The sequence below is a fragment of the Scomber japonicus genome, chromosome 5 (genome assembly GCF_027409825.1).
Source record: "Scomber japonicus isolate fScoJap1 chromosome 5, fScoJap1.pri, whole genome shotgun sequence".
Taxonomy (NCBI): Eukaryota; Metazoa; Chordata; class Actinopteri; order Scombriformes; family Scombridae; genus Scomber; species Scomber japonicus.
In genome coordinates this window covers 1,091,852-1,163,791 of record NC_070582.1, presented here as the reverse complement: position 1 = coordinate 1,163,791, position 71,940 = coordinate 1,091,852, and the positions used below count along the sequence as shown (strand labels likewise).

Genomic DNA, 71,940 nt, shown 5'->3' with positions numbered 1-71,940 from the left:
TAGAAACACTTTTTATGAGGAGATTCTTAGAGCGGGTCGAAAAAGACCCAGAATGCACTGCGACTGCGAGCATGTAGAATATGAACAGCATGTGAGGGTTAAGAAGTCTCTTTACTCAGTGTGAGCAGGAGGAATTATTACAGCCAATAAAACGTCAGTGTTCATATGGCAACCCTGTCTCCTAGAAATAACGTGCATATATAATATAACGAGGCTGGGGGGGGTCGGGGGGGGGGTGTGCCTGGATACGTCGGCAGGTAATGAGTTCACCAGCACGGACCGACTGATGCTCGCCTGTGTGGAGGGGGGGGAATCCGCCGTAGTAGCACCCGGGCAATGACGGACCCCCTCAGGACCGTACGAAGGGAAGAGGAAGGAGAGGAAGAATGAGGAAGAAACAGGAAGAGAGATGAAGAGTCGGAGGATGGGGGGGGAGAGGGGGGCAGGATACGAGAGCGAAAGAGGAGGAGAAGTGTTTGGAGGGTATTTATAGGAATGCTGGATGTGGTGCAGTTGAGGTGTGGTCCTGCTCCTGAAACTTCACTAAATAGGCTTCAGCTGTGGAGGAAGGGAGGGGTGGGTCAGCAGAGACCCGGGGGGGAAGGGAGGGGTGGGTCAGCAGAGACCCGGGGGGGGGGGGAGGGGTGGGTCAGCAGAGACCCGCGGGAGGGGTTGGTCAGCAGAGACCCGCGGGAGGGGTTGGGGTGCTTCACTGTTCAGAAACATGTTGAGAATGTGATCTCTGTCTGACCTGAACCAACAAACACTCTGATACTGCTGCTCTCTGAACATTCATCACTCATACGTCCAGATATATTTAACATTTAACAATAATAATCAACATTTAACATTAATAATCTACATTTAACAATAATAATAATCTACATTTAACAATAATAATAATCAACATTTAACATTAATAATCTACATTTAACAATAATAATCAACATTTAACATTAATAATCTACATTTAACATTAATAATCTACATTTAACAATAACAATCTACATTTAACAATAATAATCTACATTTAACATTAACAATCTACATTTAACAATAATAATCTACATTTAACATTAACAATCTACATTTAACAATAATAATCTACATTTAACAATAATAATCAACATTTAACAATAATAATCTACATTTAACAATAATAATCTACATTTAACAATAATAATCTACATTTAACATTAATAATCTACATTTAACAATAATAATCTACATTTAACATTAATAATCAACATTTAACAATAATAATCTACATTTAACATTAATAATCAACATTTAACAATAATAATCAACATTTAACATTAATAATCAACATTTAACATTAATAATCTACATTTAACAATAATAATCTACATTTAACATTAATAATCTACATTTAACAATAATAATCTACATTTAACAATAATAATCTACATTTAACATTAATAATCTACATTTTCTTGTTTTACGCTGAGAGTGTGAATGTGATTCAAGGTTTCTGCTGTTACAGTTTAGATAAGATATTCCTTTATGAGTCTCACAGTGGGGAGATTACTGCAGCAGCAAAGTGAATAAAGAAGATAGAGAGAGCATCAATAAAAAGAATAAAGAGCAATAAATAAATAAATAAGAACACAAGCAGCGTATGAATGTAAGTTACAGGAGGCAGAGCTGCTTTTAAAGACCTGAACAATGTAAAGCTTTAAATACAATTCTCCAACACGCACACGCACGCACACACTTTTTACAAGAGTGAACCACAAACATAGACAGCCATAAATGCGCGTGCACGTGCCGCTCCCTCTTTATTTCACACTCACACACGCGCGCGATACAGCCCGCACAATGAATAAAACACACACGCACGCACGCGTTTTCACAACCGCACGCACACGAACCAAAGATAAACACGCGTGCACGTGCGATACAGCTTCACAGAGAGAGAGAGAGAGAGAGAGAGAGAGAGAGAGAGAGAGAGAGAGAGAGAGAGAGATCCTTGTGAGTGCTCACCCAGAATGACGTTTGGTTTAGTTTAGCACACACACACGCGCGCGCACACACACACGCACAATAACACGTATAGGCACGAGCTCAAGTTACATTCCAGCTGAAAACAGAAAAATGTGAATCTGATGTGAAACATTCAAGCTGAGATCATCATCATCATCATCATCATCATTATCGATTAATACTCATTGATTGATTAACTGATTGATTAAGAATCTACAACATCTAAAGGAACGGAAAGATTAGAAAGCAGAATTATGAAATATTCTTTGTTCTTATCAATTACATGCTGTCAGATCTTAAACTTGTTTCGGACACGGACACACACACACACACACACACACACACACACACACACACACACACACACACACACACACACAGTTATATCTTAAATGCTGCATTCAGGTACCTTTTCTCTCCGCAGCTGGAGCAGGTGTTTCCTCCGTCGGTGTCGCGGGTCAGACAGATGTGTTCCGTCTCCAGCTGTTTGTCACATCACACAAACATTGTCTCATAAATTCCTCCGCAGGGACTCGATCGTCAGCATCCATCCACCAAAAACATTAAATCCAAAATGCCACTTTTTCCTCCTGTTCCTGGAGCTACAGAGCCGGTCCTGGTTCTGGTCCTGGCTGTAAATCCCTCTGAACTGCAGGTTTCTGCCGGATCACCTGCAGGTATTGGGTCGACTCCCCGCAGCTCGGGTCCGTCTCTGTCCTCCAACCCCTCCCACAGACAGCAGCTGAGATCAGCTCACACAGCAGCAGGACTCCGGTACAGGAGCGAGGAGTGCGTCCAGGCTGCCGACAGACACATGAGAACCGTCAGGAGGGAAACAGCCACAGATGAAGTTAATGAGCTTCATCACGCAGCCACTCACAGGAAGAAGCTGCTGTCACGGCGGCATGGCGCCACCCAGCGGACAAACACAGGAACAGCACACAGCTCTAAAAGGCTGAGGAATGACCATCACCACATCCTGCATATGATACTGTGTATATATACTTGGTTTTTAAGTGTATTTAACTTTCACATGTTTGGTTCCATTGAAATACAACAAGCTAACACATCTCTGCACCAAGAGAACATAAACAGGAACAATCATTCCTATAAGAGCATTTTATGTTCTTATATAATAATATAATACAGTTTCATCTCTGACTGCTCTGAGCTTCACATCTGGAGGAGTCTGGATCTTTGTTTGCTTCCTGATAAAGTTCCTGCTCATTTTGTTATCTTAAAAGAAAGAAAGGACCATATATATCACACTATGTATGTATAAATACCAACATGTGACAACCAACCCCAACTGGGATTTTTCTCTACCACCAAAGTTAACAACCACATGTTTTGTTTTGGTGTAGCTAAGAAATAAACCTCCTTACCCAGGGGTCTTCAATGTTTTCCAGGCCAAGGACCCCCAAAATGATGGAGAGATGGAGCAGGGACCCCCTACTTTTACATATTGTATAAAATTGTGTTTTATACTAAACTGGTCCTATAGTGCCATGTATAAATGTACCTTATGAAGATATTCAAATAATACCAGACATCCCAACCTGCAAAAGTCCTCCTCGTTGGCGGGACCGGTGGCGTGAATGAACCGGTGCCCAGCTTGAAAGAGCTCCTATGTGTCACTGAATGTGTGCATTGCTGACTGAAAGACGTCTTCTGCCTCCATGTATCTGTTCACTACAATGTGTTGGATTCAAAGACATATTGTATTTGTATTTAAAGACATTTCAATTTGTGGAAAAAATTGCGAAGGGGAATATAAAAAAAATGTCTAATCAACCAAAATTTTGACAGAGGTCTTCAACCTGTTGAAGACCTCTGTCCTTACCTATCGCTCTCTTTTCATACTTTTGAATGCTAATGATGTTTTATTATAAACTCATTGTGTAAAAGAAGAGAAACACTGAAGAGTTGGATATTTATATTTTCATATGAAGAACACTAAACGTCCTCTCACCTCGATGTGAAGCAGTTTACTCCAGAAATGATCTCTGAACTAACATCTCACCTAAACTATGAAACTTTCAGTAGCAACACTTTTTAACAACAGCGCCCCCTAGAGACCGAGATCTGTTGAATGATGACTGACCCTGTTCTCTACACTGGAACCATCATTTAACACACTGACAGGTCTGAGGTTGATCTGAAGCTAATATGAAGCTTCAGGCGTCCAAATGAGTCAAATCAAGTAGACATCCTAAATAAAATAATCCAAAAGGAGATTTCTTTTAAATATCACTTTCTCAAAATATACACTTTAACCCTCCTGTCGTCCTCGAGTCAAGGAAGGAAGTTAGGAAGAAGAAGGAGGAAAGGAGGAAGAAGGAAGGAAAGGAGGGAGGAGGAAGGAAGGGAGAAAGGAGGAAAGAAGGAGGAAAGGAGGAAGAAGGAGGAAAGGAGGAAGAAGGAAGGAAAGGAGGGAGGGTGGGAAGGGAGGAAGGGAGGAGGCCAGGAAGGAAGGAAAGAGAAGGAAGGAGGGAGGAAAGAAGGACAGAAGAAAGGAAGGAAGGAAGGAAGAAAGAGGAAGGAAAGGAAGGAAGGAAGGAGGAAGGGAAAAAAGAAGGAACAGTCAAAACAGATGAGACCCGGGAGGACAACACAAGGGTTAAAAACCACAACATTAATATATTTTAAATAAAATGTACTAAATTACAAATGAAGTTATAAGTAGAATAGAAATATACCTGATTAAACTTTTAACACATATTTTATGCTAAGCGTTTAATTTAAAAATAGAAAAATAAATGCATTTGTGTTCAATCATATTATAACACATGAACACTGGAGCTGAGTAATATCCACAGCTGCTCTACAATCCTGCTCACATATCATCTCCAATATAATATGAAGCTGTTCCATCAGTGCAACCAATCACATCATGAGAAATATGAGATGATTATTCATTGATCTGTCTACAGCTTCACACAGTTATGTATTTAATTAAGAGATTACCAGGTTATATGTGATGGATGAGCACAGACAGTCTTATTTCATTCTGAGCTGAAGGTGAATTTACACTGTTAGTATATGACTATGACAGAGATGGACAGAGATGGACAGAGATAGAAGAAACTAGTTGCACACAAAAGCAGCAGTGTTAGTAAAGTTAGTTATTGGGTAACAAACCAAAAGCCAACTGAGTTTTGGATCAGCCTCTAAATAAATAAATGCACTTTGATTTACGCTTTAATATCAACTGTGACTACTGCTTCAGGCGGTGGAGAGAAACTCCAAACCCGACCTGCAATATTGATGACCAAGACAATGCACATGCACGCACACACACACACGCACACACACACACACACACACACACACACACACACACACACACACACACACAGTAACGTGAGTGGACGGGTTGTTACCTTTGTTGTTTCTTGTATACAGTCTATATGGTTGTTACAGCGGAAAGTTCAATTCTGATAAACTGTACATTTTACCAAACGTGGAAAAAGGGCCAATCAGGAGAGACCTGGTATTATTTCCGCACAGGTTATCCAACTCAACTCAACTTTATTTATAAAGCACTTTAAAACAACCACAGCTGAAACAGAGTGCTGTACATAAATAGATAAAACAACACAGGAAACGTAAAACAATTAACAGGAAATAAATACTAAGATAATTGTTTATTGTTTTTAAAACAGGTTACCCAACACTAGGTAATTATCTAGAGCTACTTAGGTCTGTTAGCAATATGCTAAACGCGATCCGGTAACTTTAATGTTACAACAAATACAGTCAAACGTAACGTTATCACATATGATGTTGTTAGAAAGACTGAAGGCGGAACCTAAGTTTGTTGTTGCCATGGTTTCCGTCTGTCCGGTTATTGTGTTACACGCTATGAAGCCGGCTAACTTTATTTTCCCTAATGTGCGTCCTTAAATGATAAGTAAGTTATGTCAAGTGATGTTTCACTGATTGTTTGTTTGACAATAACCTGTTTATTGATTTATGTAAATCTGACGTCATTTATAGGATTTAAACGGCAGTTATAGCACTCGTTAGCACTCGTTAGCATTATGCTAGCGAGTTATAATTGTTTCTGTTATTAGCGCCATAAATAGCAACAACTTATTTTATCACCGTTAACACCTCTTAACGCACGCTGTTCCATTCACGGGACGGGTCGGATGTTAGGAGGTAGCGACAAGTTCTTCTGAATGTTTTAAACACCAACCCTTAAACATATATATTCATGCCGTACATTGTTAGAAAGCTTAGATTGTCCTGATTCATTCAAGACCACTCACGACTTATATGGTTGCTCACAGTCGTAATAGTATTAGCGGTTAGCTCGGCTAGCCACTCAGCTAAAGTAAGCTAACAGCTATAATGCTACATACCTTCAAAGTCTTCCCTTTATCCACAACGATCATCTTATGACTCAGGACTTTCTGTACAGCTCGCCAAATGTCCATTCTGCTGAAATATGAAATCCGTTTCCATAAAACCGGAATACTTTCCTCAATATGTCAACATTTAGTCCAACACTTAAATAAACGGTCCGTTTACGTCATTTCCTGACCTGCGCGTCCATCTCAGAGTACACGTGACTAGATGTTTACGACCGTTAGCCTCTTCTGCTTCTGACGACACCACTCACCAGCCAATCAGTGTTTAGTATGGAGTTAGATTTGTTTCATAATGTTGTGTGTGTGTGTGCGCGCAGATCGACAATCTGTGTGTAAATGTGTAATCTGTAAATATAAACACCTTCCACAAATACAAAAAAGATTTGTATACTCACAAAAATATTTTGCAAATATAAAACAGATCTGCAAATACACAAACAAATTCCACAAATATAAAAAATACATTAAATTAATTTACAAATAAATGAAAAGTATTTGTGAATATCTTCCAAACATTTACAACTTTCAAACAGGCATTTGTGAACTCAGTTCTTATTTGTGGATCTCAGTTCTACGCTTGTGGATTTGCTTTTTACACACACGGAGTTTTGAAACAAACTTTCGGCCGGTCCGTACGGTACGAAAATCCACTCGTATCACTAGTATCACTAGTCTATGGTATCACTCGTATCACTAGTATCACTAGTCTATGGTATCACTAGTATCACTAGTATCACTCGTATCACTCGTATCACTAATCTATGGTATCACTCGTATCACTAGTCTATGGTATCACTAGTATCACTAGTATCACTCGTATCACTCGTATCACTAATCTATGGTATCACTAGTATCACTAGTCTATGGTATCACTCGTATCACTAGTCTATGGTATCACTCGTATCACTAGTATCTCTCGTATCACTACTATCACTCGTATCACTAGTCTATGGTATCACTCGTATCACTAGTATCACTAGTCTATGGTATCACTCGTATCACTCGTATCACTAGTATCACTCGTATCACTAGTCTATGGTATCACTCGTATCACTAGTCTATGGTATCACTCGTATCACTAGTCTATGGTATCACTAGTATCACTAGTCTATGGTATCAGTCGTATCACTCGTATCACTAGTCTATGGTATCACTCGTATCACTCGTATCACTAGTATCACTCGTATCACTAGTCTATGGTATCACTCGTATCACTAGTATCACTAGTCTATGGTATCAGTCGTATCACTCGTATCACTAGTCTATGGTATCACTCGTATCACTACTATCACTAGTCTATGGTATCACTCGTATCACTCGTATCACTAGTATCACTAGTCTATGGTATCACTCGTATCACTAGTATCACTAGTCTATGGTATCAGTCGTATCACTCGTATCACTAGTCTATGGTATCACTCGTATCACTCGTATCACTCGTATCACTAGTATCACTCGTATCACTAGTATCACTAGTCTATGGTATCACTCGTATCACTCGTATCACTAGTCTATGGTATCACTCGTATCACTAGTCTATGGTATCACTCGTATCACTCGTATCACTAGTCTATGGTATCACTCGTATCACTAGTATCACTAGTCTATGGTATTACTCGTATCACTAGTATCACTAGTCTATGGTATCACTCGTATCACTCGTATCACTAGTCTATGGTATCACTCGTATCACTAGTATCACTAGTCTATGGTATTACTCGTATCACTCGGCCATTTTCGGATAGCAAGTGACGTCATTTCCGCATATCAAAGTAAGAGCACGCAGTCTTTCTATGAGCTTTTTAAAAAATGTTATCAGTGACGTGCATTCATGGTTTCATGTTAATGTCATACAGTGATTATTAGTGTGTGTTTATTTGTTCTATGTATATTATCTAGCACACACGTTCATATACATTTCTGTTTGAGTATGAAAGGCACCAGGATGCTTGTGGGCAACGTTTTTTTAATTTTATTTTCTGGGAAAAGGTTAAAAGAGAACATATAAAAGACACTTAGCAAAATGCTTTAGTAAAAAGATAAGTTTTTAGGTCTCTTTTAAAAACATCTGTAGTCTGTGGGGCCCTCAGGTGGTCGGGGGGGCGTTCCTCGGGGCTGCAGAGGAAAAGGCCCGATCATCCACTGCCAAAAGTTGTTGAATTCATCTATTAAAGTTTAGTTTCTGGAAGGTTTATTGGATTTAATATAGCATGACGGTTTTAATGCGGTAATATATGAAAATAACTGGGATTTACAGGAACCTTGTGTTTATTTAGTGAAAAATTAACTTAAAGTTTTGACTCAGAATTGCCGAATATTTTTGCTATAGGGGCCGATTTGATCCACAGGCCGCTATTTGCCAACCTCTGGTGCAGAAGAACCTACTGTGGACGAAGAACTAGAGCCGAGAAAGCCTAGAAACTAGAAAACTAGACTTCTAGAAAAACTCTAGAGCCAGTTTGTCCATTGTGGGCTACTGTAGAAAGATGGCGGTACAACATGACCGGCTCCATGGAAGAGGACCCGCCCCCTCTGTAGGTACTAAGGGTTCATTGTGATGTAATAAAAACTAGGGCTGTCAAACGATTAATTTTTTTAATCGAGATTAATCTCAGAATTTCCATAGTTAATCGTGATTAATGGCATTTTGAATTGCATGTTTAAAATCCTGTTATTTTCCATTTGAAGGCAGTTTTAAGCCCATAATGTAAAGCATTTCTTACCAGAGTGTCTTAACTGTATGTTGCCTGTATGTTGGAGTTTACCCCGGTAGACGAGAGCGTGGCCTCCCTCCGCCTTCGGGTGGGGGGACGGATCCTGACTGTTGTTTGTGCCTATGGTCCAAACAGCACTTCAGAGTATCCAGCATTTTTGGACTCCTTGGAGGGGGTGCTGGAAAACACTCCCCCTGGGGATTCCCTCGTTCTGCTGGGGGACTTCAACGCCCATGTTGGCAGTGACAGTGAGACCTGGAAGGGTGTGATTGGGAGGAACGGCCCCCCTGATCTGAACCCGAGTGGTGTTCTGTTATTGGACTTCTGTGCTCGTCACGGATTGTCCATAACGAACACCATGTTCAAGCATAAGGGTGTCCATATGTGCACTTGGCACCAGGACACCCTAGGCCGCAGTTCGATGATTGACTTTGTAGTCGTGTCGTCGGACTTGCGGCCGCATGTCTTGGACATTCGGGTGAAGAGAGGGGCGGAGCTGTCAACTGATCACCACCTGGTGGTGAGTTGGCTCCGATGGTGGGGGAGGATGCCGGGCAGACCTGGCAGGCCCAAACGTATTGTGAGGGTCTGCTGGGAACGTCTGGCAGAGTCTCCTGTCAGAGAGAGTTTCAACTCACACCTCCGGGAGAGCTTCGACCATGTACCGGGGGAGGCGGGGGACATTGAGTCCGAGTGGGCCACGTTCCGTGCCTCCATTGTCAAGGCGGCTGACCGGAGCTGTGGCCGCAAGGTGGTCGGTGCCTGTCGGGGCGGCAATCCCCGAACCCGCTGGTGGACACCGGCGGTGAGGGATGCCGTCAAGCTGAAGAAGGAGTCCTATAGGGCCTTTTTGGCTTGTAGGACTCCGGAGGCAGCAGACAGGTACCGGCAGACCAAGCGGAGCGCAGCTAGGGCGGTCTCTGAGGCAAAAACCCGGACATGGGAGGAGTTCGGTGAGGCCATGGAAAAAGACTTCCGGACGGCTTCGAAGAGATTCTGGACCACCATCCGGCGTCTCAGGAGAGGGAAGCAGTGCACCGTAAACACTGTGTACGGTGGGGACGGTGTGCTGCTGACCTCGACTCGGGACGTTGTGGATCGGTGGAAGGAATACTTCGAAGACCTCCTCAATCCCACCAACACGCCTTCTGGTAAGGAAGCAGGGCCTGGGGCTTTGGGTGTGGGCTCTCCTATCTCTGGGGTGGAGGTCGCCGAGGTGGTTAAAAAGCTCCTCGGTGGCAGGGCCCCGGGGGTGGATGAGATCCGCCCCGAGTTCCTCAAGGCCCTGGATGCTGTGGGGCTGTCATGGTTGACACGACTCTGCAGCATCGCGTGGACATCGGGGGCAGTGCCTCTGGATTGGCAGACTGGGGTGGTGGTCCCTCTTTTTAAGAAGGGGGACCGGAGGGTGTGTTCCAATTACAGGGGAATCACACTCCTCAGCCTCCCTGGTAAGGTCTATTCGGGGGTGCTGGAGAGGAGGGTCCGTCGGATAGTCGAATCTCGGATTCAGGAGGAGCAGTGTGGTTTTCGTCCGGGCCGTGGAACAGTGGACCAGCTCTACACCCTCTACAGGATCCTTGAGGGTGCATGGGAGTTTGCCCAACCAGTCCACATGTGTTTTGTGGACTTGGAGAAGGCATTCGACCGTGTCCCTCGGGGGATCCTGTGGGGGGTTCTCCGGGAGTATGGGGTATCGGACTCCCTGATAAGGGCCGTCCGTTCCCTGTATGACCGGTGTCAGAGCTTGGTCCGCATTTCCGGCAATAAGTCGGACTTGTTTCCAGTGAGAGTTGGACTCCGCCAGGACTGCCCTTTGTCACCGATCCTGTTCATAATTTTTATGGACAGGATTTCTAGGCGCAGCCAGGGTGTAGAGGGGGTCCGGTTTGGTGACCTCAGGATTGGGTCACTGCTTTTTGCAGATGATGTGGTCCTGTTGGCTTCATCAGACCGTGACCTCCAACTCTCACTGGATCGGTTCGCAGCCGAGTGTGAAGCGGCCGGGATGAGAATCAGCACCTCCAAATCCGAGGCCATGGTCCTCAACCGGAAAAGGGTGGAGTGCACTCTTCGGGTCGGGGATGAGATTCTGCCTCAAGTGGAGGAGTTCAAGTACCTCGGGGTCTTGTTCACGAGTGAGGGAAGGATGGAACGGGAGATCGACAGGCGGATCGGTGCGGCGTCTGCAGTAATGCGGACTCTGCACAGATCCGTCGTGGTGAAGAGAGAGCTGAGCCGAAAGGCGAAGCTCTCGATTTACCAGTCGATCTTCGTTCCTACCCTCACCTCTGGTCATGAGCTTTGGGTAGTGACCGAAAGAACAAGATCGCGGGTACAAGCGGCCGAAATGAGCTTCCTCCGTAGGGTGGCTGGGCTCTCCCTTAGAGATAGGGTGAGAAGCTCAGTTATCCGGAGGGAGCTCGGAGTAGACCCGCTGCTCCTCCACGTCGAGAGGAGCCAGATGAGGTGGTTCGGGCATCTAATCAGGATGCCTCCCGGACGCCTCCCTGGTGAGGTGTTCAGGGCACGTCCCACCGGTAGGAGACCCCGGGGAAGACCCAGGACACGCTGGAGAGACTATGTCTCTCGGCTGGCCTGGGAACGCCTCGGGGTCCCCCTGGAAGAGCTGGACGAAGTGGCTGGGGAGAGGGAAGTCTGGGCTTCCCTGCTTAGGCTGCTGCCCCCACGACCCGACCCCGGATAAGCGGCAAGAAGATGGATGGATGGATGGTGTCTTAACTGGGAATCAATCACGGCTCTGCTGCGACTCCCACACTCCAAAATGGTCCTTTGATGGAGCTGAGGCTGGCTTGGCTGCACCTGGGTGTTTAGCGTGGAGGTGCTAACTCAAACTCCACGTACTCCGGTGGTAGTTAAACTCCGTTTGACACAGGTTGCATTTTACTTTTGACTTGTCAACTGAAGCGTCTGGAAGTGTTTTAAAGTTAAACAAGCCGTTCAAAAGTACAGTAGCTCTCTTACTTTCCATCAGCGCGGTAGGTTTACTGCAGGAGGCCACTTCAAAGCATAGCGCTACAGCTAGAGGAGCCGTCTACGGGGGAGTAGAAGGGACAAAAAGGCTTGACACATTAAAATGAGATTAAAACAAACTAACACGTTATGGATTGCATTAATCTGATCGCGATTAACGCGTTAACCCTGACAGCCCTAAAAAAAAACACAATGATTCTTATTTCCAGGTGATTAAACAGTAGTTAGTCAGAAGAAGAAGCATATTTGGTAATTTCTTGCATCGCTCATCATCGTCCACCAGTCTGGTTTTTTTTCACAGCACAGGACAGGAAACACATTTTGAATTAACTTTATTGATATTGCACATTGTTACAATCAGCGACACGTTAGAAAAAAACAACAGAAAAACAGAAGTGAAGAAAAAGGCTCACATTTTGTCACCAAGTGCTGAGTTATATTGTTGAATTTCTCTTTTTTTTTATTACTGAATGGAGAGGAGTGGTGCATGAAAACAGAGCTGCAAAGTGTTTCCCAATCCTTATTAAAGAATGTACTTATCCACTTTGGTTTTCAGACACTTCTGCATAATTAAGTGCCATGTTAGATATACTAAGGGCTTTATGGAGAAAAGTAGTTTCCAGTCATAATTCTAACATGAACGCTATTTAGAAGCTGGAAACTCATAATTAAAATAACTGATGGTAAATATATAATTCAGCGTTAACGGCTCACCTAACAGAACGTTTAAGCAGGACGGATTAAAGTGTCGTTGATGCTGATTGGATTCATTTTGTGTTGAGAACAAACCGACTGCTGCAGCATGAAGACACTCAGCTCAGTTATCAGAGAGAGAGACATAGAGAGAGGGAGAGAGAGAGAGAGAGAGAGAGACATAGAGAGAGAGAGAGAGAGAGAGAGAGACAGAGACATAGAAAGAGGGAGAGGGGGAGACAGACAGAGCGACAGAGAGAGAGACACAGAGAGAGAGAGAGAGAGAGAGGGAGAGACAGAGAGAGAGGGTGAGAGAGAGAGGAAGAGAGAGACAGAGAGAGAGAGAGAGAGGGAGAGAGAGAGAGACAGAGAGAGAGACAGAGACAGAGAGAGAGAGACAGAGAGAGACAGAGAGAGAGAGAGGGAGAGAGGGAGAGAGAGAGACAGAGAGACAGAGAGACATAGAGAGAGAGACAGAGAGAGAGACATAGAGAGAGACAGAGAGACATAGAGAGACAGAGAGAGAGACAGAGACATAGAAAGAGGGAGAGGGAGAGGGAGAGGGAGAGGGGGAGACATACAGAGCGACAGAGAGGGGGGAGAGAGAGAGAGGGAGAGGGGGAGCGACAGAGAGAGAGAGAGAGAGAGAGACAGAGAGAGAGAGAGAGAGACAGAGAGAGAGAGAGAGACATAGAGAGAGAGAGAGAGAGAGAGACAGAGAGAGAGAGCAGCCTTATTCAAGCTCACTCAACCACACACACATACTGGTTTTCCATGTTAGATAGGAACCACCTTTTTAATCATCACATGTGGGGACTACCTTTTCATAAAGCTTCTAGAAGTATGAAAAAATGCACAACTTCAATCTTCAATAGATAAATAACTGATTATCACGAAGATAAATGGGGAAAAATCAAGTGAACATGAGGACCTCATTGTTATACTATCTGCATAATTCAGTCACATGTGATTAGTGGAGACCTCACAACAATAATGCATGTTACTAATGACAAGTAACACGCATCTATCGAGACCATTGATAGGAATATGAGTGTGATTCAGGCAAATCTGAGCTCAAACTGTGAGCCACGTAAAAAAAAGTTCATTGGAATTTTTATTTTCTAGAGCCTGAGATAGTTTTGTGACTTATAAACCTTATAATCCTCATCGTTGTGTTACAGGTGTGCAGCAGTCTTCGTGCAGCCGTACAGATTCTCTCGCAGGAAGGCCAGCGTCTTCCTCCAGGAGTCTTCCTGAGCGCGGGAATGTGGCAGCGTGTCTCCGCCCCACAGAGCCATCACTGCAAAGACGACAGGAAACAGAAACACAGTTAACCTCCAGTCGTTCGGAGCGTCTGTAACTAGGGGGGGGGAATCGAGAACCGGTTCCAGCTGAGAACCGGTTCCAGTTGGTTCAATCCATCGACATCATTTGCCTTTATACTTAACGATTCTCTCATCGATGCCTTTCTTTCATGTGACTTGCAAAATAATGACGTCAATCAGCAGCGCGAGCGACACCGCGGCGGAGAGAGTGTGCCACAGTGTCCAAAGTGTGGCTTCATTTCACTAAGAAGGAAGCTAACAGCTGTTCAGAGAGAAAGTGGAGGTTCCTCAGGTCGCGTGCAGCTGCAGCGTAAAGTCCAACTCCTCCCGTACTCCTCCGCTTGCTGTTACAAGCAGGTAGCTCTGCAGGCTGTATGATGGCTGAAGGAGGCGAGCAGCCCCCCCCCCCCCCCGCCCCTTGGAGGAAGAAGGTTGTTTTTTTCCCCACTAAAAATAATTAATTTATGTGGTGACTTGAGTTGCAGGTTTAGCCTCAGTTAAATGTTAAAACAAATATAAATCTGGATATAAAAATAATAATAAATAATAAACTGGATCCTGGATCTCTTACAGTATTAAGTAAATATGTATTTAAAATAAATAATAAAAAATAACTGAATTCTTTCTAAATAAAAAAATAAGTGCAGTCCTTTAACTGAGGCTAAACCTGCAACTCAAGTCACGACATAAATTCATTATTTTTTTTATTTTTTTTCCTTACTTCCCTACCTACATCCTCTCTTCCTTCCTTCCTTCCTTCCTTCATTCCTTCCTTCCTGCCTTCTTTTACTTCCTTCTTTTCCTTCCTTCCTTCCTACCTACCATCTTTCCTCCCTCCCTTTCTTCCTCATTTCCTTCCTTCCTTCCCTACATCCTCTCTTCCTTCCTTCCTTCCTTCCTTCCCTCCTCCCTCCCTTTCTTCCATCTTTCCTTCCTCCCTTTTTACAGTAGCCAAGTATTCCCATACAGCGAACTTGGTCCGTTTAGATGGGGGGGGGGCTGGGGGAGTTCGGGGGGCTCGCCTCCTTCAGCCATCATACAGCCTGCAGAGCTACCTGCTTGTAACAGCAGGAGGAGTACGGGAGGAGCATGGGAGGAGGAGGAGTGTGGGGGGAGTACGGGAGGAGTACGGGAGGAGGAAGAGTGTGGGGGGAGTACGGGAGGAGTACGGGAGGAGTACGGGAGGAGTACGGAAGGAGCATGGGAGGAGTACGGGAGGAGCATGGGAGGAGTACGGGAGGAGTACGGGAGGAGCATGGGAGGAGTACGGGAGGAGCATGGGAGGAGAACGGGAGGAGCGTGGGAGGAGCACGGGAGGAGTACGGGAGGAGTACGGGAGGAGCATGGGAGGAGTACGGGAGGAGTACGGGAGGAGTACGGGAGGAGGAGGAGTGTGGGAGGAGTACGGGAGGAGTACGGGAGGAGTACGGGAGGAGTACGGAAGGAGCATGGGAGGAGTACGGGAGGAGCATGGGAGGAGTACGGGAGGAGTACGGGAGGAGCATGGGAGGAGTACGGGAGGAGCATGGGAGGAGTACGGGAGGAGTACGGGAGGAGTACGGGAGGAGCATGGGAGGAGTACGGGAGGAGCATGGGAGGAGTACGGGAGGAGCATGGGAGGAGTACGGGAGGAGTACGGGAGGAGAACGGGAGGAGCATGGGAGGAGTACGGGAGGAGTACGGGAGGAGTACGGGAGGAGCATGGGAGGAGTACGGGAGGAGTACGAGAGGAGTACGGGAGGAGTACGGGAGGAGTGTGGGAGGAGTACGGGAGGAGTACGGGAGGAGTTTGGGAGGAGTACGGGAGGAGAACGGGAGGAGTACGGGAGGAGTACGGGAGGAGTACGGCAGGAGTACGGGAGGAGCATGGGAGGAGAACGGGAGGAGCATGGGAGGAGCACGGGAGGAGTACGGGAGGAGCATGGGAGGAGTACGGGAGGAGTACGGGAGGAGTACGGGAGGAGCATGGGAGGAGTACGGGAGGAGCATGGGAGGAGTACGGGAGGAGCATGGGAGGAGTACGGGAGGAGCATGGGAGGAGTACGGGAGGAGCATGGGAGGAGTACGGGAGGAGTACGGGAGGAGCATGGGAGGAGTACGGGAGGAGTACGGGAGGAGCGGTACTTTACGCTGCAGCTGCACGCGACCTGAGGGACCTCCACTTTCTCTCTGAAGAGCTGTTAGCTTTGGACCGCTTCTGTCTCTCCGCCATGGTGTCGCTCACGCTGCTGATTGACTCTCGCACAAGTGTGACGGTTCTCGATTCCCACCTCTCGTCTGTAACCCAGTCCACAGCTGAGCCCACCTTTCTGACGCTGGTTCACTGTCTTGAAGACGGTGGCTCTGAAGTGCGGCGTGTACGGAGGTTCAATCAGGTGACCGGCGTTCGGGTACGACAGGATGGTCAGCAGGTGGCTGTTCCCCGCCCGCTCCATCATCTCCTTCATCTGGAAAACAGGAAACATCATCTCATATCTGTGACGTGGCCTGGATATCATTTCTAAATCAATGGTTTTGGATGTTTTTGCTTCAAACACTGAATTTACCTTTTTCTGTTACTGTGAGATTTTAACATGTTTGGAATTACAGAATTAAATCTAAACTAGTCTGTGACAAGCACAAACAGGACAGCTCGCAAAAAAATGACAAATGATTAAACTCAAGAACCAGACCTTGACTGAAGGCATCTTAACCCTTGTATCGTCCTCCCGGGTCAAATTGACCCTTTCCTTCCTCCTTCCTTCCTTCCTTCCTTCCTTCCTTGACTCATCATTTTTTTTGAATGTTCTGCACAACACAAGCTGCTCTGCTGTCATGACACTGTGTGAGTGATGCAGGCTGAACTTAAAAGCACATAATGTTTCTTACTTTTTAATGTTTGCACAAGCCTGTGGCTAAATTCATCACCTGACAACTTTAGTAGCACTAATATTGACATTAATGTTAATTTGCACATTTTAGTTCCAGAAGTGTTTCTCAGTCCTATCTGAGGATTTACTGTTCTATTCAACTTGGGTTTAATTAGACTGCAGGTCTTTGGTTTTCAGGAAGGGAGGAAGATGGAAGGAAAGGATCCTTCCATCTTCCTCCCTTCCTTCCCCCCTTCCTTCCTTCCTTCCTTCCTTCCTTCCTTCCTTACTTCACTCGAGGACAACAGGAGGAAGAAAAATATTGAATTCCAGAAGAAAACTTTTTAATTATTTGTTGAGATTTGTGTAAAATTAGACCTGTCACAGTAATGACATTATCGACGTCCTGAGTGGAGACTGCAGAACGATTAAAGGTAAATAACTCCCCAGACATAATGAGAGTAGCGCCCGCTCTCCAACCGACCCCCCCCCCCCCTTCCCTCTGCTCGCAGTAATGACAGTAAACTCACGTCCTGTGCAGACTCGTTGGCCGGCCAGTTGTGATCGTCCTCTCCTACGACCAACATCACAGGAACCTGGATTCGTCCCATCTGCTCAGAGACAAACAGCAGCATTCAAACTTTTACCCACTTTACATTCAAGGAAAATTAAACTCATGTCAAAATGTCTGAATGGGTTTTAAAAATGGCGGTTTCAATCTTCTGTCCAATTTAGATAGTCTCTCATTTTTTCCAAATTTGAAAACAGCATCACCCTCTTTGCTGTTTATCTGAAATAAATCCAAGTTATGTGAAAGCTTTTTAAGTTGCAGTTCACCACGTTCAGCCACCAGATGTCGCACTACAGCATGACTAACCCCAACCCTGTCTCACACAAAAACAAATGTGTGCTATCTATCCATCTATCCATCTATCTATCTATCCATCTATCTATCTATCTATCTATCTATCTATCTATCTATCTATCTATCTATCTATCACCCAAGAGACAAACTGTCCAAGGAATAAGAAAATAAATTAATTTGGGCCTAATAGTGAAAACATATAAGAGCAAGCACAAAATTGTGATGTGTTGAATTTCAAGGTAAAAAACTACCATGAAAAAAAAACTGAAACTAAAAGAATAAAAGAGAGAGAGAGGTTGTGGCTGACTTTACTTGTAAGCGTTTTTGAGCACTGGTAAAAGGAAGGAAGGAAGGAAGGAAGGAAGGAAGGAAGGAAGGAAGGAAGGAAGGAAGGAAGGAAGGAAAGGAGGGAGGGAGGGAGGAAGGAAGGAAGGTAGGTGGGAGGGAGGAAAGAAGGAAGGAAGGAGGGAAGGAAGGAAGGAAAGAGAAGGAGGGAGGGAGGAAAGAAGGACAGAAGAAAGGAAGGAAGCAAGGAAGGAAGGAAGGAAGGAAGGAAGGAAAGGAAGGAAGGAAAGGAAGGAAGGAAGAAGGAACAGTCAAAACAGATGTGGTCAATTTGACCCAGGAGAAAGAGACAGGTTGTGGCTGACTGAACTCACGTCCACTTTGAGTGCAGGGTCGGTGGGGATGGGCAGCAGCAGATCTCTCCAGATCACCTGGTTCTCCTCGTTGAAGCGAGTCTTCTCTGCGTTCCTGATCGGACAGAAAACAAAACTAAAATAAGACACTGAAAAAAACTTCAACCGACTCGACTCAAAGTATTCTGTGTGTGTCCTTTTCTTTCTCTCCTGACTTTAACTCACAGGCTGTGTTCAAAACTACATCCTACACACTTCTATACTACATACTACATACTTCTATACTACATACTACATACTTCTATACTACATACTACATACTACATCCTACACACTTCTATACTACATACTACATACTTCTATACTACATACTACATACTTCTATACTACATACTACATACTACATACTACATACTTCTATACTACATACTACATACTTCTATACTACATACTACATACTTCTATACTACATACTTCTATACTACATACTACATACTTCTATACTACATACTGCATACTTCTATACTACATACTTCTATACTACATACTACATACTTCTATACTACATACTTCTATACTACATACTACATACTTCTATACTACATACTACATACTTCTATACTACATACTTCCATACTACATACTTCTATACTACATACTTCTATACTACATACTACATACTTCTATACTACATACTACACACTACTATACTACATACTACATACTTCTATACTACATACTGCATACTTCTATACTACATACTTCTATACTACATACTTCTATACTACATAATACATACTTCTATACTACATACTACATACTTCTATACTACATACTTCTATACTACATACTTCTATACTACATACTTCATACTTCTATACTACATACTACATACTTCTATACTACATAATACATACTTCTATACTACATACTTCTATACTACATACTTCTATACTACATACTACATACTTCTATACTACATACTTCTATACTACATACTTCTATACTACATACTACATACTTCTATACTACATACTACATACTTCTATACTACATACTTCTATACTACATACTACATACTTCTATACTACATACTACATACTTCTATACTACATACTTCTATACTACATACTTCTATACTACATACTTCTATACAACACACTTCTATACTACATACTTCTATACTACATACTTCTATACAACACACTTCTATACTACATACTTCTATACTACATACTTCTATACTACTATACTACATACTTCTATACTACATACAACATACTTCTATACTACATACAACATACTACATACTTCCATACTACATACTTCTATACTACATACTACACACTTCTATACTACATACTTCTATACTACATACTACATACTTCTATACTACACACTTCTATACTACATACTACATACTACATACTACATACTTCTATACTACATACTTCTATACTACATACTACATACTTCTATACTACATACTTCTATACTACATACTTCTATGCTACATACTACATACTACATACTTCTATACTACATACTACATACTTCTATACTACACACTTCTATACTACATACTACATACTACATACTACATACTTCTATACTACATACTTCTATACTACATACTACATACTTCTATACTACATACTTCTATACTACATACTAAAGGACCAGATAGTAAGCCGACCGTTTACACTCATAGTTGTTGAGTTTTTGACATGAATGATAAAATAAGGATCAACTTACTTGTGGAAGTAACTCAGTATTTCTGCCACTGATCCATCGACCGGCTGCACGTGACTCCCACTGACACAGACCGCACACCTCAGCTGAGACATGAGATCAGATGAGATGAGATGAGATGAGATGTGTCTTTACTGGAGAAATTCAAATTAACCCTCCTGTTGTGTTCGAGTCAAGGAAATAAGGAAAGGAGGGAGGGAGGGAGGGAGGGAGGGAGGGAGGGAGGCAGGAAGGAGGGAAGGAAGAAAGGGGGATGGAGGAAGGAAGGAAGGGAGGAAAGGAAATAAGGAAGGAAGGAAGGAAGGAAGGAAGGACGGAGGAAAGAAGTAAAGAAGGAAGGTAGGAGGGTGGGAGGAAGGAAGGAAAGAAGGACAGAGGAGAGAAGGAAGGGAGGAAGGAAGGACGGAGGAAGGAAAGAAGGTAGGAAGGAGGGAGGAAGGAAGGAAGGAAGAAAGGAGGGGGAAAGGAGGAAGGAAAGGAGGGAGGAAAGGAAATAAGGAAGGAAGGAAGGACAGAGGAGAGAAGGAAGGGAGGAAGGAAGGACGGAGGAAGGAAAGAAGGTAGGAAGGAGGGGGGAAGGAAGGAAGGAAAGAAGAAAGGAGGGGGAAAGGAGGGAGGGAGGAAAGAAGGGAAGGAAGGAAGGAAGGAGGGAAGGAAGGAAGAGTCAAAACAGATGGGTCAATTTGACCCGGGAGCACAACAGGAGGGTTAACACACCAGTACAGGGGAGAGAAAGTAGCAGCGTAAAGGAAATACTACATACAGTAAAGAATATGTGCAATAAGCATACATTTACACACAGTACAGTGACCACGTTTAAAAAGAAAAAGGTTATATCTTTACACCTTAAATCTGAGTTTAAGTACCTCTGAGCATGATCTGTGACATCACAACCAGTTTGGAGCTGTAAGAGATTTTTAATGATGCAGCTCAAACATCAGAGGAGAGTAAACAGGAAGTCTTAAGTTAAAGGTTTATTTACTGGATCAAGGAGAAGTGAATGAATGATCAGTTTTATTTAGTTTTATTTGGATCCCCAGTAGCTGTTACCCAGGCAACAGCTACTGAATGATCAGTGCACGTTATGCTCTGATGCTCCTTTCTCTCCTCCAGGACTTTAAACCACACAGATAATAACACAGGTTGATGCCCATATATGGTCATATCCAACACATCTATAATGTACAGAGTTCAGTCTCCTGGTCTAAAGACTAAACACTGCTCAGCCTTCACTCAGGACCTTTGTCTTCCATCCATCACTATCAAACCTCTGCTGCATTCAGGGAAACAGGCAAACACATATCTGACCTCGGTCGCTATAGCAACACGATCAGATACTTCCTGTTTCCCCAAAAGGAGCAGACTCACTGCTTACCACTATCTAAAGGGGATACTGAGTCTAAACCAAGCCCTGGTGTGACCTCGCTATGACCACAGAGTCTAGTGTGATCCGGTGCATATTAATGATTGGTGCCAATATTCATCTTACACAAGCGTGATGATAGTTTTACTCACCTTTACAACTTCAGAGTAAGCGGCCATTTTCAGTGTAATACTGGTGCCGAAGGAGAGGCCCATCATGCCGATCCTGCTGCCGAGGACCTGAGGATGCTGCTGCAGGACTCTGTAGGCCGTCTGCAAGAAAACACCAGAAGAGCTCCAGTTTATATCCAACCTGGACTACAGTAAAGTACTAGTACCTCTAACTGTACTACAGTAAAGTACTAGTACCTCTAACTGTACTACAGTAAAGTACTAGTACCTCTAACTGTACTACAGTAAAGTACTAGTACCTCTAACTGTACTACAGTATAGTACTAGTACCTCTAACTGTACTACAGTAAAGTACTAGTACCTCTAACTGTACTACAGTAAAGTACTAGTACCTCTAACTGTACTACAGTAAAGTACTAGTACCTCTAACTGTACTACAGTATAGTACTAGTACCTCTAACTGTACTACAGTAAAGTACTAGTACCTCTAACTGTACTACAGTATAGTACAAGTACCTCTAACTGTACTACAGTATAGTACTAGTGCCTCTAACTGTACTACAGTAAAGTACAAGTACCTCTAACTGTACTACAGTAAAGTACAAGTACCTCTAACAGTACTACAGTAAAGTACAAGTACCTCTAACTGTACTACAGTATAGTACTAGTACCTCTAACTGTACTACAGTATAGTAGTAATAATATTTTATATTACAGTGATAAACGGACCTTTAGTTCTCTGCTGTGTCTCTATGGAGGTCGATGAACCTCTGAACTAGTTTTTATCAGTTTATTGAGACATAAACTGACAGATAACAGACACACAGTCTGCTGCCGACACCTTTAACCTACAAAACTCAACAATGACCCAGAGTCACTGATCCAGAGCTGGTTATTATTACCAGTACTTGTGATCTCCGTCTGTGTTAGACTGAACAAACCTCAAACCTTGTTTCCTGTTGTTATCTTTATTTAGACAGAAGACAGAAGGAAGAAAGGTAGGAAGTACAGATGGAAGGAAGGACAGAAGGAAGGAAGGGAGGAAGGACAGAAGGAAGAAAGGTAGGAAGAAAGGTAGGAAGAAAGGACAGATGGAAGAAAGGTAGGAAGGAAGGACAGATGGAAGAAAGGGAGGAAGGAAGGACAGAAGGAAGAAAGGGAGTAAGGACAGATGGAAGGAAGGGAGTAAGGACAGATGGACTGAAGGGAGGAAGGACAGAAGGAAGAAAGGGAGGAAGGAAGGACAGAAGGAAGAAAGGGAGGAAGGAAGGACAGATGGAAGGAAGGGAGGAAGGACAGATGGAAGGAAGGGAGGAAGGACGGAAGGAAGAAAGGTAGGAAGGAAGGACAGATGGAAGGAAGAGAGGAAGGACAGATGGACTGAAGGGAGGAAGGACAGAAGGAAGAAAGGGAGGAAGGAAGGACAGAAGGAAGAAAGGGAGGAAGGACAGAAGGAAGAAAGGTAGGAAGGAAGGACAGATGGAAGAAAGGTAGGAAGGAAGGACAGATGGAAGGACAGATGGAAGGAAGGTAGGAAGGAAGGACAGATGGAAGAAAGGGAGGAAGGAAGGACAGAAGGAAGAAAGGGAGTAAGGACAGATGGAAGGAAGGGAGGAAGGACAGATGGAAGGAAGGAAAAGAACACAGGAAGGAAAGTGGGCCGGATTGCTCCCCTCGGTGGGCCGGTTCTGGACCACGGGCCTCATGTTTGACACCCCTGTTTGTTAGACTTGCCTTGAAATGTAAAATAACAGAATTTTAAATATGCAATTCAAAACTCAACTCAACTTAATCGTGATTAACTATGGAAATTCTGCGATTAATCTCAATTAAAAAAATTAATCGTTTGACAGCCCTAATCATAACTAAATATTGGTGATTTTAACTAGTTTGGTGGCAGATAATGTGTTATATAGAGTCTGAGCTTCGGTGCCCCGTGTATTCGCATTATACGGATATACGCGGCGCTCCACTGGAGAACGACTCCACATGACACCAAAGTTGTCTCGGTGAGCGAATGATCGTATTTTATGCTAGTAATCAGGTCCAGGTAGCAGCCATAATATTCATGCTTTTACTAAAATCTCCTCTGACTGAACATTGATTTGATGTTCGTCAGGTTTACCTCAAAGTACGTGTTGTCCACCATCTTTCCAGTTTCCATGGTGATTTTAGGCGTCAGGTAGTCGAGGGCTAGGGAGGCAAAGCCGTGGGAGGCCAGCAGCGCCGACCGGTACTCCACCAGCTTCCCTCCGCCCCCCCACAGGTCCAGGAGGCCGGGGAAAGGTCCAGGTCCTTCAGAAACACCAAAGACACGACCATGAAGGTTTCTGCTGATGAAGGTTTTCGTCTTACCTCCAAGCAAACCCTTCACTCCTCCTGCAAGCACCTCCTGGTAGCACCTCCCATTAACACATCCTGCAAGCACCTCCCGCTAGCACCTCCTGCTAACACCTCCTAACATCTCCCGCTAGCACCTCCCATTAACACCTCCTGCAAGCTCCTCCCGCTAGCACTTCCTGCTAACACCTCCTGCTAGCACCTCCTAACATCTCCCGCTAGCACCTCCCGTTAACACCTCCTGAAAGCTCCTCCCGCTAGCACCTCCTGCTAACACCTCCTGCTAGCACCTCCTAACATCTCCCGCTAGCACCTCCCGTTAACACCTCCTGAAAGCTCCTCCCGCTAACACCTCCTGCTAGCACCTCCTGCTAGCACCTCCCACTAGCACATCCTGCTAGCACCTCCTAACGTCTCATTTCACTCCTGCTGCAGCGCTGAACTCACTCTGATGTCACTGGTCTGTTTCTCAGACCGTCAGACCTGAAACCTTCCTCCAGACTCTGGTCCTACCTGAGGGCAGGAAGAGGGTCGCAGTGAGTCCGCCCTCTGTGATCGGGACCCTCTGAACGCCGGGCGCCATGTACCAGCGCTCCACCAACACACCGGCAAGCGGCTCCTGAGCTGTGAAGCCTTCAGTTCGGTGACCCTGGTACACCGAGATCCTGATCTCCATGGGAGTCTGGACGTTCACCTTCCTCATCCTGAGGGATGATGGGAAAGACTCTGATGCTGATGGTTGATTCTGTATTTATTGGGATCATCTGAACAGCTCTGATCTGGTTGGCCTACCTGAGCCCAGGTTTGCTGCCTGGAACCGGTCTGAGGCTCCACAGCAGACCCATCGGTTCAACTCCAGAATATGTCCCACCCAGACTGACATCCTCTGAAACTAAAGAAAAAGGCATAAAAAAGGTATTTTTATTTTCATTCTTTTACATGGAAGGAGAAAGTATTTAAAAATAATGTCTGTCTGTGAGATCCAGATCTCAATGATGACGCTTTTCCACTATACAGTTCTAGCTCGGCTCGACTCGGTTTGGTATCGGGAACCTTTTCCATTACTATAGTTCCTCCTCAACGTGAGCGGGGTCGTCATAGCAACGCTGCATTAAACTGCCGTGACGACACAAACACATCAACAATGGAGGACATGGAGGTGATGGTGTACTTGCTGCTGTATGTGTCTTTCTGTCTCACACAAAGCAAGAGAAGAGAAACTAATCTCTGTAACGCTGTTGTTGGTATTTAAAGATGCCGGCTTTGATTCTTGTGTGGGACGGCTCATGACTCTTCCAGCGACTCTCTGACCAATCAGAGGCCGGCAGTCTGATGACGTCACATTTAGTATCAGCTCGGCTCACTTGAAACCTCGGCAGAGCAGGTACTAAAAAAGCAGCAGGTACCAGGTATTATCCCTGATGGAAATTAATCTTGCTGGAGCTGTATAGTGGAAAACAACATGAACCTGTTTAAATGAGATATTACATTAAAGAATAAATGAAAGCTGAAAGTGGAAAGTTTCTCTGCACTCATTGTAAGTCAGAGTTTAAGGTACGGAGCTATGAGCCGCCACCAATCGTGGTCCAGGTGTGAAACGTTAAGCCTGCAGGGCATTAAGACTGAGAGTCCACACTAAGCCGGATTCATTCATGAACACATCCTCTTCTCCTCATTTTGTTCCTGCAGCCAGAATCTAATGACAGTAACATACCACCTAGGGCTGTCAGCGTTAACATGTTAACCGCGCTGATGGAAAGTAAGAGAGCTACTGGACTTTTGAACGGCTTGTTTAACTTTAAAACACTTCCAGACGCTTCAGTTGACAAGTCAAAAGTAAAATGCAACCTGTGTCAAACGGAGTTTAACTACCACCGGAGTACGTGGAGTTTGAGTTAGCACCTCCACGCTAAACACCCAGGTGCAGCCAAGCCAGCCTCAGCTCCACCAAAGGAGCATTTTGGAGTGTGGGAGTCGCAGCAGAGCCGTGATTGATTCCCAGTTAAGACACTCTGGTAAGAAATGCTTTACATTATGGGCTTAAAACTGCCTTCAAATGGAAAATAACAGGATTTTAAACATGCAATTCAAAACGCCATTAATCGCGATTAACTATGGAAATTCTGCGATTAATCGCGATTAAAAAATTAATCGTTTGACAACCCTAATTCCACCATATCTCTACTTTAAATGAGTATTATTATTTTCCAGGTGTGTGCACCGTGTACCGTTCACTGTCCCGCTGGCGTTGGAGATGTAGTGAGCGAACGCCTCCCATGTGTACTGGTCTTCACACTGGTGCAGAGCGTGGACCGTCAGCTGAGAGCCAGGAGAGACATTCTGGACCAGGACGGTGAACTTCTCATCCACCAGTCCTCTGGACGGCTCCACCGACAGCTTCACACAACACTGTTTCCTGTCCATGCTGAGCCCGAGCAGACCTGAGACCGGTACCTCCGAACCTGGACCAGACAAAACCATCTGACTGGACTGATAACTTTCATGACATGCTTAAATACAGGAGATGTTGATTTAGTGGATCAGGACGACACTTTAAGATCTCTGCATTAAGAGGATTGTGTGTGTTTTGGATCCAAACCAACAATTAAATGATCTACTAACATGTCGTGTGTGTGTGTGTGAGTATGTGTGTGTGTGCGTGTGTGTGTGTGTGTGTGTGAGTATGTGTGTGTGTGTGTGTGTGTGTGTGTGTGTGTGTGTGTGTGTGTGTATGTGTGTGTGTGTGTGTGTGTGTATGTGTGTGTGTGTGTGTGTGTGTGTGTGTGTGTGTGTGTGTGTGTGTGTGTGTGTGTGTGTAAGTAAAGGCACAGAAGAATCAGCTAAATGTGCACAGTGTTATATAATTAGAGTGTAAGAGACATAGATGAAGATAGCAGCACGGTGTATTGAGTGTGTGTGTGTGTGTGGAGTGAGTGGGTGGTCCTCATGGAGTAGGCGTGTGTGCGTGCGGAGGTGTGTGTGCGTAAAGGTGGGCACTCACCGGTGATCCAGATGAGGAAGAGAGAGTCGGGTTTGGGGAGAAGCCATAATTTTTGTTGACCGCTTTTCACCGTTCAGTTATCACCCCTTTTTTATCAGTTTAACCCGCTGGTTTCAGTTATTCATTCATCCATCCCTGTTGTGTTGTTTATGCACAATAAATGCACCGTTTGAATACTTTAAGAGGCTGTTATCATAATTTAGTAGCGCGTCACAAATTGACTTATCTGAGGACCCAACCTACTCTCCGCGGCCAAAGGTTTATGTGTGCCGCAACATTTGTCAACAAAAAAGGCGTTTAATGAAAATCATCAAGCCGCGCAACAGGAATCAAGTCGTCACGCACCGACTAGCCTGGGAACAAAGAGCCACCACAGCTAAGTGTCACACCACGCCATCCACCTCACCTGGGAGCAGGTAGGCCTGAACCTGTTGATGTTTGTGGATCAAGCAATCCGCTGCGATTGGAATGCATTGTGTCAAATGAGGAAAGGAGGACAATGTATTAAATGGATGTTTACGCTGGTTGTATTGGCGCATTGATGGTGGCGCAACTTCTCCGTGCTTTATTGGATTGTGATGTCGGGACTTTGTGGCATAAATAAGTTGCGGCTGATGTTGTCTAACGGCCTATTGCTGGTTGAAATGCTTGGATCGAATCTGCTCTGTCAATGAATTAAATGCAATGTCTATGGATGGATTTGAATGTGCTCTTGAATGAAACGTGATTGTGTTGCTTCATACAAAATACAATCTAATGGAAATGAGTCAAATAAATGATGATGCTGAATGTTTAAACATGGAACGTGAAAAGAGGGAAATCAAACTGACGGCCAAGGCTTTGGAAAATAAAATTGAACGGCTGCAGCACGAGCGCAAAACTGCCGTTCATAAAATCAAAGACCTCATTCCGCAGTTAAAAGCGCACATGAAATCAAAAGAAAATGTAACTGAAATCTCCTCACAACTGAATAACTTGAATGCACTGCGTAAAAAGGCCACGGACCTGCACAACGAATTATTGCCACTGCTTCCCGATGATGAGGATAAAAAACAAAAAGAGTGGTTTTCCAGCATTATGGATTACAGTGATGCATTCAAGGAACAAGTGGAAAAATGGATAAAGGAAAATCCGCATGAAAACTCAAATGAATTGCCACTTCAGACAACTTTTGAACAACCAACAAAGGAAATAAATCTTTTCGAAGAACAAATGCCTGTTGAAAAAAGCAAGGGTTTGTCTGATGTTGAACCCCCAGTACCTGTTGCCACTGTAAAAGATCCTCAGGATGAACTACAGCCCTGTGACAGCATCTCAAATGCAACCAAGAAGTCACGCTCACATCATTCCTCATCCTCATCTTCACGCTCATCTGCTCGCTTAAAAACAGAAGCAAATATTGCAATTTTGGCAGCAAAACAAAAGGCATTAAAGGAAAAGCATGCATTGGATGAAGAGGAATTAAAGCTACGCAAAAGAAGGGAACAGCTGGTACTGGAGAATCAAATTGCTGAGGAAATGGCAAAACTAAGTGTTATAAAATCACAAAGCGGCGTTGGTGGTAAATCAAAGTCAAAAGTTTCAGATGGGATGAACTCATACTTGGAAAAGATATGCTCAAAACAACAACTTAACATCAATGCCACCGAATTTGTCTCATCACTGCCAGTTAAACTAAGACCCAACACAATGGAAACCACTCAGGCAACTGTGAAGCCTAAAGTCACTCACTTACCCGACATACAACATCTCCCAGGTCCTTCATACATGCTGCAACGTTATTTAACGGCCCCTGAAGATCCTGTGACCAATGTTACACAAACTGAGGCATCACAAAATGACAGTGTGCTAGACATAATGAGAAAACAAAATGAAATTTCAACTCTTTTAATGCAACAACAATGCCTCTCAGCACTCCCAAAGAGAGAAATTCCCATTTTTGATGGTAACCCACTTAAATACCATTCCTTTATTAAAGCATTTGAAAATGGAGTTGAACGGAACACCAATAACAACTGTGACAGACTTTACTTCCTTGAACAGCACACCAAAGGGCATGCAAAGGGACTAGTGAGGAGTTGTCAGCACATTGAGTCGGGCAGAGGATATGTGAAGGCGAAGGCTTTGTTGAAAGAGCATTATGGCAATGAGCAAAAGGTGGCAGCAGCATACATGGAGAGAGCTTTGTCATGGCCCACTATCAAAACAGAGGATGTGAAAGCCCTACAGGAGTACGGCCTCTTTCTGCGAGGATGCTGCAACGCAATGGAGGATGTGCAATATTTAAATGATCTGGACACACCCACAAACATGTTGGAAATCATTAAAAAACTACCGTACAAACTTCGAGACCGCTGGAGGTGCGATGCGTGTGACCTGCAGGAAAGATACAACAGAAGAGCAAGATTTACGGACATTGCCAACTTTGTGGAAAAACAGGTGAAAATCTTGACAGATCCTGTGTTTGGAAACATTCAGGACACTGTAATAACAACTAAACAAATGAAATACAAACCTCCCCCTCGCTCCAGCATTAAAGGAACCAGCTTTGCTACCACAGTGAATCGTGTGGAGAGAACAGCTCAACCTGTGAATAAAGCTGCAGACATAAAACCGCCAGGTAAGAAGATCTGTCCCTGCTGCACTGGAGGACACACATTGGATGTGTGTGCACGGTTGGAAAAAATGTCACACAAACAGAAAATCGACTTCCTGAAGGAAAATGGTGCTTGTTTTCGCTGCTTGTGTATAGGACACATTAGCAAAAATTGCCAAAGGAAGATTTCCTGCTCTAAGTGTGGTCAAAGACATCCAACTGTGCTTCATAAGGACAGTGTGGCAACTGCGGAACCGGCTGAGAGAAGCAATCAGGTTGCAGTGGAGGACACCTTGGTTTCCAGTGGGCTTACAGGGGCTGGTGAGATGGATTGCAAGCTTCCTATCGTGCCGATCCAAGTGAAGGCGAAGAAGGGCAATAAAATCATTCTCACCTATGCCTTTCTGGACCAGGGCAGTACTGCAGTGTTCTGTACTGAGAGCCTGAAGCAGAAGCTCAATTTGTCTGGGAAGAGAGCCAACATTCTTCTCAGGACCATGGGGCAGGAGAAGGTGGTCAGTAGCTACATCGTGCCAGAGCTGGAGGTGGCAGCACTTGAGGATGACAGCTTCATTGAGCTGCCAAAAGCGTATACTCAGCTGTCAATGCCAGTCCACAAAGCAAACATACCCACAAATAAGGATCTGACAAGTTGGCCATATTTAAAACACATCTCCTTACCACAGATTGAGGCTGGAATTGAGTTGCTGATAGGAACGAATGTGCCACGAGCCATGGAACCACTGGAGGTCATCCACAGTGAGCATAATGGACCCTATGCTATAAGGACAGCACTGGGCTGGACGGTAAATGGACCACTGACAGGAAACGGTGGAGAGGCCAATTACTGTGAGCAGCCAGTAACTGTGAATCATGTGTCCATTGTGAATCTGGATGAACTGTGGCAACAGCAATTTAAGATGGACTTTCCAGAATCAGCTGTGGAGGAACAAGTTGGTCTGTCTAGAGAAGACCTGAGGTTTATGGACATGGTCACAAAGTCAGCCAAACATGTTAATGGTCATTACCAGGTTGCCCTGCCTTTGAAAAATTCAAATGTCAGCATGCCAAATAACAGGAAAGTGGTGGAGCAACGTCAAAACCACCTGAAGAGGAGGCTTCAGAGGGATCCAGTGTTTTACAAGGAGTATAACACATTTATTAACGATTTACTTGATAAAGGCTATGCTGAGAGAGTTCCTGAGGGAGAGCTGGAAAGAAATGATGGCAAGGTCTGGTACATACCGCACCATGGTGTCCACCACCCGACAAAGGGAAAACTTAGAGTTGTGTTTGATTGTGGTGCGAGTTACAAGGGACAATCTCTGAATGAAGAGTTGTTGCAAGGGCCCGATCTAACCAGCTCACTAATTGGTGTTGTGACCAGGTTCAGGAGGGAACCTGTGGTCATCATGGCTGACATAGAAGCTATGTTTCATCAGGTGCATGTGCCCCCAGATGATGCTGATCTGCTGCGATTCCTCTGGTGGCCACAAGGAGACTTGAACCAAGCACCATGTGAATACAGGATGAAGGTGCATCTTTTCGGAGCTACATCCTCCCCTAGCTGCGCCAACTTTGCCCTCAGGAAATGTGCAGAGGATTTTGGACATAAGCATAAGGAGGAGACAGTGGACAAACTGCAGCACTGTTTTTATGTGGATGATTGTTTGGTGGCAGTTGCAACAGAGGAGGAAGCAACGACCCTCTGTCATGAGCTCATGTCTCTGTGTGCCAAAGGGGGATTCTGTTTGACCAAGTGGCACAGTAACAGATCTGAAGTGCTCAAGACCATCCCAGAGCCTCGCAGAGCTAAAGGTGTGGAGCAGTTGGATCTGGACCGGGAGTTTGTGGCCATTGAAAGAGTGCTGGGTGTGGAGTGGTGCATTAAGTCAGACAACTTTAAATTCAAAATTGTATGGAAAGACAGACCACTCAACCGCAGAGGCATCCTTTCTACTGTAAGCTCCATTTACGACCCCCTCGGCATGTTAAGTCCCCTTGTTCTGACAGCAAAAAGGATTTTGAGAGATTTGTGCAGAAGAGGAGTTGGTTGGGATGACCCTATACCAGAGACTGTGTCCAAAGAGTGGCTTAAGTGGGTGCAAGGGCTCCACCTACTGGACAACTTTGAGCTACCCAGATGTTTGAAACCTCTGGAGTTTGGGCATGTTGTTACTGCACAATTACACCATTTCTGCGACGCTTCTGAGGAAGGCTATGGTACAGTCACTTACCTGCTGTTACAGAACGAGCACCATCAAAAGCACACTGCTTTCATTATGGGAAAGGCTCGTGTTGCCCCACTGAAGACAGTTACAATTCCAAGAATGGAACTGATTGCAGCAACGATGGCCAGTCGCATAGATGTTCTGTGGAAGAAAGAGCTACACATGAGTCTTCAGGAATCTGTGTTTTGGACTGATAGTGCTTCTGTGCTAAAATACATTAACAACGAAAGCTCCAGATTTAAGGTGTTTGTTGCCAATCGTGTTTCTGAGATCCTGAAATCAACTCGCCCTGCTCAGTGGAGGTACGTGGATACAGCTTCAAATCCAGCAGACACAGCATCCAGAGGGGTTAAAGTGGAAGCATTTCTGAAGGACAGACTCTGGTTAACGGGACCTCTGTTTCTTTGTCAACCTGAATCAGAATGGCCTGTGAACCCTGAGCCTGTGAGCCATCTCCCCCAGGAAGATCCAGAGGTGAAGAAAAGTGTTGTTGTCAATGCTGTACAAGCTGAAGAGGATCCCACTACTCACCTGATCCATCATTATTCCTCGTGGATCTGCTTGAAAAAAGCTGTGGCATGGTGGTTGAAATACAAGGAGTGGTTGAGGTCCTGTGTCAGGAAGAGGAAAAGGTTAACAGCCAACCAGAGTGAAGAGGGCACACGGCAACAGAGCATTGTGGAGCAAGAAAAGTGCACATTTAAAGGAGCAGTGGTTCTGGGAGCTCTTACAGTGGAGGACATTGACAAGGCTGAGTTGGCCATAATTCAGTTTTGCCAGAGAAGAAGATTTTTTGAGGAGCTCTCTTGTCTGGAAAAGCAACAAAATGCCAAGAAAAGTAGTAACCTGTATAAGTTGTGTCCAAGGCTGGAGGATGGAGTCTTGCGTGTGGGAGGACGGCTTAGCAAAGCAGCACTGCCTTTGGAGTCTAAGCATCCTATCATTCTGGCAAAAGATCTTCATATTTCTACCCTGCTACTGAGAAATATCCATCAAGAGGTAGGACACAGCGGTCGCAACCACATGTTGTCCAAGCTCAGGGAGAAATATTGGATGACAGGAGCAAGCACTGCCATTAGGAGGGTTCTGTCAAAGTGCACCATCTGCAGAAGACTCAATGCCACTCCAGTTTGCCAGCAGATGGCAGACTTGCCGACAGACAGACTCAAGCCTGATGAACCCCCATTCACTTGTGTAGGGGTCGACTATTTTGGACCCATTGAAGTGAGGAGCAGGAGGAGTACAGTGAAGAGGTATGGTGTCCTGTTTACCTGCCTTGTATTGAGAGCTATTCACATTGAGGTGGCATCTTCTTTGGACACTGACTCCTTCATAAATGCACTGAGGCGCTTTATAGCCAGAAGAGGACAGGTCCGCGAGCTGCGCTCTGATAATGGGACTAACTTTGTGGGTGCAGAACGTGAGTTAAAAACAGCTATTGCGCAGTGGAACCAGGTACAGGTGCATGATGTGTTACTCCAAAAGGGCATTAAGTGGACATTCAACCCCCCTGCAAGATCACATCATGGAGGAGTGTGGGAAAGGCTTATTAGATCGGTGAGGAAAGTTCTGAACTCCACTCTCAAAGCACAACGTTTGGATGAGGAGGGACTCCACACAGTTCTTTGTGAAGTGGAAGCCATTGTCAACAGCAGGCCCATCACCAAGGCCTCCACCGATCCCAACGACCTGGAAGCACTGACGCCGAACCATCTGCTACTGCTTAAAAACCAGCCTTCATTTCCACCTGGAGAGTTCCAAGCAGCCGACCTGTACACATAGAGAAGATGGAGGCAAGTCCAGTATGTATCTGATTTGTTCTGGAAGCGCTGGACAAAGGAGTACCTGCCTCTGTTACAGGAACGACAGAGATGGACTGGAGTCCAGAGGAATCTTGTTGCAGGAGATCTGGTCTTGCTTATGGACAGTACCGCACCACGTAATTCTTGGATTATGGGACGTGTCCTGCAAACTTTTCCGGATCGCAAGGGATTTGTGCGTCAAATTCGGATCAAGACGAGAACTAGTTGCCTGGACAGACCCATATCCAAGGTGTGTTTGTTGCTGGAGGAGGAGGCAGCATAAGGACGTTGCTGACCTCTATATGGACTTTGTTTTTCCAGACCTGATCTGGACTTCGCGCTAATCGGTCATAGACCAGAAGAAGGAATATCTTTAATGACTTATTCATGAACTTGAGCAATTTATTGGACATTTTTTTTTGCATTTTTTCTGAAATTGATATGACGATTTATTATGTCTCTTATTGTGTTATGAAATATGAATTATTATGTGGGACCTAATAATTAGGGGCTGGTGTGTAAGAGACATAGATGAAGATAGCAGCACGGTGTATTGAGTGTGTGTGTGTGTGTGGAGTGAGTGGGTGGTCCTCATGGAGTAGGCGTGTGTGCGTGCGGAGGTGTGTGTGCGTAAAGGTGGGCACTCACCGGTGATCCAGATGAGGAAGAGAGAGTCGGGTTTGGGGAGAAGCCATAATTTTTGTTGACCGCTTTTCACCGTTCAGTTATCACCCCTTTTTTATCAGTTTAACCCGCTGGTTTCAGTTATTCATTCATCCATCCCTGTTGTGTTGTTTATGCACAATAAATGCACCGTTTGAATACTTTAAGAGGCTGTTATCATAATTTAGTAGCGCGTCACAAATTGACTTATCTGAGGACCCAACCTACTCTCCGCGGCCAAAGGTTTATGTGTGCCGCAACAAGAGTATATTAGGTCTATACTATCAAACACATATAAGAGCCAATTTCAGATACTTAGATACTTTGGGTAGATTAATAGTACCAGTGCTGCATCATATTATATATTATAATAATAATAATAATACATTTTATTTATACCTTTCACAAATACACTGAAAACTAATTTAAACAAAGCAAAGAGTCATGATGACAAATCTGCATCTGAAAAATAACTAAAGCTGTTAAATAAATGTAGTGGAGTAGAAAGTACCTTAAACTGTACTGCAGTAAAGTACGAGTACCTCTAACTGTACTACAGTAAAGTACAAGTACCTCTAACTGTACTGCAGTAAAGTACTAGTACCTCTAACTGTCCTGCAGTAAAGTACTAGTACCTCTAACTGTACTACAGTAAAGTACTAGTACCTCTAACAGTACTACAGTAAAGTACCTCAGACTCAGAGTACTACCTGTGTACTTGTCAGCTGTCTCCAGGTTTGTTGTCAGCTTGGTTTCTGGAAATGAAGCAGAAACAGAATCACTGAGTGTTTCACCGCAGCTCTGACTTCACTCAACCACCACAGTCTAAAGTTCACCTCCGTCAACTCCGCCCTCTGCTCCTCCCGCAGAGTCTGGACCAGGTCTGGACCCGGTGTGTCTGCTCCTCCCGCAGAGTCGGGACCTGGTGTGTCGCTGTTTCCTGCTGCTCTGCGTCCGAACAGATCGAGCTGTGCAACTGACGTCATTACGGCTCAACGGACGGAGCGTGGAGCCGCTGAAAAGCACCTACTGTCAGATCCAACATGGCGGCTCCTGTGTTACAGTTTCTTCAACACAACATTTCCACTACTAACAGGTTCTCCTCTGTACACAGACTCACAGATTAGTGGGAAAATGTTTAACTTTTCTAACTTTTCTAACTTTTCTAACAGTTACCGAGATGTAACAGGTCTGTGAAAGAAACTATAACTATAAACTATATATATATTTAATATACTATAAACTAAATTTCTTTTTTTTTTCACCAACAAGTGATAAACATGTTAAATCCGACAGGTTTACAATGTAATAAATAATATGTGTGTACTCAGTGATTTAATTAGCATGTTAGAACAGGAGCAGACATGTTACTGTACTATATGTGATATATCTACGTTCCTTAATTCAGCAATAGTATCATAGATAGAAGATATTTCTATTACACACGGCTCCCAATATTGAAATAAGATTATTGTTTATTTACTTACTATATTTATTTTTCTTCATCAGTTTCTGTCTTATGTCTCTTTTGCTTTGTACGGTTTTATTTCCGCTTGTGTTTTTGTGATTAATTATATCTTTATTACATTTAAACTGTTGAACTGTTGTTTGTCTTGTAATGTTACTGTGCTGCTAATAAAGTTGATTTCTTTTAAAAGTGTGAAAAACTTCTTCTTCGTGAGTTTATTTGGTGGTTGGAAAACAACACAACACATTATCGCCACCTGGTGACATTAAACTAAAGAAGCTCAAAACGTTTTCATTCTTTCTTTCTTTCTTTTACTTCTTTTCTTTTTCTTTTTCTTTCTTTCTTTCTTTTCTTTACTTCCTTTCTTTTTCTTCTTTCTTTTCTTTCTTTCCTTTCTTTCCCTTTCTTTCTGTCTTTCTTTTACTTCCTTTCTTTTTCTTTTCTTCCTTTCTTTCTTTTCTTTACTTCCTTTCTTTTTTTCTTCTTCCTTTCTTTCTTTTCTTTACTTCCTTTCTTTTTTTCTTCTTTCTTTCTTTCTTTTCTTCCTTCCTTTCTTTCTTTTACTTCCTTTCTTTCTCTTTTTCTTCTTTCTTTCTTTCTTTTCTTCCTTCCTTTCTTTCTTTTACTTCCTTTCTTTCTCTTTTTCTTCTTTCTTTCTTTTCTTTCTTTCTTTTTGTTGTTTTCTTTCTTTCTTTTCTTCTTTCTTTCTTTCCTTTCTTCCCTTTCTTTCTTTCTTTCTTTCTGCACCCAAAGAAGGGCGGAGGAAGGAAGGAAGGAAGGAAGGAGGGAGGAAAGAAAGAGGGGGGAGGGAAGGAGGGAGGACAGATGGAAATAAGACACAGGGCTTTCATTTCCTGCAAACTTCTTTCTTTCTTTCTTTTCTTCCTTTCTTTCTCTTTTCTTTTCATTTCTTTTGTTAAGACTGCTGGCTGATGATGAGGAAACATTTGGTCACACAGTCATGGGTCTGCAGCCCTAGTTTATACGTCTGTCTACTGACCTGCATGAGGAGGGGGTTGCGTGGGGTTAACACAGTTTTTTCAGTATATTAGACTGATGGCAGCAGTGGGAGGAGACTCACACTATAGACTGAACATCATTTGAATGGGTGACATCAAGCTCAGTGGTTTTAGGTTTTATTGACAGACGCCGAACCTGAAGAACAGCAGCAGATCCTGTACGTGCTCCCAGTCTGCTTGTACAGTGAGTGAATGCATGTGGGATTCAAGGGAAAATGTTCATAGGAGTTTATATTTTGGGGGTTTGTTGCAGAGATTGAGAAGATTAACCCTCCTGTTGTCCTCGAGTCAAGGAAGGAAGGGAGGAAGGAAGTAAAGGAAAGATGGCAGGGAGGGAGAAAGGAAGGAACGACAGAAGGAAGAAAGGGGGATGGAGGACGGAAGGAAGGGATGAAAGGAAATAAGGAAGGTAGGAAGGAAGGATGGAGGAAAGAAGTAAGTAAGGAAGGAAGGTAGGAGGGAGGGAGGGAGGGAGGAAAGAAGGTAGAAGGGAGGGAGGAAGGAAGGAAAGAAGGACATAGGAAAGAAGGAAGGAAGGAACGACGGAGGAAAGAAGTAAGGAAGGAAAAGAAGGTAGGAGGGAGGGAGGAAAGAAGGAGAGAAGAAGAAAGAGAGGAAGGTAGGGGGGAGGAAGGACAGAAGGAAGGAAGAAAGAGAGAAGGAGAGAGGAAGCACAGCTGGAAGGAAGGAAGGAAGGAAGGAAGGAAGGAAGGAACAGTCAAAACAGACGGGTAAATTTGACCCGGGAGGACGACAGGAAGGTTAATATAGTTAAAAGCTGTTTTAGGTTCAGTATGTTTGTCTATGTCAGAGGAGTCAAACTCATTTCCATTCAAGGGCCACATACAGACCAATTTGATCTCATGTGGGCCGGATCATTAAAAAGATGGAGGGAAGGAAGGAAGAAGGGAAGGAAGTAAGGAAAGACAGACAAAAAGAAAAAGGGAAGAAACGGAGGAAGGAACGAAGAAAGGAAAACAAGAAGGTAGGAAGGACAAATGGAAGGGAGAAAGGAACAAAGAAAGGAAAAATGGAAGGTAGGAAGGAAGGACAGATGGAAGGAAGGACAGAAGGAAGGAAGGAAAAGAACAGTGGGCCGGATTGCACCCCTCGGTGGGCTGGTTCTGGCCCACGGGCCGCATGTTTGACACCCCTGGTCTATGTGCTCCCAGCCTGCTTGTACAGTGAGTGAATGCATGTGGGATTGAAGGTAAAATGTGGCATGAAATTAATTAAGAGTTCATAGGAGTTTATATTTTGGGGGTTTGTTGCAGAGACTGAGAAGATTAATATAGATAAAGGACATTGATCTAACAACATAATACATATATAGCCTTATGGTTTATTGCCCATTCAACAGTTTCACATGATACAGTTAAAACTAATTCAAGTCCAAAAAGTCCAGGCCTGTCTGTGGTTAAATTGAAAGTGTACATTAATGAGTCATGATAGATGGATAGATGGATAGATGGATAGATGGATAGATGGATGGATAGATGGATAGATGGATAGATGGATAGATAGATTCTCAGTTTTGTAACACACACTAAATGTATCTGTCATGTTGAGGCTACAGCTGTGGTCCCAGTTACAGGTGGGAGAGGCACAATTTACTGTCATACTGTGTACTAATACTATACATTACATTACATTACATTACACATTACATTATATATTACTAGTTTCCACAGCATTCGGCAGTGATAGTGTTGGTTTGAGTGAGGGTGAGCAGCTCCTCAGTTTATTGATTTATTAGAATGAAAGCAAGCGAGTACATGTAATGTTTCCAAGCTCAGATAATGTTCATGTCACTGATACTAGACTCAAATTGGCAAAATTGTTGAATTGAATTAATCTAAGGACACAGTGATAGACACACATACAATCATATATGTGCACAATAATCTAATTTACAAGTCAAGCTACTTATTTACATAAATAAAGTCTTGGGACTGAACATCAAACTGAGCATGCAGCACAGCTCTCAGCCAGCAGGTTTCTTTTTTTTCATCTTCTATTTTTTCCCACATTTCTGGTGGCCTTGTGGCCCAGGAGGTGAATTCATCCATTTGTCAAAGCTGCCAGATTGCCAGTTGGAGCATTTATTTTATTCTATTAGTTTATTTGTCAGGAACAGTGTGTATTAACCTTCTTGTCGTCCTCCGGGTCAAATTGACCCCGTCTGTTTTGACTGTTCCTTCTTTTCTCCTTCCTCCCCTTCTTTCCTCCCCTTCTTTCCTTCTTCTTTTCCTTCCCTTCCTTCCCTCCATCTCTCTTCCTTTATTTCCTCCTTCCTTTCTTCTTTCCTCCCTACCTCCTTCCTTCCCTCCTTCTCTTTCTTTCTTTCCTCCTTTCCTTTCCTTCCCTCCTTCCTACCTCCTTTCCTTCCTTCCTCCTTCAACCAACTCTTAAATTTCTCCTAATGCAATTTTAGAGTGAATGTCAGTCTCTCCATGATGTAAATTTCATGAACAGTTCCTTGCCAGTCTTCCAGTGTCGGTGCGTTAGGTTGTAGCCATTTCCTTGTTATAGCTTTCTTTGCTCCAATCAATAATATCTTCATTAAATATTTGTATGCTATTGATTGGATATTGTAATAGCAATTTCAACTCCTTTGTAAAAATACCCAACCTCCCACCTTCTCACCAAGATATCAGAATTGTAAATTCAGTTTATTTGCATCTCTACTACCTGAGACACCAACTCAAACCTTGTGTATTTTAATTTAGGCTGTCTAGACCTTGTAATTGTAAATTCAGTTCCTTTGCATCTCTATTACCTGAGATACCCATTCAAACCCTGTGTATTTTAAATTAGGTTGTCTAGACCTCTTGATTTCACACCTCAGGGGGTCGGTGCCGATACCTGCGAGAGACAAAAAGTGTTGAATCACACCTTGGGTAGGAGGCTGACCCCACAGCAGACATAGGACGTTAAACACACCCCAGAGGTGGGCCTTTCTCTCAGGTATAAATGTTGATGTTTTCCAATGTTAGCGGTCCTTCTTCAATTCAGAACCGCTCGCATGTTTTGTTGATTGACCTTTTCTTTGCAAAGAAAATAAAACCTTGTCGGCCGGCAGAAATCTCTATTTCATTCTTCACCAAGAGCACAGAATTTCAACGACAATTTGGTGTCAGAAGTGGGATCCCTCGAGTGATCATCTAGGGCGGAACGCGGACAGTGACAAGGCCATCCTGGAAGAGAAAAGCTTTCCAGTCTCCAACCTCAAAATCTTCTTCTGAGAAGGGAGGACTGACCACAAACGCCCTAGATCATTACCGCTGGGATTCCACGAACATAATTCAGTGAAATTCATCTGGTGAGCATTGAAATATTGATATTCTAACTCTTTTCTTTAAAATTTGGGGTTTAATTTGTCATAATATTTCCATTTTTCATTATATCCACTATTGTGTCTGAGTCAGTGACTCAGGGATCAAAGTTTAAATACTTTGGGTACTTTTTTTATTGCTTACATAAGCATAAATTAAGGGGTTCGCTTTCAATCACTTGTGCGGTATTACAGAGTGGTCCTTACAGAGACGTCTGTATTGTAGTTTTGTCGTCGACGGCCTCTACCAGCTGGAATGGGGAGTAAAGTCTCTGGTCAGGCAGGTCCTCCACCAGAGGGTGCAATTTTGGATATTATGAGAAGGAAATATGGGGATAAAGCTTTAAAATATTTAAATGTCTGGACAGCTGAGTTTGGATTCCCAGTAGGGGGATCCCTCGGTTTAAAAAATATATTATTATTAGAAGAAAGACTAAAAAAGAAAGAACTAGAAATGAGAAAGAAAAAGAAAATATCTGTAAAAAAATTGGAAATTATGGAAAGTCAAAAAGAATGTTTGCAGATTTGGAAAGGGGAAGCAGACACAAGAAATAGGGAAAGAATGCAAAAACAACTACCTTTTACACACGAGCGAACCGAAACCAATGAAAAACAAGATTTAAACACTGCAAGAACATCAGACTTGCAGATTTCTTCTTCTTTGTTTTCACAGTTGGCAGTTTTGAGGCTGGATCCAGACCTCCACGGCAACCCACCCTCCCATCCTTCAGCTCCACCATCATACAACTCTACAAGAGAACCAGATCCCTTCAGCATGACACAACAGGAGCAGTTCATCCTGATGCGACTGCTCAACCAAAAAAACTCTTCGGACAACCATTCTTCTCCAATTGCCCACAGACTACGTCATTCCAATCAAGATACAGCCTTCAACATGCCCATGATTGAATTTTCGGGACCAGAAGGTACAACATGGGTTTTCCGTGCATGGACTTCTGCTGACATCACAGCAGCAGAACTTCGCAGACACGCCATACATGCCTGTGACCAACTACTCCAAAAGAAAAAGAAGAAAGAAGAGACAACACAAAAACAACGTCACATGGCGGCAATGACCATGTACAACACAGTCCAAGATAACAGACAACCACATCATGAACGCAAACAAAGAATACACAGCCGATACAAGAACGGGGAAAACAGATTCCCAAGAAGATTTCCCAATGATGTCTGTTACAACTGTGGACAATCTGGACATTTTAAACGTGACTGTCCTGCATTAAGATCATCAGTTCCAGAGAACACATCAGACTGACGGTGGTCGGGGGTTGTCGGAGAGGGATGGAATCTTGCTGACAAGCTCAACCAACCTGTGAAGACAGAAGAAGGTACTGCACCACATACACACTCACACATACATACTGAGCAGATTAACACACAATCTATTGAGACCTCAGACAAAATTGCTTTAACATATGTTGAATATACATCTGATCATTTCAAAAGATTTCCCAAACATACATTGATCATAGTTGAACAAAATGTTGTATTCTTAGTTGATTCAGGACCTACACATTCTGTGATAAGAGTTTATTCTGGTTCATCAGGTCAAACAATCAGATAGAACATTACTGTCCCACTTAAATGTGAGGATAGACCACATACAAATTTCAAACATGCATTTTTACTCTCTGAAGTCTGTCCCATTAATCTCATGGGCAGAGATTTAATGTGCAAATTAGGCCTTTGTCTAATCTCAACCCCAGAAGGTGTCAAAGTTCACAGACTATCTGATTTGGAACCCTATCTTGCACATTCTTTTGTTCACCACAACCCAAATTTACTCTATGCATATCAATGGAAATTGCAAACAACAGTCTCTTCTGAACTTGTTACAGAAGCCAAAAAGACAGTTTTAACAACTGCAACTGATTTCATGACACCAGAGGACCTGCATTGTACCTCTCATGTGTCACCAGAACTTGATGAGCCATATGAAGAGAGCTGACTGAGAGAGAGATTTGAAAAACTTAAACTAACACACATATATTGGACACAGCACAGATGTGCTATATCAGTCTCTCTCACATCAGCTCAATCAAACATGTACACAATACCTGATTCAGTCCCGCACATCACACTTGCAAAACACACATCAGATAACTGGCATGATTTGGGTCCATTCATAAAATCATGTCAGCGCGCAGCGGATTGGCAAAAAAAAAAAAAAACAAACATATGATCAATCTATTTTTTTCTCACCAACACTGCAGTGCTATTGTAGAAATTTAACATCTGTTGTGCACACTACAAAAAAAAATCCAGCTGGTACCTGAAAGCACTTCTAACTCTTTTTCTTTTTGTCCTAAGAAAGCTGCAGCTATTACAGCCCTACAGGAAGTCCCTAAGACACTGTGGGCTGTTAGTAAGTATGATGTTGGCCTCATCAAAGACTGTAAACTTGTTATCATAAAATGAAAATCTGACTTTAGACCTTGCAAGGCTCAATGCCCACTAAAACAAGAAGCCATCGATGGTATAACATCAGTCTTTGAGTCTCTTAAAGCAGCAGGAGTAATTATTCCCTGTGATGACTCTTGTCTCAAGTTCCCTCAAATGCAAAATTCTTTTCAATGGTGAATCTTTCTAATGTTTTCTTCAGTGTTCCAGTGCATCCAGAAAGTCAATTTTGCTTTGCTTTCAACTTCAATGGACAAGGCTACACATTCACTCGCTTGTGCCAAGGTTATTGTGAAAGTCCCACCATCTACAATGAAGCTCAGAACAATCTTTCACTGAACTAAAGCTTGCCTTACAGATCACTCCAACTCTGGAACCACCTGGCCCTACCAGGCCGTTCACTCAAACGGCATATGAAACAAATAGATGTATGACTTCTCTTTTGTTACAGGATCACGGAAATAAACTACTTCCCGTAGTTTATTTTTCTTATGTAACTCAACTGGTCCCACATGCTGTGTCTATGATTTTACTTAAACAAAAAACTTCTCACCTCTTCACAGCACGACGGCTAAGATACATCACTGTGCTTTTAGAAATGTCTAATATCACTGTTCAAAGATGCAATTTTTTTTTTAACCCTACCTCTCTCTTCTTTACGCCTGAGGATGAACAAGAACATAACTGTGTTGCTATCCTTCAACAGGTTGCTCTCCAAGACCAGATCTACAAGAAACACCATTAATTAATCCTGATTTGATTGTTTTTCTAGATGGATCTGCTTCACGTGACCCACAAACTGGTCGCAACAGAATAGGATTTGCTGTTGTCACTAACCATGAAACTCTTGTCCCATATTCACTCCATCATGACAACAGTGCAGCTCTTCTAGATGCCATTTTGCTCCCAACCTCAATTGCTGTTTGTAAACACCTTGCTCATACTAACCACTCAGACTGTCTCCTTAAGAAACGCAAGAGCTGATGCTGCTGCAAAAAGAGCGGCACTCCAACATATTACCCTTGATCCTTTGTTTGTTTTAACTCCAGCCTCCATACCCATCTCCCTTGAAGCAATACAATCCTTTGCCACGCCACAAGAGAAGGCTCTGTGGAAATGCTGCGGTGCCACACAGAGAGAAGCAGTGTGGCAAGGACCCGATAACAAACCATGTCTACCTAAACATTTCTTTCCTCAATTTCAAAGTTGACACATGACATGTGTCAAAAGGGGGGATACTGGATACCATAACCCAACACTGGTTCAACAAAGTTTTTTTTTTCACAGAAGTTTTGTTAATCATGTATGGTTTGTGCAACACATAGTACAGCAGGTGAAGTCAGCCCTTCCACCACCAGCTTCCACATTGCTCCATGACTTCCAGCCTGGTGACTGGGTGGTGACAAAGGACCTAAGAAGGAAGCATTGGCACTCCAAACGCTGGCGAGGTCCATTCCAAGTGCTCCTGACGACACATACGGCTGTGAAGATTGCTGAGAGAACAACGTGGATACACGCCAACCACTGCAGGAAGGTTCCCGAGCCAACAGAGGGACTCAACCGACAACCCGAACGACACGAAGACACGCCAACCACTGCAGGAAGGTTCCCGAGCCAACAGAGGGACTCAACCGACAACCCGAACGACACGAAGACGAACAACACAACGACAGATAAGCACAACAGAGAACAACCCGAGAGAGAATTCTGTGAATTCAACATCAACCAGACGTACAGAAGTAACAACACAAACTTTTTCTTTTCCATCTAACTACATCATGCACCACCTGATCCTGTTCCTATCATGGGCAGTGATGCTGATAGAGGCTTACACCTACAAACCCACCAAGACTGTCTCTCTGAACAAAGGACAAAATACAACTTTCACCTGCAGTACTTATCCTGAAATTTGGCGATCAGGTCAAATTCATGCATATTATGCCAAATATGATAAATACCTATGCAAAGACCCTTGTAGCCCACATGATTGGCATTTGGTTGTGGCTGCCACAAATGAAAATCTTGCTCCAAACAGAGATCCCCGCTTCACAATAACAAGAAATCCACATTCCAACGGAGTCAAAATCACCATCTCTGATGTCAAAAATACTGATGCAGGCACATATTGGTGTGGTATTGAATATCCAAGCTCTGATATGTACAGACAACTCAGAGTCATAGTCAATGAGCCACCACACTCATATGGCATCCCACTTAACACACTGTCAAATGATAAGACAATTCCACCGAACTCTGAGACAGAAGATTACCACCCGGACACCACTGCTTTCAAAGATGACGCAGTGCAACAAGCCCTCAGACAATGCAACGGCAACAGTGCATGTGCCCTAGCTCTTTCACACAAAAAAGAGTTGAAGATTCCTGGTGACTGTTGGGTTTGTCATGCTCTAGCAACCAGGTTCTCTTGGCTAAAGCTTTGGGGCCAAGAATGGTCATCATGTTTTTTAACAATAATCATCCCAGTTGTAGTTATTTTCTTTTTGCTCTGTATCATAATTCCCTGCATGTTGAAATGGCTATCTAACATACTCACCAAAAAGGTAATCCAATCTTCTACACATGTTCATGTGAATGTTAACAATGACCATCAAAATTCAACCTCATTTCACATCCCTGATCCCTATCATTACTCCAGCTCAGATTCTGACTTTGATGATGACATTTTGTAAAAAAAAAAAAAAGTACACTTCCTTTTTCTTCTTTTTTGTTTATTATCATTTTTTATCTTGTACATCAAATTTTAAATTCTTAATTCCCTTTTCTAAACGACTGCCATGATGATACATTTTAAAATCTATGTGAATTAATGTGTCAGATAATTAAGTTGTATTAGGTTTTAAAGTTGTATTGTATTTTATTTTATTTTTTTATTTTGTTTTAATCTTTATTTGTTATCATTGCTTCATTTCATTTATTTGATTTTGTAAATATACCATTATTATTTTTATTATTTTTCTTTTCAGTTGTGATTAATCAATAATCAAAAGGGAGAATTGTAATAGCAATTTCAACTCCTTTGTAAAAATACCCAACCTCCCACCTTCTCACCAAGATATCAGAATTGTAAATTCAGTTTATTTGCATCTCTACTACCTGAGACACCAACTCAAACCTTGTGTATTTTAATTTAGGCTGTCTAGACCTTGTAATTGTAAATTCAGTTCCTTTGCATCTCTATTACCTGAGATACCCATTCAAACCCTGTGTATTTTAAATTAGGTTGTCTAGACCTCTTGATTTCACACCTCAGGGGGTCGGTGCCGATACCTGCGAGAGACAAAAAGTGTTGAATCACACCTTGGGTAGGAGGCTGACCCCACAGCAGACATAGGACGTTAAACACACCCCAGAGGTGGGCCTTTCTCTCAGGTATAAATGTTGATGTTTTCCAATGTTAGCGGTCCTTCTTCAATTCAGAACCGCTCGCATGTTTTGTTGATTGACCTTTTCTTTGCAAAGAAAATAAAACCTTGTCGGCCGGCAGAAATCTCTATTTCATTCTTCACCAAGAGCACAGAATTTCAACGACAATATGTAATGCCATGGTACAAAAATACAATGAGATGACATCAAATTGTAAAATCATTTGAAACATATACTCCAGCCAATCAAAAATGTCATGCCAGAAAGATAAAAAAGTTTCGGACCAAAGGCTAGTTTTCATCTGTTGTCCATGGACAGGTATGAGTTGGCAGCCTAACATCAAGCAAATGACTTAAAAACATTATAATACAAATTAGTTACAATACACAGTTCCAGCACGACTCGACTCGTTTTTTTTTGCGTTTCCATCAGGGATAGTACCTGGTACCTGCTGCTTTTTTAGTACCTGCTCTGCTGAGGTTTCAAGCGAGCCGAGCCGATACTAAATGTGACGTCATCAGACTGCCTGCCTCTGATTGGTCAGAGAGTCACTGGAAGAGTCATGAGCCGTCCCACACAAGAATCAAAGCCACCATTTTTAAACACCAACAACAGCGTTACAGCGATTCGGTTTCTCTTCTCTTGCTTTGTGTGAGACAGAAAGACACATACAGCAGCAAGTACACCATCACCTCCATGTCCTCCATTGTTTATGTGTTTGTGTCGCGTATAAAACAAAGTCCTGTCAGTTTAACGCAGCGTTGCTATGACGACCCCTCCCATGTTGAGTAGCTACTTCTTTGTAATGTAAAAGGTCGTTCCTGGAATCGAGGCGAGTCGAGTCGTGCTGGAACTGTGTAGTGGAAAAGCGCCTTATGTACAAAAAGTACAAGTGACATAAGCAGCACACAGTAAAAGCAAAGCACACTATGTCTGAACAACAGTTAGAGAGCAGCTTGACAGGAGCAGACATAAGCAAGAACACATGTGAGCCAAAATGGAAATAAGCATGGCCCATAAACTTTCTATCAGGATGATGTCACAGATCCTGAAATAAATTATATAGACTTAAGGAAAGTTTGACAAATATAAAACCTGCATGGATTAAAAATTCATAATAGAAAGAGACATACCTGGAGCTATTGTCTCTTTTATAATGGTGGTCTATGGGGAAAATGCATTCTGGGTGCCTGTGAGTGGCTATAAATGGTCAGCGTAGGGTCAACTCCAACTCCTCATTCAAATATGATCACTTCTATCTCCAGAAATCCAACATGTCGATGATCAAAAAGCCACACTCGAAGCTTCAAAATGCGAGTCCACACTGTAGCTACGTCCATTATTTTTTAGTCTATGGGATCAACCTGCTCATCAGAATATTCATGTACAATAACGTAACATCGGGAGTCTTCAGGAGCAATTTTGGGTTTCCAAGAACACCTCAATATGTGGACTGGAGGAGCTGGAACATGACTTGGGCTAAAACAGAGTGTTTCAGACAGAGGCTGAACTGAGGCGCTGCATAAAGGACCGGTAGAAGATAAATAAGGAGTTTTTAAATGTAGGTCATGCAAAGATGTTCCAGTGGAACCCGACAATATACATATAGTGTAACGGCTGGTGAGTGTGGACCCAGTTGCAGGAAGGGGAAGCGAGGCAGAGGTACAAAGTCCAGAAAGGCAAGTTCTTTAATCGAAGAGGAGGCAGGTGGTCATACACGAAAAGGCTAGCAGGAATCAGGCAACCAAAACAGGCAAGGAGCAGGCAGAAAATCTGAGGTCAAAAAAACAAACCGGTCTTACACAAGAAACAAACAGGAAGTACGCGAGAAAGCAAGAACACAGGGTAACAAAGACAATCTGGCAAGGAAGACATGGTTGGGGGGGGGGGGGGGGGTGGGGGCGGGGTTATATACACACAGGGAGGCAAGACACAGGTGAAACAAATAGGTAATCAACTAAGGCGGGAAAAAGAACAAAGAGGGGAAGTAAAACTGACAGCACAGGGGAAGACTAGACTTTCAAAATAAAACAGGAAATGTACAACACAACATAAAATACAGAGTCTGACATAGAGCTGGAAATGTGAAGAATATGTCCTTTATCAAGTTAAACTTACTGAAAACTGTGGAAGACAAGATTCAGAAAGTAACACACTAAGAATAAGTCAAACATTTCGATCACGCGTAAGTAACCAGCAGCAGTTGGTGTTATTTTGCTAATCTGAACACAGCTTCTTGCCTGTTTGTGCTCCAGGATGGACAGCAAACAGTGTTGTGTGAAGCTGTCAGTGGAGCCGTCCAGAGGACTGGTGGATGAGAAGTTCTCCGTCCTGGTCCAGAATGTCTCTCCTGGCTCTCAGCTGACGGTCCACGCTCTGCACCAGTGTGAAGACCAGTACACATGGGAGGCATTCGCTCACTACATCTCCAACGCCAGCGGGACAGTGAACGGTACATGGCCCAAAATCGGGACTGTTCTTCTGAATTATTTAGACATTCAAAAGTTAATTAAAATGTCCCTGGTTTTCTGACATTTGTTCATTTTTTAATCTCTTTCTTTATATTTTATCATTTTATTTAAAATGACGTTTAGCTGTAGGCTGAGATGGTCTAGTGGACAGTCTGTATTATATCAAACTGGCCATCAATACAAATTACTAAATTAATTCACAACAAAAAAGGGAATCTGTTTAACCTTCATAAAAGCAGTACAGAATAAAACTATGTCATTTCAGATGTATATTTATATCTAATAGTTGTTTATACCCCAACAGTTTCAGAGGATGTCAGTCTAGGTGGGACATATTCTGGAGTTGAACCGATGGGTCTGCTGTGGAGCCTCAGACCGGTTCCAGGCAGCAAACCTGGACTCAGGTAGGCCAACCAGATCAGAGCTGTTCAGATGATCCCAATAAATACAGAATCAACCATCAGCATCAGAGCTGAGTCTTTCCCATCATCCCTCAGGATGAGGAAGGTGAACGTCCAGACTCCCATGGAGATCAGGATCTCGGTGTACCAGGGTCACCGAACTGAAGGCTTCACAGCTCAGGAGCCGCTGGCCGGTGTGTTGGTGGAGCGCTGGTACATGGCGCCCGGCGTTCAGAGGGTCCCGATCACAGAGGGCGGACTCACTGCGACCCTCTTCCTGCCCTCAGGTAGGACCAGAGTCTGGAGGAAGGTTGCAGGTCTGACGGTCTGAGAAACAGACCAGTGACATCAGAGTGAGTTCAGCGCTGCAGCAGGAGTGAAATGAGACGTTAGGAGGTGCTAGCAGGATGTGCTAGTGGGAGGTGCTAGCGGGAGGTGTTAACGGGAGGTGCTAGCAGGAGGTGTTAGGAGGTGCTAGCGGGAGATGTTAGGGGGTGCTAGCAGGAGGCGTTAGCAGGAGGTGCTAGTGGGAGGATCTTGCAGGAGGTGTTAACTGGAGGTGCTTGCGGGAGGTGCTTGCAGGAGGTGTTAATGGGAGGTGCTACCAGGAGGAGCTTGCGGGAGGTGCTTGCAGGAGGTGCTTGCAGGAGGTGTTAGCAGGAGGTGCTAGCGGGAGGTGTTAGCAGGAGGTGCTAGCGGGAGATGTTAGGAGGAGGTGTTAGTGGGAGGAGCTAGCTAGGGTTTGCTTGGAGGTAAGACGAAAACCTTCATCAGCAGAACCCTTCATGGTCTTGTCTTTGGTGTTTATGAAGGACCTGGACCTTTCCCCGGCCTCCTGGACCTGTGGGGGGGCGGAGGGAAGCTGGTGGAGTACCGTTCGGCAATGCTTGCCTCCCACGGCTTTGCCTCCCTGACCCTCGACTACCTGACGCCTAAAATCACCATGGAAACTGGAAAGATGGTGGACAACACGTACTTTGAGGTAAACCTGACTAATGTCTCAAATGGCATTTTCTAAAATATGAAACATTAAATCAATGTTCCATCCACAAAGTTCCATGGCAAGGATTTTGTAAAAGAAAACCTCAATACCAAGACAGGCAAACTCTGCCATGTTAGTTGTGTCTAACATGTCAGCAGACATAGAGTAACATGGTCTTCGCCCCACTGGAGTTGTGTTTTGGTCCACATGATAATGAATGTAAGTCGAATGTTTACTGAAAAAGAGTGTGCAGTCTTCATTTTATTTGCTTCCCCGATCCTTTGAGGTGTATGAAGTTTTCACACTGAAACACTGCAACAGTGTCTGAGCCATAGTTTGTATTTTAAAGCAGCAGTCAGGTTTCCCTCTCTGTAATCATTCCTCCTGTTCATACTGACTATTAACACATCTGCTTCTAATGTGCTTCCAGTGTTCAGTGATGGAGGACTGTATCACAGTGTTTCACTCATTTAAAGTCTCTGATCAGCTTCTATTGAGCTTCAGCAGTGTGAGGTAGTCATATCAGTGATATCCGACACATTTACAGTCTTTTAGCATCAGATTCCCTCTTAGTGTTTCCTGTTGAGCAGTGGTGGAAGTATAGGAACAAAAAGAAGGACTTTTGCACTATAGAAATGTGTGGCCAATAAAACTGTTTTGTTCCTCTACAGTAGTGCAGGCAAGTTTTGTTGGTATGTTTATATAAATATTTACTATCAGAACTTAGAACTTGTTGTGTTTTCTTGCTGCAGACGGCCTTCCGAGTCCTGCAGCAGCATCCTCAGGTACTCGGCAGCAGGATCGGCATGATGGGCCTTTCCCTTGGAGCCAGTTTCACACTCAAAATGGCCATTTACTCTAAGGTTGTAAAGGTAAACTTTGTGATTTTCATGTAGCTCCACTAGTTTAAAGATCCCCTCCTAGACAAAACTGCTGTGCTTTGACTCATAACTCACTATCACAAGACACACGTCCAACAAATGGACCTGCTGCAAAATTACGATTAGGAGAAGATCAATTAGTTGTTTGATCAGAAAATGGTGAACAATGTAGATCAAAGTTTCACAAAAAAAAACAAGATGATGTCTCGTTTTGTCCACAAAGATATTCAGTTCACTGTCTAACTTTAAAATGACTCAAGTGTGTGTGTGTGTGTGTGTGTGTGTGTGTGTGTGTGTGTGTGTGTGTGTGTGTGTGTGTGTGTGTGTGTGTGTGTGTGTGTGTTGTGCCTGTGTGGTGTCCCAGCTTAGGTGTGTGGTGTGTATTAATGGTAGTCATGTGCAGCCAGTCAATGGATCTGTGGATGAAATGCTGGAATTCTGTGCAAGGTAAGTCAGTTACTTCATCAGTCATGTTCAACAACAACTACAAGTCAGACTGTCGTTAAATGTCCTAATCTCATTCCTGCTCCCCAGAGAATGAACTTTAGATTTTTAAAAGAGTACTCATATAGAAGTCTTCAAGGTTCACAGCGTCAAAAGTCCATTATGTAAGGGTTAATGCCCAATGAGGTATCCATTATCAAAATGTAATGGATGACTTGGAGCATCCGATGGATATTTGGAGATAAAAAGTTGAAACTTGTGACCGGACACAGCAGATCCTCGGGCCTGGCAAACATAAAAATCTAAGGCTTTCCTTCTCTGGGTCATTTGGGTCGTTATGATGGTGGAGAGCAGTGGTGCGCACAAGGGGGGGGGGGGGGGGGGGCCTCGTAGCCCAATTGTTGAAAAATGCGCCCTAAAGTGCCCTCTTGGTAGCCAGAACACATGCTAGCGTGCCCTCTTGGGAGCCAGAATGCGTACTAAAGTGCCCTCTTCAGTGGCGAGAACGTGCTGTATGTGCCCTTTTTTTTCTTTTCGCCCCCGCCTTTCAAAAAGTCTGTGCACGCCACTGGTGGAGAGAATCACTCTGGCTTATTTCTATCTCTTTAAACCAATCACAGTCACCTTGCGAGGCGCTAAGCCCAGGATGCAGCGACGGCATCCTGGCAAACAGTGCCGGGGGGGACTTTTATTTTGGTGGAACATTTGTGTGTGGGTAAAATGGCTATATCTCTGCACAAGGAACGAATCGTGGAGATAAATCTGACTGTATGAGACTAGCTTGGAGGTTGTTGTTGTTACCATACCGACAGTAACACACAGATAGTGGAAGAGCAGGAATATTCTGACTGGAGTAGTTAGTCACCAGTCCATATAAGTCAGACAAGGTTTGTGGTTTGTTTTCTGTCCATCAGAAACGCAGAGAAGACTCGCTTCAACGAGGAGAACCAGGTGATCTGGAGAGATCTGCTGCTGCCCATCCCCACCGACCCTGCACTCAAAGTGGACGTGAGTTCAGTCAGCCACAACCTCTCTCTTTCATTCTCGTCATTTTTCTATTTTTGGTCTCACAAGGAAGCATCTTTTGTCTTTTTTATGGTGGTTGTGCTTTTATGTGATAATGCAACACATCACAGCATATCCAAAATACTTCTTTTTTTGGGGGGCGGGGGGTTTATTCTGGTATAATTGGATCATTATGTACATTTTTTTCTTACTAATGTCTCTGAGCAGGTGGGGCGACTCCAGTGTCCTGTGATGTTGGTCGTAGCGGAGGACGATCAGAACTGGCCGGCGAACGAGTCTGCACAGGACGTGAGTTTACTTTCATGACAAACTGATATCCTGATAGAACAGATTCTAGTTCTTGAGTTAAATCTTTTGTCACATTTTTGGGAGCTGTCCTGCTTGTCACAGACTAGTTTAGATTTAATTCTGTAATCCCAAACATGTTAAAATCTCACAGTAACAGAAAAAGGTAAATTCAGTGTTTGAAGCAACAACATCGAAAAAACATTGATTTAGAAATGATATCCAGGCCACGTCACAGATATGAGATGATGTTTCCTGTTTTCCAGATGAAGGAGATGATGGAGCGGGCGGGGAACAGCCACCTGCTGACCATCCTGTCGTACCCCAACGCCGGTCACCTGATTGAACCTCCGTACACGCCGCACTTCAGAGCCACCGTCTTCGAGACAGTGAACCAGCGTCAGAAAGGTGGGCTCAGCTGTGGACTGGGTTACAGACACTCTGAACGATTGGAGGTTAACTGTGTTTCTGTTTCCTGTCGTCTTTGCAGTGATGGCTCTGTGGGGCGGAGACACGCTGCCACATTCCCGCGCTCAGGAAGACTCCTGGAGGAAGACGCTGGCCTTCCTGCGAGAGAATCTGTACGGCTGCACAAAGACTGCTGCAGCCTCGGTTTCAGTTTAACGATGACTTATGATTATAGATTATTATAATTAAAGTTATTTCACTGCTTCCGAAAAGTAAAAATCTCTTCTACATTACATTACACACAGTTTGACGTCTTCTACAGCTCGGATCGACATAAAACTCTCCCGCCTCAATCACCAGACTGAAAGATGATCAACTACATTACAAAATATCTTTAACTCTTGAATAAGAAGTTGAAGATATAAGCCTGTGTACCTGAGTAGTTAACTACAATTCCCAATATGAATTTCGACAAGAATGGAATTCTTGTTGGAATGATGACTGGAATAATTATATGATATATCTGACTTAATACTGTAGAATTGCCTGAAAACCAAAGACCTGCATGACCTGCAGTCTAATTAAACCCAAGTTGAATAGATAAGTAAATCCTCAGATAGGACTGAGAAACACTTCTGGAACTCCTCTCTAGCAAACTAAAATGTGCAAATTAACATTAATGTCAATATTAGTGCTACTAAAGTTGTCAGGTGATGAATTTAGCCACAGGCTTGTGCAAACATTAAAAAGTAAGAAACATTATGTGCTTTTAAGTTCAGCCTGCATCACTCACACAGTGTCATGACAGCAGAGCAGCTTGTGTTGTGCAGAACATTCAAACATTTATTCCGCTTTCTTTTCCTCAGTTACCTCACTGCCTTCCTACTACTTTCCTTCTCACTAATCGGCTGATTGGTTCCCCCTCTGTCACCCTAATTATCCTGACTGAGTTCACCTGCTGCCTGTTTCAGGAAGCAGGTTTAACAAACTCTGAGTAGGTTGACTAAGTTGTCACTAAACCTGCATTCTGAAACATGTACCTAGTCCACTGGAGCCTTATTTAAAGACAGCACTCCCTCTCATTCGTTCAGCTTCACACGAGGCTGCAGACCTGACTTTCTTTATCATCCTATGCTTGATCACGTATCTTCAAGACGTTATCTGTAAATAAATGTCTTAATTCAACTGAGCGCAGCAAACTAAGGATGGTATTTAGTTTAAGGTTTAAGATCAGGTCAGTTTAAAGGCAGTTTGAGGTTAATGCATTTTATCAACTATAAACACATCATTGACTAATTCGAATGAAATGTTCATGTTATAATTGAGACCTCATACATGAAGCATATGAAGGTTGGGATCGATGCAGGGAGAGTTTTCATGGTGTTTGGTTAATTTAACTTTTCTTTCACAGTCGACAAAAAACACTTTAAACATTATAATCTATGAGGTGGAGTCCTGGATCTGAACCACAAACATGCAGGTCAGTTTAACTGTTTCCACATCACTATAATACTGCAGTACTTTTACTGTAATACTGCATACTACATCACTATAATACTGCAGTACTTTTACTGTAATACTGCATACTACATCACTATAATACTGCAGTACTTTTACTGTAATACTGCATACTACATCACTATAATACTGCAGTACTTTTACTGTAATACTGCATACTACATCACTATAATACTGCAGTACTTTTACTGTAATACTGCATACTACATCACTATAATACTGCAGTACTTTTACTGTAATACTGCATACTACATCACTATAATACTGCAGTACTTTTACTGCTGCCTGGCTTCAGTTCTGGACTCAGGTTGGAGGTTACTGGTGTGAGCACAGCGTCCTGGCTTGACCCCGGCCTCTCTCTTTATTCTGAGTCAGATTCAGCCTCTGGCTGCGCATGGTGCCTGGCGCTGCCTGCCGTTAACCTCCATCATCATCGCTCAGTGCCAACAGGAAGCAGCCTGCTGCTGCCGGCAGCAGGAAGCAGAAACAGGAGCTCAGTGTGAGGACGGTTCACATGGAGCCACAGTGCTGCTGTTTACTGCAGGCTGGGAGACAAACTGACTGAGATGTTCAAATAACTGACCTCTCATTTCTAGTGTACAAATCATATCTTTATTCACACATATAATTAAAAAGTTGAAGATGAAAATGTTGTAATTGATCATAAATTGCCTGGTTTTTCTGCTTCAGCATAATAAAACATTACAGCTTTGGTTACCTGCAGGAATCAATACTGAGCCCACATGTTCAAACACAACAGCAATTAGTGACATCAGCCTTTAAATGTCCTGAAAACTTTTCTCAATGAAACACAAACAAAACTAATTTTACATCCTCACTTCAAACACTAACATGCATTCATACGGATCATAAAACACTGAAATACATCTTTAATCAACCAAAAAACAAGAAGTGCTGTCAGAAATAAAGCCTACTGAAAACTTTCCTGCTGCATTTTTATGATTCGTTCCTGTAGAATACACTGTTTGTTTTATAGAGAGCTATTTCCACACTATCAACCATTAAATCTACATTTACACAATCAAACAGTGATGTTAGTGAACAGTTAGTGTTTTTATCTCAGTGTGTCTGATTGACATGAGTTGTTGTATGTGTGTGTGAAAGTTGCTATGTTGGTAAAGTTCAACATGTGGACTCAGTGTTGAACCAATCAGAAACAACTGTAACATAATTACTTATTAAATTGGTGATTTCAATGTATAACTGCTGGAAAAGATGTGAGGGAAAACACCAAAATATGAAGAGAGTCGTTATAAAACTGGAATTATACTTAAGCTACTACAGCTATACTGTAAATACATGTATGTTTGTATACAAATCATGAAAATCCAAAAGTCCCAAAGTCCCAGAGCAAATAAAACCATTACTGCAGCATCAGAGCTTCTGGCAGCCGGAGCAGAAACGTCCATGTTGATCCACTTCTGGGGAAACCCTTCATCTGCCGTCGGGGTTTCCAGGTTCTACCGTCGATGGCGTACTCCAGAGTCACGGTCCTGTTGAGCGTGAGCACAGAGTCGCCTCTCACCACGGCCGTGAACAGCGAGCCTTTGCTGTTGGCAAAGTGTCCCGGCAGTGATGTCCACTGGCCTGTGCTCAGACTATAACAGTCCATCAGGCATCTCAGGAAGTCGTCCGACGGCCCGTTTCTCATGACGTACAGGTTGTCTCTGTGGCCGACCATGCAGTGGCCATAGCTCTGGGGTCTGATCAGCCTGGTAACGAGCCGCCACTCATCAGCAGCTGAGATGTACTCGTAGATCTCTGTGGTCTCCATCGGCCTCCACAAACACACAAATATCCTGCTCATGGTTTTGGTGCATGCTGCTCCCGCCGCCGGCCGAGGCAGGTGAGCAGCAAATGCCCACCTCCCAGTCTGGACGTTGTATATTTCCACAGATGACATCATCGTCCGCTCGAACTCTCCTCCGACGGCATAGAGACGACCGTCCGCACCTACGAGGCTGAGATTGTAGCGCAGCTGTGCCGGACTGGCGATCTTGCTCCAGCTGTTGTCTTCGACGCTGTAGCAGAAACAAGATTCCACGACTTGTTTATGAACTCCGTGAATGCCGCCAATGATGTAAAGTTTATTGTCTAAAACAGTCACTCCAGCCATGGAGGTGCTGGCCTCCAGTGGGAGATCTGTCAGTATTTTCCAGTTATTCCCAGTTTCATCCAGGTAGCAGACCGTCCTGGAGGCAGCGTGGACAGTTTCACCTGTGTCACAGGTCACATGGGCCCCCACTGCCACGAAAACACTCGGGGTCAAAGACTCCACATATGAGACCAGCTCTGACGGTAAGGTTTGCCTCAACTCCACCTCCAGGTCGGCGTACATGTTTCGGATGAAGAGGGCAGCAGCGTGGTAAAGCTCCATGAGGCCAAAGGTTGCAGCTGTGTGAAACATCAGCAAACAGTTGTCAGAGTCAATGAGGTCAATGAGATGCTTTGTGAGCAGCGCCACCTGCAGGAAAGCAGCACTTTCAATCGCTTCAACGATGTCGTCTCCATCCAGGAAGGGCATCTCGCCTCGTAAAACCGCCAACGTGATGAGGAAACCTCGAGCACGCAGACAGTTGAGGTGGATTTCTTCCTGTCGACATTCCCTCATTCCAGAGCGGTACAAGGCCCGGAAATAGTCGCAGCTCTGAATGAGTAATGTCTTCTCCTCAGAGAAGTGTGTGTCTCCGACCACAACAGTTAATTTATCTGAGGCGACCCCGAGATCTCCACCATCTGCACCGTCACAGCTGCTGCTGTCCTCTGACTCACTGCTGTGTACAGACATTACTTTTCTCTGGCTGGGACACGGAAGGAAAAATCCTCAATGAAAATGACATGAGAGGTTGATGCGTTTCCAAAAGTCCTGAAGAGAAGCAACTCAGGTCGAAGCTGCCTCAGTGAGGCTCGCTTTTTTCACAGCTATCAAAATAGAAGCAGCTAAACATAGAAGAGAACAGATGACAGGAGTCACATTCACGTTGGAGACAAGGCAACACACGGTCAGTGATATCTGCTGCTGCAAAGTTAAAGGATCACTCCACCCAAAACACTAAGGCTTCATAGACCTCCACCAGAATGAAAAGGAAATAAAAGGAAATTAGTTTTCTGCACTGAAAAAAATCACAAACTTTACTCTGCACAGTGGAACAATTTGTTGTGGAAGATGAATAAATGGTCCATATTGTTCTCTGTGTGGGAACTTGGACATTTAGCAACCTACAAACAACAAATGGGCTGACCTACATTTGTGCTCAGTGGGGCAGAAATAATACAGCAGGTCATGTGACTCAGTCAAAACAGACAGAGAGGATTGTGGGCCGCTGCAGGTGATGCTCCTCCACGCTGCACACTTACATGGCACAAAGAAGAGAAGAGAGGAAAGAAGAAGAAACTTCAATCAATAATATTTGATTTCATGGCACATAGAACTTTACTGTAGTACAGTTTGAGGTACTTGTACTTTACTGTAAGGCAAGGCAAGGCAGTTTTATTTATATAGCGCATTTCATACACAATGGCAACTCAATGTGCTTTACATAAAACAGAAAAAAACATGTAATTTGAGAAACTTAAAACATACAATCAACCCCCCCCCCATAATAAAAACAAAGTACAGAAAAATAGCAAGACATAAATAAAATGATTGCAGCATAAAATAATAAATTAGCTTTAAAATCATTAAAAGGACATAGAGTGCAAATGAACGATTAAAATGTAAAGTGCTTTAAAAGAGCTCAATCATCACTGTAGTACTGTTAGAGGTACTAGTACTTTACTGTAGTACAGTTTGAGGTACTAGTACTTTACTGTAGTATAGTTTGAGGTACCAGTACTTTACTGTAGTACAGTTTGAGGTACTAGTACTTTACTGTAGTAGACTTAGAGGTACTTTTCCTTTACTGTAGTACAGTTTGAGGTACTAGTCCTTTACTGTAGTACAGTATGGTTTTCCTGACTTTGTGTGAACCCCAGAGGTCACACATGGCACTGCAGTATGAGCAAAATTCAGGCTTAAAATGTATGTGAGAATTCAAGTTTAAGTCATTTTGTTAAAAATACAATGAATGTAGCAGTTAACATGATGTTTCTAGACGCTTTAGAAAGGCTAGGACTAGGACCCAGCCAGGGTCCCCACAGGGTAATAAAAACAGATATGTGTGCGTGTGTGGCTCAATCTGTCTCTGTGTGTCTCTGTGTGTGTGTATGTGTGACTGTCTGTGTGTATTGTTAGCTGATTCCTCCCAGTGGTCACTCGTGGTATTGCAGCTACATTACATACCATCATCTTCCCATAATTCTCCAGCTTAACCCATGGAACATTTCTGTAAGTTTCTGGTAAATGTTGGGTCCTTCTGCAGCTGTAGTAGTGACTGAGTGATGAAGGTGATTTCAGCTTGTTGTCTGGTTACCAAACAGGTTGATCCAGAGCCCTGACAGCAAAGACCAGGCTCCATATTTATCTGTGCTGATAATCAGCACTAATTCATTTCCCTCCACTCAGTGTGAAGTTAGAGAAAAACTAATGGAGGCTTTATTTATTGAATGATTGATGTGTTTAAACTGCTGATGGCACAGATAGATTTCAAAGAGCTGTAAGGACACATAAGTCAACAGGAGGTTCAGCTGGAGATGAGTTGGACAGTGGAGAAGATACATTTCATGTTTTTAATCAAGTTGTGTCCGTTTGCATCATTATCGCTGTGTGCACTGTTGTACAATACATGCAAGATGCTGCACTAATGTAGAAAACTAGATGGAAAGGATGTGATTGGATAGGGCTGGATCACATGATCTCACCTACAAGTTTAAATGATAAAGTTCTTGTTAAAGACAGCTGATTGGCTGAGCAGTGTTTACTTACAGACTGATGCAAATGATGAGTTAAATATGGTTATGAGATATAAATGATTCATCTTGACATCATCATTATGCAAATAAAAGCTGGATACCTTTAATATTTACACACTGAGACTCTCTGAAATGTAATGTGGAGCCTTTAAAAGTGATCAATCAAATGTTTCAAATCAATGGTAAACAAACAGGTAAGCAGTGAAGTGATGATAGAAATGGAGTTAACTCTCAGTGTGATTCTGAGACGCTTGATAAATATGAGCCCAGGCTCACAGTCTGACTTATAACACCTGTTTTTATCTTGATCTGCATCAAACTGCTCATGTACAACTCATCTGTAAAGTGCTGACTTCAGCTAAATCCAGAGATAACTGTTCAGTTTGGAGTCAGTTAAGAGACTTAAGTGAAGACGACAAAATCCAGATCCAGACTCCAGATGGATCATCAGGATCCAGCTGATCCTCTCTCAACACTCCTGGATGTTCAGTCAAAGTCTGGCAGAGATCAATAATACCCCCATCTGATGAGAGAAGAAGAAAGTCAGAGCCCTCAGCTAAACAGCTGCTGTGATTCCTGGACTTCAGCAGAGGTTCTGGTCTGTATAAAGACCTCATGGTTAGTAAACGTAATGATGCTTGTGTGAAATCAGAGCCAGTGATTTGCAGGCTGCAGTCAGACTGATCTTAGAGCTCTGACAAAGATGAACTGATCAATAGTTTAGTGTTGAAATGAGAGAACAAACACTTTGAGATCAGATTTGATGATGAGGATCACTGTCTCTATACATCTTGTAAGGCTGTCAGCTGTAATCCAGCTTTATTTCCTGCAGACATCAACACAACAACAACAGTCGTCTTCACATCAACTCAAACACATGATCACAACAAGCTTCTGGCTCATCTGATTGGCTGACTGTGACTCTCTCTCTCTCTCTCTCCAATCCTGAAGCCTGTCACCATTCTCCTCTCACAGCTTCACTGAGGAAAGCAGCACTGAGAAGGTTGGAGCTTCACCAGGAAATACTGGATCTTTGCTTTGATACTGACTGTGTTTAATACTAAACTGCTGAAACCAGCACAGACTGACTCCAACTCTCTACTCACTCCAGAGTCTCCAGTCTGCAGTCTGGACTCTGTTGAAGACCAATCAGCTGCTGCATGTCTGAGTCCTTCAGGATGTTGAGTCTCAGATCCAGCTCTCTGAGATGGGAGGGGTTGTCCTTCAGAGCTGAGGCCAGATAATCACAGCTGATCTTTGACAAACTGCAGTTAATCAATCTGAATAAAGAATAAAAGATGTGAGTTTAGAAGACAAAGTTCCTGTTTGAAATCATTCAGTGTTTCATAATGCGTTGAGATGTGAAGAAGGTTTAGAAGCTGCTGAACAGCCTTCAGAGGATCTGAGAGGAGCTGAAAATAGAAAGATTTTTAAACATCAACTAAAAACCATCTGTTTAGTCTGGCTTTATGTCCTGTTTATCATTTTTTGTTTTAATAAAGAGAGAGGTATTTATAATCTTTTCTTTGTTTAAAAGGTTTTTCACCTAATGAAAGGACTAATGAGACTAATGAAACTAATGAAGTACAGCTAATGCCTTACAACCAATCACATACAACTGTCAAACTGTCAAACTGAACTTCTGCACCTGCAAAGAAAAGAAGAAAAAAGACAAAGCAAAGCTGTTTGGTCATTGAGTGAAATCCAGTTCAACTCTGAGTAGATGGATCTTTCTCTTTCAAGTGGAGAAGCTGCACACATTTTTAAGAAAGACAAAAGCTGACAACAATATTAAACAGGTCTTTACAGACAGCAGACAAGCATCACACAACTATTACATAGAAAACTAAAGAGGAGGAATAAAGAAAGTACAAATACATGAAATAAGTCAATAAATGGTGAATGGACTGCACTTATAGAAAAGCTTTCTAGTCTTCCAACCACTGAAAGCTCTTTTACACTACAAGTCACATTCACACATCGCTGGCACAGACATCAGGAACTATTTGGGTTCAGTATTTAGTCTAAAGACACTTCCACATGTGGGCTGGAGGAGCCGGGAAACAAACCAGCGATCCTGTGACTGCTGGACAAGCCGCTCTACCTCCTGAGTCACAGCTGCCCCTAAATAAGAGGAGGAGTCCCAGGGACTCTCTGGAAGTTGAATTTTCTCTGTTAACTTCCAGAGTTTCATGGATTTCTTCTTCTCCATTCATTTCAGTGAGAAGAAATAAAGACACAGCTCCTTGTGAAATATTTAGAAACTCTTGTGTTTTCGGGAATCTATTCTTCTGTAAAAACAACAAAAAACAATAATGATGATGTTGATATCTAAGTCATGTGATCCATCACATTTTCTTTTAATTCAGAGAAATTGTGAAATTGAAGAAATAAGCAGTAATGCAAATCTTCCCTAAAAAGCTCTCCTATCAGATCTAAATCATTCTATAGAAATAGAAGTTGCCAGTCTCAGCAGCTCCTGCACTTCCTCTCCAATAATTTCCACCAGATCCAAAAACTGCATCAACAACTCTCTCTGTTCTCTCAGATTTCTGCCTCACAGCTCAGTTAATCAGCACGGCCACAAATGCTCACAACTTCATCTTGTCCTTCCAAAAACAGTCTTCATCATGCTTCCTACCTGATTTGTTCTCCCTCACTTGTTGAATCTTTTCATTCCTGGCTGCTTCCTCATGGCTCAGCCTTCTCTTGGTCCTGATCCTCATGACTTCCATCTTTCTTTCTCTGTGGACAGTCTGCTTGCCTCATGACTCCCCCACACTCAGTACACTTGGTTTTGTTTGTCACCCTTTCTGCTGCTACACGTCTCATCTCCACATTATCCATATTTCCCCAAATCATGTGTGCACACCAGCGAGCTGAGTGCAAATATCCAGCAGCGTCTGCACTGCCACTCAAGGCTGCTAATATAGTGGCTAGCAGCTAAAAGCTACAATCTTTGTTCACATCGTAATAACACAATTCCCACAAAGTCGATTTTACACATCGTGCTGCTCTAACTGAACCATTTACAACAAGTAACCACTAATACACAGTGTGTGTGTGTGTGTGTGTATGTATGTGTGTGTGTTCTGAAGGATCAATATCAATGATCAGACATTATTCATTAAAACACATTAAAGAATATAATAAAGAAATATCAAGTAAACTTGATGAGTTTCACACAGATATTAGTTGAGAGGATCTTCTGTATACAGATGTGACTCTTTACCAACAATTACAAACATTCATTTAACAACTAACAGTGAACATTTTCTACACTTTCTTTAAGAATCATCTTTTATAACTACACACTAAACTTTGTACAGTAACAATGAAAATATGGAAATAAAATGAACTTCATGATGTAAGTTATGTATGAACATAAATTAGTTTCAGCTGTGAAACATTAAGATCAACAATAGTAACAGACAGTCAGTGAACTTACATCAGAGTCTCCAGTCTACAGTTTGGACTCTCCAGTCCAGCAGACAGACACTTCACTCCTGAATCCTTCAGGTCGTAGTTGTAACTCAGGTCCAGGTCTGTGAGATGGGAGGGGTTGCACTTCAGAGCTGAGGCCACAACGTCACAGTGAGTCTCTGAGAGTCCACAGCAGCCAAGTCTGTGATGACAGATAATATATAATAAACACTTTAACATTAAATATAGATTTGAGGCATTTTGATGACTAAACAAACTGAGATGTGACGACTAGCTCAGTTCTCTCTGTTGGCAGAGCTGGTCGGACATTAATCACAAGGTTGATGGTTTGAAACTTGAGCTCCTTCTGTCCACATGTCCAAGTGTCTTTGAGCAACACACTGAATACTAAACTGTACGTGGATGTAAAAAAAATGTAAGTCACTTTGGACAAAAGCTGCTAAATGAAAGTAATGTAAACGTGTCATGTTGTGATTTCCCCTTCAAATCAAAGCTGAGTTATTCAGTAAGTCTCCTCACTCTCTCTGCTGCTGTACTGCACACTTTTTAATGGGACTCTCTGTTTTGGTTTCATCTTGCAGACAAAGGGAAAGAAAATGAAGTTGCATTTAGGCTTCTATAAAGTCCACAGTGATTGCTTCTTATTGGTCTTAAATGTCTCCTTGCTTTGCTCACTTGAGTCGTATCCTTGTGTCCTTAGTCCCTCCCTCCTAAGATACAAGGGAGAGCTGCAGGAAAAGATGTGAGAGAAGAAAAATCCAGGAAACATGTTTTTGGACATCTTTTCCTTTCAGGCATCATCTGAAGTGACGTCAGCTGTCAGTCTGCAGCTGTTAACAGCTCTTTAGTGTCTTTTGATGTGCTGGACTTTAAATGTGATGTAGTGTTAAACATGAATAAGGGTGTACAGTTAGCACTGCCAGCACAGTGATGTAGTGATGTCCTCCAACATGACAAAAGAGAAGGTGAAATATCTCTGCATGTTTCTCCTCAAATCAACTGTTTGACAAACATCTGCAGGTTACAAGGCATCTGTGTTTCCTCCTCAGCTTTTAACGAAGCAATGTTTTCTCTTTTGTTTGGTTTTATTATGTTATATTATATTATATTAATCTATCAATCATTACAAATAGACAGAATAAGTGTGTTTACCAATGTGAGCTATAAACACACCAACAGTAAAATGAAGCTTTTCTTGCTCTCATAGCATTTGTAACATGAAGAACATTTGAAGTGAAGCTCTATAAGTCAGAGTGTTGGTGTGCACATCCACAAACCCTCAGTGGGATCGGTGCTGGATACTAAATCTATTCAACTGTGATACAAGGAGAACTCACACACTGGAATCACAGCTCCATCTCATTTAACTGGAACATTTCCAGAGACTACAGGTCTTCCTCAGGCAGATACCCGCAGGAGGAAAATTAAGGATATATACTGTATATCTAAATGTCCAGTTACATCATCATCTAATCACATTCATATGTGTCCAGCTTAGATTGCCGAGGGACTCCCATGATGCACTGAGCTCCTCTCTCATCCTCCCTCTCTCTCTATCCATCCATCTATATCCATTAACATTCATGTTCTATTAATACATTCAATAACCTAAACTTCTTCCCCGGAGTTGTCTGTGCTTTCTGGTCTCACAGGTAATCTGGGCCTGTAGACGTCCGGATGACTCTCCTCTATCCTTCCTCTCTCTCTCTTCTCAACCCCAACCGGTCGAGGCAGATGGCCGCCCACTCTGAGTCTGGTTCTGAGGTTGCTTCCTGTTAAAAGGCTGTTTTTTCTTGCCACTGTTGCTCATGTGGGAATGTTGGGTCTCTTTAAAGTTAAAACCTGAAGAGTTCGGTTTAGAACCTGCTCTATGTGTAAAGTGCCTTGAGATAACTTTGTTGTGATTTGGCGCTATACAAATAAAGATTGATTGATTGATCTGGACTTACAGAGCCTTTCTGCAATTCCTCACAGCTGGGATAAGTCTCCGTTGTCCCTCCAGTGATGTGTTGTACTTCCTCATGTCCAACTCATCCAGAACCTCCTCTGACATCTGCAGCATGTAGGCCAGAGCTGAGCAGTGGATCACAGAGAGTTCCTTCTCTGATCTGTTCTCTGACTTCAGAAACTTTTGGATCTCCTGATGTACTGAGTGGTCGTTCATCTCCATCAGACAGTGGAAGATGTTGATGCTTCTGTCAGGAGAGATATCACCAATGTTCATCTCCTTCAGATTGTTGATGACTCTCTGGATGGTTTCTGGACTGTTGTCTGTCTGACCCAGCAGGCCTCCTAAGAGTTTCTGGTTGGACTCCAGAGAGAGGCCATGAAGGAAGCGGATAAACAGGTCGAGGTGGCCATTTTTACTCCTGAGAGATTTCTCCATGGCTCCCTTCAGGAAGTCATTCAAAGATGAGTAACTGTAACCCAGGAAGTTCTTCAGTACCTTTGTCTTCCTGCTGGTGTAACAGTGGTACATGTAGACTGCAGCCAGAAACTCCTGAACGCTCAGATGAACAAAGCTGTAGACTGTTTTCTGGAAGATCACACTCTCCCTTTTGAAGATCTCTGTACAAACTCCTGATAACACTGCAGCCTGTGTGACGTCAAGACCACACTGCTCCAGGTCTTCTTGGTAGAACATGATGTTTCCTTTCTCCAGTTGTTCAAACGCCAGCCTCCCCAGCTTAAGAAGAAGGTTCCTGTCAGCCTTCGTCAGCTCCTGTGGACTCGTCTCATGTCCCTCATCATACTTGTTCTTCTTCCTCTTTGTCTGAACCAGCAGGAAGTGTGAGTACATGTCAGTCAGGGTCTTGGGCAGCTCTCCTCTCTGGTCTGAAGTCAACATGTGGTCCAGAACTGTAGCAGTGATCCAGCAGAAGACTGGGATGTGACACATGATGTGGAGGCTCCTGGATGTCTTGATGTGTGAGATGATTGTGCTGGACTGCTCTTCATCACTGAATCTCCTCCTGAAGTACTCTTCCTTCTGGTCGTCAGTGAAGCCTCGTACTTCTGTTACCCTGCCCACACATGAAGGAGGGATCTGATTGGCTGCTGCAGGTCGGGAAGTTATCCAGACGAGAGCCGAGGGAAGCAGCTTCCCCTGGATGAGGTTTGTCAACAGCATACTGACTGATGACTTCTGTGTGACATCAGACACGACCTCACTGTTGTTGAAATCCAGTGAAAGTCTGCTTTCATCCAGGCCGTCAAAGATGAACAGAACTTTACAGACAGCGAGCATCTCTGCTGTGAGCGTCTGTAATGTTGGATAGAAAACATGGATCAGCATGAGCAGACTGTACTGCTCATCTTTGATCAAGTTCAGCGACCTGAACGAGAACAGAATCAGCAGACTGATATCTTGGTTGTTGGAGCGCTGTGCCCAGTCCAGAGTGAACTTCAGCACTGAGAAGGTTTTTCCAACGCCAGCGACGCCGTTCATAAGAACCACTCTGATGTGTTTAAAGACTTCACAGATGTCCTGATCCTTGGTTGGAGCGTCATGGAGGGTCTTCATCTTGGAAGCTGCTTCAAGCTGCCTCATCTCATGTTGGGTATTAACCCCTTCAGTTACCTGTTGGTCAGGTAAGACTTTAAAGATGTCCTGACACTTGATTGGAGCGTCATGGAGGGTCTTCATCTTGGAAGCTGTTTCAAGCTGCCTCACCTCATGTTGGGTATTAACCTCTTCACCCTGTCCCTCTGTGATGTGAACCTCAGTGAAGATGCTGTTGAGGAGGATTTCACTTCCTGCTTCATCAGCTCCTTGAGTCACACATTCACATGTGCTGCTCAGACTGATGTGATGTTCATCTAAAACCTCCTGCAGACCACTTCCTGCTGAAACAGAAGAAAAAAGGTAGAATGAAACAGAAATCAGTGTGACTGTTAATGTTCAGTAGGATAGAGGAGGTAGATTCCTGTCCTGTTTTCAGAGATGATGACATCAGCAGACAGATCTTCAGTCTTACTTTGTACAGTGCTGGTCCGACTGTCTGTGTGCAGTCCAGGTCTGGATCTTTTTCTACACTTGGGACAGAAGGGGCCTTTTGATGAATCAGTAGTCTTCTTATGATGGTCCCAGTATGAGATGATGCACTGTCTGCAGAACAAGTATCCACAGCTGGTAGAGACTGGATCCTTCAGGCCGTCCTGACACAAAGAACAGCAGGACAGCTGCTCCTCCACAGAAACAGCCCTCCTCTTCCTCTCTCTGCGGACATGAACACATTCTTTATGTCACATGACATTAGTGGAGGCCAACCGACAGCTCACAAGCTGCATGCAGCTCTTTCCCCACATAAACAGTCCAGACTGTCAGTATTTACACACTTACACACTTTCTGTTCTTCAGCCTCTGAGATTCAACACTTTCAGTTTGAAATAAAATAATAAATACTACAATCACACGAGTTTAAAATGAATTAGACAGAGACAACAATGTGCCAGCAAAGGCAGAGAAGAAGAAGAAGACTGCAAGCTAGTAAACATAGATGTAAACAATGCAGGATTTAAAATAGATGTTTGATGAGGAGGGAAGTGGATTCAACACATTAGTTAGACCACAAGGAGACACACAATGTGTTTTGGTGAGTAAGTCAATGTGAACATGACTTTAGTCTGTTAACAAGAAAACTCCACAGGCTCCTTTAAGCTACTCTGATCCATTAAAAGTCAGGAACAATAAGCAGGAGGAAACTGAGCCAAACAGAAAAGTCCACTAGTGAAAAATAACAGACTGCTGCTCTTTTGTGTTGTGCTGCTGAACAGAGAGCTCTGCTAAATATCTTCATAATGCATCTTTTCATGAGTGTTTCTCTCTCTCTGTTTCTGCTATAGTCTCTCTCCCTCTGTGTGAGTGTGACGTTAAACATCAGACTCAGTTTCCTCTGCTGCAGTGGTCAGTCTGCAGTGATAAATCAGCTGCAGCAGGCTGTTTCTATACATTTACATGACCTCCTCCCATATCTAGTGTCTTTGAACAGGAACACGTTAAGACACAGTCTGTATTACATGAGACAAAACATTGTACCTGCTGCTGCAGTCCTTTAGTAAATAAGGACAGACACAGTTTGACTTGTTAGTAAATCCTTAGTAAATATCACCCTGGGTTACCTGCTGCTACTTTACATTTATTGACTGGAAAATCAAACAGCAATAGCAGCCCTGTCTCTGTCTCTGGTTAACATGAACATGAAGATCTGTTGGAGATTACAGCTGAATGGAAGCTACTTCATTATTTCTTTCCTTCATATCTACACTACAACCTTAATGAAAGCGTCTCACTGAATCATCTTCAGCTCAGTTTACAGTAGAAACAGTCTCTTACTTTGTGTCTGAGGGTCCAGGTTTATTCCTGAAGAATAGAGGAAGACGTCTGAACCAGCGATTCTTCATAAACATAATTCTGGATATTACAGACTCTGCTCTCTGTCTGTAGAAACAACAAATGTTTGACACACATCATTATTTCTTGTAAAGAGCAGATGTAACATGATTTAGTGATGACAACAGTTATGTTCATATCTCCTGCATGTTTTAAACATTTGTAATCTGGATATATTTGTAGAAAGAGTTTTTAACATGTAAATGTTTGACATGTGTGGTGTTAAAATGACAACAGTTTATTTAGTGACAGTTAAACTAAAGGCACTGCTGCCTGTTACAGAGACTTGGACATTTAACTGGCATCAAAGGAACAGCATTAAACTGGTTTAAATCATATTTATCTGATAGATTTCAGTTTGTTCAGTTTACAGTAGAAACAGTCTCTTACTTTGTGTCTGAGGGTCCAGGTTCATTACTGAAGAATGGAGGAGGTTCATTAGACCGGTCACTCTTCATAGACACACAGCTGGATATTACAGACTCTGCTCCGTCCTCCTCTTCCTCCTCTTCCTTCATCTTCTGGAGTCTGAGAGGTAAACCAGTAACACTGGAGACACACACACACATACACAGTATAATAAACCCAGTCCTGCCTCTCAACTTAGTAGCTTCTTATTAGTTGACATGACTTTAACTACAACCATGTGTGTTTTCTAGTCATCACAAAGAGAAACTTTGACTCTGGTTTAAATCCAACAAACAGACTTCAGATAAACATGTGTGTGCTTCTTAACTGTGACTTCTCTCTATTTAGAGGCAGCAGTGAGTCACGTTATGAGCTGCTGATTGGAAAATTTCTGTTGGTGGATCCATCACTGCTCAGCGTGAGGAATGGCAGGTGTGGTGCGTGAAATGCGTGAGTCTCGCGGTTCATGCGTGAGACGCGAGAGCTCTGTATGTTATTTTACATGAATTTCTGTCTCAGATGAAAGAAAAATGATGTAAATATTGAAACTATATCAGCTATAAAACTGTAATCAACATTTAACAATCAGCCTCATAACACGTGACCTCGCTGTGAGGACGCAGAAACCAGGAAAACAACAACAGGAAACTACTTCTGAACACCTCAAACTCTCTGATCTCATCTTTTTCTGACTCACTTTAATCAACTAAATGATTCACCTGAAAACTAATCATCAGATTGATCAATAATGACAGTAATCATTATTTACAGTCCTGATATTAACACTCACCTGCCTCACACTGTTTTCCTCCTTCTGCTCTGATGACTGTAAAATGGAGACTGGATGGACTTTTACCTTTACCGCCTACCTGTCTGCTCCTCCCTGTTTGTTCCACACCTTCTTTACTGGAAGTCACCTCTGTGTGTGTGTGTGTGTGTGTGTGTGTGTGTGTGTGTGTGTGTATGTGTGTGTGTGTGTGTGTTTCCGGTTTAGGACTTCTAAAGTTAAGTGGAGGAAAGAAAAAAAACTCCCTAAAAGGAATTACAATGTGCATTTCCTTCTTTTCAACATATTGTTGTTTTTGGTTTGAAAGGATTCTTTACTGAGGACACTTTAACCTCCTGCGTCCTCATATGGGAACATTACAATTTGGGTTTGCTGGACCTTAACCCTTTATCTGGTCAATAACTATATGTGGTAACTTCAGCCTCCCAATGCCTCTCTGTGAGGTTGTAATTATATATATAGCGTTTGTGGAAAACGTTTTACCCTAACCATCTATAGTAACTCAATGAGTTTGATTTGCAACATAAAACTCAATAATTTTGAAAAAAGTCACTACAGTTAAAAAATAACTCTCTGGGTATGACATTTAGAATTTCTAATTATTTCAATGAGTGGCCTATAAAGGGTTAAACTTCATTCTGCTGAACTTTGTTGTCCTCTTCATACAAACCTTTTGTGCCACCTAGTGGTCGCAAAAGCACATTACTATACAAACATGATACAATACATTCATCAGTGCAGCAGGTATAAAACCTGATCAAACTTTATGGTTCAAACATGTTTATTTATGTTTAATAAAGTTTGTAGTTTGATACAAATGTGACTCATTTTAACAACAGCAACAAACTACAACACTGTTAATCATGAAGTACTCGTTTGAAGACGTAGACATAGATGCACATAAATATAGATATTATATTTTTAACAAACAGTAACGTTAATCACCATGGCAACAATGGTAAACTTAAAACAACTTCCTGTGTTTAGTTCTTGTACTGTACGAGTGCTAACGAGTGCTATAACTTCCGTTTAAATCCTATAAATGACGTCATATTTACATAAATCAATAAACAGGTTATAGTCAAACAAACAATCAGTTAAACATCACTTGACATAACTTACTTACCATTTAAGGACGCACATTAGGGAAAATAAAGTTAGCCGGCTTCATAGCGTGTAACACCATAACCGGACCGAAGGAAACCATGGCAACAACAAACTTAGGTTCCGCCCTCAGTCTTTCTAACAGTGTCACAAACAGAAGTTCAGTTTATAACAGAATTAAAAGCAATACTAAGGGTCCTGCAGTGGATAGAGGAAAGTAGCTGTAACACTGTTATACATTAATGAAGTTCATCCAAATGTATTTTTTATATTCCTTCAATATTTATTTTATTTTGAAAGCAATTGTATAAAATGTATTTAGTTGTTTTCCATTGTCATTATTTTCTTGTGATATATGTTGACTGTTCCAGTGTGTTTACTTTATTCATGTTTAATGTGTAGGACAAGGAGCTGTACAGCAGACTGTCACCACCCAACACGTTGATGTCATTTTATTATTAATCAACAGGTATGTTTGTATTTCCTGTCTGTATCTTTTTATTATTTCTAATGTGCAATATAGGTTGTAACTTCAAAAAGGGCTTTGTGCAATATTGTTGTTTTATTATTTTATAAAGAAACCAACTAGAAAATGGGTTCATGATAATTTGTAAATAGTACGCATGTGTAAAAGTGTTTTATTGTTCTGTAATTTAAGAAACTATATGATCACATTTGAAGTGTCAGTTTGTCCTTGTTGCCGTTGACGACTGCAGATGTGGACAAGGAGCTGTACAGCAGACTGTCACCACCCAACACGTTGATGTGATTTTATTATGAATCAACAGATGTGCTGCACTGACCAATAAACGAGCTGTGAACCCAGAGAGAAAGTGTAGAGGCAGATATGTGTGTATCAGAAGTGAAATGTGAAAACAGCAAGAAGAGGCAAAGGGTCAGTTTGGAGATGTCGCAACAGGCCTTACAGGGAGTTGTTTTCACCATGTTTAATATTCCCAGGAAGATCTGGTCGCCATCACTTATGAATAGAATTCCAGGAAACCGAATCTTAGCACACAATGACGTATGACACCCAAACGCCGACGATAGTATAAAGAGTCTGAAAGGGCCTCTGCTGAGGTTGAGCCCAATAGAAGGGCTTACATAGGAAATACTGTTATTACAGGAAGGAAGGAAGGAAAGAAAAGAAGACAGGAAGGAAATAAAGAAAAGAAAGAAGGAAGGAAGGTCACCACCTCCAGTAGGTACAGAGAACAAGAAGTCACATACTTCATTCATTATTATATTAAGGATGGAAGGAAGGAAGGAAGGAAGGAAGGAAGCGTTGAACCAACTAGGAAGTCTTCTAGTGGAGGGAGCAGCAACTAGGAAGGAAGGAAGGAAGGAAGAGTTGATCCAATTAGGAACTCTTCTGGTGGAGGGAGCAGCAACTAGGAAGGAAGGAAGGAAGGAAGGAAGGAAGGAAGGAAGAGTTGACCCAACTAGGAACTCTTCTAGTGGAGGGAGCAGCAACTACCTTCAATTAGCTCCCATATTCCTGCTGTGACACCTGCACACATGTGAGGGAGGAACTGAATGCATGCGCCCACTAAA

The 71,940-nt window shown here is 43.0% G+C and overlaps 4 protein-coding genes across 4 annotated transcripts; 1 reads left to right on the top strand and 3 right to left on the bottom strand.

The window, feature by feature from the left end:
- Positions 1–13,394: 13,394 nt before the first annotated feature.
- Positions 13,395–35,142, bottom strand: LOC128359167 (peroxisomal succinyl-coenzyme A thioesterase-like). The gene is made up of 11 exons (XM_053319604.1): positions 35,048–35,142; positions 26,273–26,506; positions 24,837–24,936; positions 24,558–24,748; positions 23,830–23,999; positions 21,726–21,845; positions 20,214–20,296; positions 18,480–18,573; positions 17,486–17,566; positions 16,412–16,553; positions 13,395–14,081 (listed from the first exon to the last, which is right to left on the bottom strand). The coding sequence occupies exons 2-11, from the start codon at positions 26,466–26,468 to the stop codon at positions 13,957–13,959; spliced, it is 1,302 nt and encodes a 433-aa protein (XP_053175579.1). The 5' UTR covers positions 26,469–26,506; positions 35,048–35,142; the 3' UTR covers positions 13,395–13,956.
- A 13,077-nt stretch (positions 35,143–48,219) lies between these two features.
- LOC128358950 (peroxisomal succinyl-coenzyme A thioesterase-like) lies at positions 48,220–53,077 on the top strand. Its single transcript, XM_053319354.1, has 10 exons — positions 48,220–48,415; positions 48,739–48,838; positions 48,932–49,122; positions 49,648–49,817; positions 50,570–50,689; positions 51,063–51,145; positions 52,057–52,150; positions 52,376–52,456; positions 52,720–52,861; positions 52,944–53,077. The coding sequence occupies exons 1-10, from the start codon at positions 48,220–48,222 to the stop codon at positions 53,075–53,077; spliced, it is 1,311 nt and encodes a 436-aa protein (XP_053175329.1).
- Positions 53,078–55,763: 2,686 nt separating this feature from the next.
- On the bottom strand, positions 55,764–57,188 carry kbtbd13b (kelch repeat and BTB domain containing 13b). The gene has a single exon (XM_053319353.1). The coding sequence runs from the start codon at positions 57,186–57,188 to the stop codon at positions 55,764–55,766; it is 1,425 nt and encodes a 474-aa protein (XP_053175328.1).
- Positions 57,189–57,281: 93 nt separating this feature from the next.
- LOC128358947 (NLR family CARD domain-containing protein 3-like) lies at positions 57,282–68,670 on the bottom strand. Its single transcript, XM_053319352.1, has 8 exons — positions 68,478–68,670; positions 68,031–68,135; positions 66,879–66,914; positions 66,673–66,730; positions 64,645–65,921; positions 62,700–62,876; positions 60,386–60,531; positions 57,282–57,340 (listed from the first exon to the last, which is right to left on the bottom strand). The coding sequence occupies exons 1-8, from the start codon at positions 68,654–68,656 to the stop codon at positions 57,282–57,284; spliced, it is 2,037 nt and encodes a 678-aa protein (XP_053175327.1). The 5' UTR covers positions 68,657–68,670.
- Between the last annotated feature and the right edge of the window lie 3,270 nt (positions 68,671–71,940).

Coding starts and splice junctions, on each gene's coding strand:
- LOC128359167 (XM_053319604.1), bottom strand. CDS start 26,468: ATGGACAGGAAACAGTGTTGTGTGAAGCTGTCGGTGGAGCCGTCCAGA. Junction 24,000..24,557: donor GACCCTCTTCCTGCCCTCAG/GTAGGACCAGAG, acceptor GTGTTTCTGAAG/GACCTGGACCTTTCCCCGGC. Junction 18,574..20,213: donor ATACTGAGTTACTTCCACAA/GTAAGTTGATCC, acceptor CTGTCCGATCAG/GAACGCAGAGAAGACTCGCT.
- LOC128358950 (XM_053319354.1), top strand. CDS start 48,220: ATGGACAGCAAACAGTGTTGTGTGAAGCTGTCAGTGGAGCCGTCCAGA. Junction 48,416..48,738: donor CGCCAGCGGGACAGTGAACG/GTACATGGCCCA, acceptor ATACCCCAACAG/TTTCAGAGGATGTCAGTCTA. Junction 52,457..52,719: donor CGAACGAGTCTGCACAGGAC/GTGAGTTTACTT, acceptor CCTGTTTTCCAG/ATGAAGGAGATGATGGAGCG.
- kbtbd13b (XM_053319353.1), bottom strand. CDS start 57,188: ATGTCTGTACACAGCAGTGAGTCAGAGGACAGCAGCAGCTGTGACGGT.
- LOC128358947 (XM_053319352.1), bottom strand. CDS start 68,656: ATGTGTGTGTGTGTCTCCAGTGTTACTGGTTTACCTCTCAGACTCCAG. Junction 66,915..68,030: donor CCTGGACCCTCAGACACAAA/GTAAGAGACTGT, acceptor TCATGTCCGCAG/AGAGAGGAAGAGGAGGGCTG. Junction 62,877..64,644: donor AGGAATTGCAGAAAGGCTCT/GTAAGTCCAGAT, acceptor CTGTCATCACAG/ACTTGGCTGCTGTGGACTCT.